This window comes from Thalia democratica, chromosome 2 (genome assembly GCF_965202585.1).
Source record: "Thalia democratica chromosome 2, ktThaDemo2.hap1.1, whole genome shotgun sequence".
Lineage (NCBI taxonomy): Eukaryota > Metazoa > Chordata > Thaliacea > Salpida > Salpidae > Thalia > Thalia democratica.
The window spans coordinates 9,560,116-9,632,204 of record NC_139166.1 but is presented as its reverse complement, the minus strand read 5'-3'; the positions used below and the strand labels follow the sequence as shown (position 1 = coordinate 9,632,204).

General features: G+C 24.5%; 1 protein-coding gene across 1 annotated transcript; it reads left to right on the top strand.

The window, feature by feature from the left end:
- Positions 1–37,476: 37,476 nt before the first annotated feature.
- On the top strand, positions 37,477–62,917 carry LOC145830269 (phosphatidylinositol-3,5-bisphosphate 3-phosphatase MTMR8-like). The gene is made up of 14 exons (XM_082938215.1): positions 37,477–37,553; positions 39,041–39,225; positions 40,297–40,388; positions 41,566–41,721; positions 42,938–43,079; positions 45,518–45,641; positions 48,161–48,293; positions 49,567–49,676; positions 51,218–51,283; positions 53,468–53,577; positions 57,976–58,179; positions 59,197–59,355; positions 60,425–60,591; positions 62,329–62,917. Exons 1-14 carry the CDS (start codon positions 37,530–37,532, stop codon positions 62,517–62,519), a joined length of 1,863 nt encoding a protein of 620 aa, XP_082794341.1. The 5' UTR covers positions 37,477–37,529; the 3' UTR covers positions 62,520–62,917.
- The last annotated feature ends 9,172 nt before the right edge of the window (positions 62,918–72,089 follow it).

Below are 72,089 nucleotides of genomic sequence, written 5' to 3'. Positions count from 1 at the left end.
TGATATATTGAGTATTATATTATTAAGTGTCTTTCTTTATTTAGTTTATTGTATAGTTGGTTTAATTTTAGAATATTTTTTTAATCTACTTGTGAATTATGTGAATATGATTTATTTTTTACTTATTTAGTGTTAAAAAGTTGAGTGTATTTAGTAAGTAAAGCTACTACATTTAATATTATGAAACTTAAGCGGGTCTAGTAGCAGAATACTAGTAGAGTATTAGTATCAGTTTTTATAATATACTTATAATAAGTAAAAATATTATCCGATTTTACTTAACACCAAGCCAATACCCTTTTCAATGTCATTTACGTTATTTACACACAACAAGTTACTTAATTACATGAAAAAGAAAAAAACATTTTTTTAGTTTTTAGTTTGTTACATTATGATACTAAACTCATATTATAATATAGTAAAAAAATTGTTATAACTATTGAAAATTTTTACCAATTTAAAACAAAGTTACAGTTGTAGTTTTTTTTAAACAACCTATAAATGTACTAACCTACATTTCCGGAGAAAGAGTTTTCCTTAAAAGACATTCTATAATAGTCCGAAGCATCAGAAACTGTGAAATTCCTGAAAGTTTTAATTTTTTATTAACAGTTTGTTTAAAATAAGTAATTATTATAACATTTTTTATCATGTGTTAGTTTATAACTATATCTAAATAGAATACAAAGTTAATCAACAATTTAATTATAAAACAAACTAACTTGTATTCAGCATATTTATCTCTACCATCAAATGAGGACATCTCTATTCGAAGATCTACAGAACCAACGCTTGTTAGTTTGTTGATGTTTTTAAGACCTGTAGAAAAAAACAATAATATAGAAGAAAATAAATTGAGATAATTATAAAAATAGCTAGTTGCATTTAACCCACTTTGACTTGTACTTTTAAAAGTTTTATTATACTTTACAAATTGGATTATTTATTAATGTATAAGCATTTAAATTAAGTTCGGCTAAAACGGTAAAAGCAGAAATAAAAGCATGCAAACTATGATAGTGTATATTTCTTATACACAAAATTAAATGACAACTTTTATTGAAGTTTATTTACTTACGTTTAAAACTCAAAGAAATACTTTTAATCGTTTTTTATAACTTAAATTTTTAATTAACTTTATTCTTTTACTTTTGATCGCATGTAATACTAACCTAACCAGAACTCTTTATCTAACTGGCCGAATCCGCTTTCATAAGACACCCAGTCTCTTGCGAAGTCAGTTGATCCATCAAATCTGTTATGGAACACCTGCGAAAAAGTAGATAATTATCTTTAATTATAGGTTTGGTATAAAAATACTATTTAATATTTAAATTCTGAAACAAGTTTACATTAACACAACAATAAAACCAATTTCAAAAACTAATTTGAAAGTTTAAGAATTCATTTCATTTAAAAAAAATTTGATTTTTTTGCTTAAGATTAAACTTCGATTTAAAACTTTAAAGACAAAGTGTATAACTCAGCATCTTTAAATTTGTACACAAATTTAATATAATGAAATAAAACTAACTAGTACTTAAGAAGATTTGAAAATTCATACATGTAAAAACAATAAAACAGTTAAGTCATTTATTATCAAAAGGTGTTTGTGATAAAATGTTATTGAAATATTTACTTTTTAATTTACTTTCAATACTATTATTAAAAGTTTCAAATTTAAGTATACGAAATGTTATTCAAACACTGACGGCTATTAAAAGATAAAATAAAAAAAAATATTAAAATACTAACGGCCCAACCACCGCCTGAACTTTCCATTTCACAAAATAATTTAATTGTTTCTCCTTGAATTTCTACCTCATATATTCCACTAACTGCACTCGGATCAGATTCTTTGATTTTCTTGCAACTATTTCCTCTTTCTAAAATTAGTAAATTTTTACACAAAGTTTTTAAACTATTTTGAAAAGTATAAAAAATTATTTTTTTTAATAAATCGTTTAAATAAATATTTAAACACGGTGATTTACAAGTTGTTCAATTTATTGAAATAATGCAAGTTTGCTAATACTATGTAACTTCAATTTAAGTTTAATATAAAATTTATAGTACAATTACTATTTTTGTAGTATATCACTAACAAAAAACTTATAAAGTTCTTACTTTTAATAAATAAACTACATTTTATTTTTTTAGCTGGTTTATAAAATTTGTAGCTAGCTAACTGCTAGCTAATTTAAAAAACACACGACCAATTAATATCGACTATTAACTGTATGAAATAGTTTTAGTTTTGAAATTTTTAATAAACTTGTTTTTTAAATAATTTTCCAGCCATCTGAGCTAGCTGACAAATTTTGATTAAGCTGGTATAATAAGGCTTAAATACAAAATATAAATTTTATAAATGTTAAACAGTAACAATTTACAACATTTTATTTTTAAATTACCTAAAATACTAGATGTGGTTTGTTCATTGGAAATAGTGGTCATTTGAACAGTTTCTTGTAAAGTTGTGGTGCTCATTTTAGTTGTTTCATACTGAGTTGATGTTTCAGGAAAGTAGGTTGTAGCTTCTTGAAGGTCATTTGCTAAAATAAGAAAAGTTTTAGTAACTATTTCTATCAGTTTTAGATTGTTATGTTAGCTTTTTTTCTTAATAAAAGTTTGTATAATTAATATTTTCAATTAACCTGAATTAAAATCTTTAATTCTAATTTGTTTTATTTTAAACTTTATCTTACTTTTTTTTGTTTTTGAAAACATTTTTTCCTTTGAATTTTTTTTTTGTTTATTTTTGCATGTTTTTCTGAATAATATATACCAACCCATAGTACTTTGTGTAGTTTTTGGGATATCAGTAGTTGCCACGGGTGACGTTGTTTCCTGAACATCATTCCTCTTAACTGCTGACACCACCGCTCTAAAACCAGACATTGTGACATCACAATCAGATCGGAAGTTGATCATCAGGTTGTTGGTGTTGGTTTCCGTGGTTCCCAAACCTGACACCTCTGATATCAACCGGCGGGATCCTTCTGTGACGTCGAAGAGAGTGACGTCATCGAATTCCGCCTCGACTTGGAAGTGGGTGAATTGAATGTTGAATACGTAGTCAGGATGACATCGAACAACCCATCTGTGTGATGTTTGGAATAATCTTTTTGAACTATGTTTGTTGATTTGTAGTAATTTGTTTAACTCACAATAAAAAAGTGTTAACATTTAGTATAATTTTTCAGTAAAGTTTATGTATTTGTTAATGTATTTTGCTATTAAAAGTATACTGTATAGTATATTGAGAATGTAACACTTTATTATAGTGTTTGTGTAGATGTTTTAGAATTCTTAGTTGAATTTAAAATAAACTTTTCGTTTCACTTGGAATAGAGCACGTTTAAAATTAATCATAATTGTTTGGATAAATTTATATACTGTAAAATGAAAATGTTAAAACAATTTTTTTATTTCTAAACATAATCTTGGTATAACTAAAATTTAATTAGAAAACTTAGTTAGATGTTTTTATAACAAACTAAATACTTACAGGTGTTTTGAGTTGCTGGGATAGGAAGTCAGATTGAAGTTAGCAGATGATATTATGACATTCACTTGCTGAGGATCTTCAGTGTCCAAGACAAGTTCGCTCAGGAACTTATTCATCTTCTTCTTTTCAGGATGGCCACCAACGGCGCTGTAGCTGAATTCAAAAGATTCTTGTTCATCTTTTGAAATCGACATCTTTGTCCAAGCTGCTTCATTTTCCTTCTTGAAAAGATCATCTGCAAATAAAATTGTCATAAAAATAAAGTTTTGTCTCATAAAACAAATAAAGCATATCAAGTTTTAAAAGCAGTTAATTTTTAAATTTTTAAACCAACAGCAATTACATGAAGTCTCAAAAATAAATACTAAAGTAAATACGTGTTTTAAATTGATACACCATTAAAAGTTTATGCACAGTTTATGCCACTGACAGTCTAACAACGTAGCATAAAATAGATCAAAAAATGACAGTAGCTATTTTAAATTTATTTGTTAACTGAATACTTTAGTATTGTTATGTATTGTTATGTCCTGAATTTTTTAAACGTATTTAAACTATTCGCCTTAGTGTTTGTAATCCATCATGCTAACGAAAAAACTTACCAGTAAATACTGTTGGTTCCAACACATAATCTCGCGCCTTGTTGCTAGTTTTTGTGGTTTTGCCGGCGTAGAAACTCGTCAGTTCCGTATTTTCATCTAAATAGAGGGAAAATGTGGTCATTACTGAAAATTCTCCTGAATTTTCTACAATCACATTCACGACGTCATCATTTACAAGACTGGTAGAATTCTGTTGATAAAGTTATTTGTTCAAGCAGTGCTGAATAATAAGGTATAATTTGAACCAGTTTAAATAAAATCTCATTTAGCAGCTAGCTTATTGAAATTAATTTTACTTGATAAAACATTAACACATAGTATTTCCAAAGTATTATATTAAAACAACATGCCTATGCATTAGAATACGCTTATTTAAAAATGTAAATAACTTTCGTTTATAATTTAGTTGTAATAGCTATAAACTTTAGTTTTAACTGAACAGAAACTAACTGAGTAGTAGTCAAATGTGTTCTGAACTTTATTTACAGAAACTGGATTGGCTTTCAATAAAGTTGCCAGGAGAAATAAACAGATCATGTATTTAAACATGTCCTTTGCTGGCTGAATCACTGTTTAATTTTTAAATAGTAAAATAAAAGAAGTCTGTTTGAATTTTTATATCATAAAAAGTTAACCTTTATATAGAACTTTTAGAGCAGTTTATTAGTTTTAATAAACAAAAAAAAACAGAGTTTTATATTATATTATTTAAATACTGATAACATATTAAGTAAACAAAACTTAGATTAAAGTATCACAAATAATAAATTAGTTAATTCTGTTACACTATATTTTTCATTATAAGCCTAAAAACTGATAATCGTAATACAAATAACTTATGTTGTTTTTTTATAATTTTATTATTTTTATAAATAATTTTCTACAATTTAATTAGTAATTTTTGTACCAGTTTATCATTAAATTATGGTATTCTTTTCATAAGTCCACTTTTTAGATTATCTTATTAAAGTTTATTTTAAATTTACTGAAAAATCAGATGCAATTAACTTTTAATTTATTTTTTATGTTAAATATAATAACTTTTGCTGATTCTATTTATTAAATAATTTTTATCCCCTAAAAAATAATCAAAAACTTATTTTACTTAATAATGTTTAATTAGTTTAAACAAGCGTATTATGTCTTTAACTAAAATAAAAGAAAAAACAAATATAAAGAACGGTAATTATAAACGCTGAATCTGAGTGTGCAAGAAAATAAAGGTTTTGAATTTATAAAATAAATAATTGTTTTGAGTAAAACAACTAAAATCAAAATAAAATTGAACAATCAAACGTGAATTTTGAGTGACAAGCAAAAAATTTCGAATTTTAAAACAAACAAAAACAAAATATTTGGACTTGATTTTTAATTAAAAGTTAAATACTTAAAGTTTTAAAAATAATAACTTCTGATTTAACTCAATAAAAGTTTGTTTTCTACTTTTTTAGTCTAAAAACTTCATTATTTCTACTTAAAATAAAAAAACAATGCTCTATTAAACGCCTTTTTTTCTTTTTTTTATTAGTATGTAATCTATTACTTTAAGTTGTTTATTAGTTAATAATGCTTTTTATTAGCAAATTACATTCTAGTTTTCCATAATAATTTTAAGTTGTTACTTAAATATCTTTATCACTGTTGTTATTATATTTTTCCTTAAATAATCTTAGACTGTTTTAACATAGTTAAAACCAACAAAACTGTTTGGAAAAAATATTCGAAAGTTTTTATCCGTTAAATAACAGTGTTTTAAATAGTTTTTATTTCTTTAAATTCATAATTTTATCTCCATAAATGTCTTTAAGTAGTTTTTAATAGTTTCAATAAACATTTTTTTTATAAATTTATGTATTATAGTTATATAAAACTTACAACCATAAAGTTTGAGAATTAACTAAAAAGCATGCTATAAAAATTGAGAAGTAAAATATTACAGTTACAATTGTTACACCAAAATAAGTTAAAATGAATTTTATTTATTAATACATATTCTATATTGCAATAAGTTTGTTATGTTAAATATAACTTTTAATTTTGGTTTTTTGAATAACTTCATAAAACAATTTCACAACTAATTGTTTTGTTAATGTTAAAACTGGGTTTTTAGAGTTAAATTGTTAACAGTTGACAAAACAAAAACATTGGTCGTAACGAGACTTAAGTTAAATAATAATTCTGCTTAACACCAAAATATGATATTCAACTTAACTTTCTAGCTTAGTTCAATAATCTAGTACAATGATCTTTAAACTTTTAAATTTTTTTTTCAATTACAACAAACTCTATGTGCTCATAAGACTACTTTTATGCACTTTATCTAGCTATACTTATGTAGCTACAACAAACTGTACTATTTTTGTATGCTATATACAAACAATACTGAAGTTATTTTTCAGAACTTATGAGTGTTTCAATAAAAATTTGCTAAGTTTCGATAGCTGAATATAGCTTTTTTTAGTCTGATTTATAAAACACAAGTTTAAAATGCAAAAAAAAGTGAGTTAAGACAATTACCAACTACAGCATTTTTCTTTGTCTAGAAATGTTTAATATTTTTTCTCAGACACCAACTTATCTAGTTGGCAACATTTGGTGAAACTGCTACCATCAGACTGCTTATATACAGCATACTAGCTTCCTTGGTAACAATACACAAGCGTCCCAAGCAACGACAAACAAATTGGAAAACTATTAAGAAACATTCGTAGTGTGCGTGCGAGTAAGTAATGACCTTTGAAGTAAAGCAAATAAAAAACATTGAACGAAATTTTTAATTGACATAAGGTGTGAATTAATTTTCTAAAGAAACAAATAATTGACGTTTGCGAAATTTAAAGAAATTATTATAATGAAACCGTTTACTTAAAAACAAGGGTAGTTTTGTTTTTGAATTAAAAAATAACTTTTGTTGACCTTTAAGACTTGTTTTATTCAGAAGAAAAATTCAATTATTTTGTGACTTGCTTAAAATTTTATTGTTATATAAGATATATTATAACGCTTGACATAAGAAAGGTAATGGTTTTGAATAAATAAAATAACTAATGGTTTTGACGACAAAAAATAAAATCAAAATAAAACTTCGCATTAAAACGTGAATTTTGAGTAACAAGCAAAACATTTAAAATTTTAAGACAAACAAAAACACAATATTCGGACTTGATTTTAAATGAAAAGTAAAATACTAAAAGATTTAAAACTAATAACTTCTAATTTAACTCAAAAACACTTTTATTCTAATTTGTTGTTCTGAAAATTTAATTATTTTTACTGAAAAATAGGAAATAATCAGTATTAAACATTTTTTTTCTTTTTATTTATTTGTATGTAATCTAAAACTTTAAGTTATTCATTAGTTTTATATGCTTTTAATCAATAAAATTAAATACTATTTATTTCAAGTAACTTAGACTTGTTAATTACGTAACTTAATTACAGTTATCAATAGTTTTCTCTTTTAATAATCTTATATTGTTTAACATATTTAAAACCAATTCAACTACTTTGAAAAAAATATTTAAAAGTTTTTGTCCATTAAATGATAGTGTTTAAAAAAGTTTTTTCTTTAAATTCAAAGTTTTATCTTTGTAAATATTTTCAAATAGTTATTAAGTAGTTTTAAATAGTTTCAATAATCATTTTTTTAATAAATTTATATATTATAGTTATATCAAGGTTGTTACCATAAAGTTTGAAAAATAGCCAAGAAACATCCTATAAAAACGAGAAAATTAAAATATTAAAGTTACAATTAATACACCAAAATAAGTTACAATGAATTTTATTTTTTATTACATATTTTATATTTCACTAAGTTTGTTATGTTAAATATAGTTTTTATTTTTGGTATTTTGGATAATTTCTTAAAACAATTTCACACTTAATTATTTTTTAATGTTAAAACTAAGTTTTTAGAGTTAGATTGTTAACAGTTGACAAAACAAAAACATTGGTCGTAACTAGACTTAAGTTAAATAAAAATTCTGCTAAACACTAAAAAAAGATATTCAACTTAACTTTCTAGCTTAGTTCAATAATATTGTACAATGATCTTTTCAAAAGTTATCTTTTTAATTACAATAAACTTTATCTAAAAAATATAAAAATAAGTCACCCATTTAAAAAAAGTTTATTAACTAATTTCGTTTAGCTCTTCATCAGAATAAACTTGCTAAAATCTGACGATATATAGTGTAAATTAAGTTATAAACAGTAATTTTAAAATTCTAGCTAAAACTACGTCGTAAAGCATAAAAGTCTGTTTAAAATGTTTAAATTTAAGTTGAATTATACTTATGAATTTGAAGTTGTTAATAAAACAAAACTGTTTAAAATAAAAACATTTAAGATAATATAAATTTTACCTGAATAAATTAAATAAAAAGTACATTACAAAATACGACAACAAACGAAAACAATAATACTAAAAACACGCTATTTATAAAGTTTTAAATTGTATATATCTTTTTGTTCGGAAATTTACGACCTACGAGTTCTAATAAACAAAGATTCTAGAACTGAGAGATTCTAAGTGTTTCTCGCTCTAGATAGAATTTTTAACCAACTATCAAAGTCGGTGTTTCAAAATTACTGTATATAACTAAATATACACTATATTATTATCAGTTTATAGCAAGTTTATTCTGATGAAGAGATAAACGAAATTAACTAATAAACCTTTTTAAATGAGTCACTTATGTTTAAATTTTAGTTAAATTAGTACCATAACCAAACTATTCAACAAACTTTATGTGCTCATCAAACTACTTTTATGCACTTTATCTAGCTTTACTTAAGTAGCTACAACAAACTATTTTTGTATGCTGCATATAAACAATACTGAAGTTATTTTAAAACATAATGTTAATTTTTGGAAATTATGAATGTTTCCATAAAAATTTGTCAAGTTTCAATAGCTAAATATAGATTTTTTTAGTCTGATTTATAAAAACACATGTTTAAAATGCAAAAAAACGAGTTAAGACAATTACCAACTACAGCATTTAACTTTGTCTAGAAATGTTTAATATAATTTTCTTTTCTCAGACACCAACTTATCAGGTTGGCAACATTTGGTGAAACTGCTACCATCAGACTGCTTATAAACAGCATACTAGCTTCCTTGGTAACAATACACAAGCGTCCCAAGCAACGACAAACAAATTGGAAAGCTATTAAGAAACATTCGTAGTGTGCGTGCGAGTAAGTAATGGCCTTTGAAGTAAAGCAAATAAAAAACATTGAACGAAATTTTTAATTGACATAAGGTGTGATTTAACTTTCTAAAGAAACAAAAAACTGACGTTTGCGACATTACAAGAAATTATTATTATGAAACCGTTTATTTAAAAACAAGGATAGTTTTGTTTTTGAATTTAAAAACAACTGTTGTTCACCTTTAAGACTTGTTTAATTCAGAAGAAAAATTCAATTATTTTGTGACTTGCTTAAAATTTTAAGTGTTCATATTCTAATGCAAAAAAAAAGCTATTATCAGGTTATTAGCTTGATTAAAACAAATTCTGTATTTCTCATAAGAAACGCTAAGATTGTTAATGAAGAAATGTCTTTTTTAGTACAAAAGAAAATGCTTTATAGTTTATAAAAATAAATTTATATAAATTTAATTATACAAACTATAACTCAAGTATAAATTTGGAATATTCTAAAACTATCTTAATCTCTTATTTAGTTTTCCTAATATAAAATACATTATCGCTAATTTTATGGTAAAAATAGTTAAAAAAAACAGAACTCTAACTTCTTACATGTGTTTTGTTTTTTTACATCGAGTAAAAAATTGTCTTTAGTTTATCGTAAAGGTTTCTTTTTCTATAGTAGATCGAATATACAATTTAAAGGTTTTTGAAGTCTACTGATTTATTTTAAATACACGTACTACAACTCAAAATAATTTTTGTAATAAATTAATCAGTATATGGATGTTCATTTTAGTACAAGTATTTTTAAAATAGCAAAATATGTCAAGATTAGATACATTCATTATAATTCTAAAAGTATATAATATTACTAAGTTTGTAATCTTTAATGATGCATTATGAAATACTTTTTATATATTATATTATTTACAAAAGTTTGTTCTAAATTTGCACTACACTATGAAACTAATTGTAAAAGGGTCTTAAAAATATGAATAAATATTGACTTTTTAAGTATAAATTCTACTTTTATTTTGTCAACATTTGGCCTTACTTATATTTTATTATTTAAAAACATTTTAGCGTATTACTCAAACTCTTTTAACACAACCTCTGCACTTAAAAGTCATGTATGTAAATGTATGCTACAATCAGTTTTTTTATAAATTTACTATTATTATCAAAAACAAATTAAACACTTTACTTAAGCTAATTTACTAAATTAAGTAATGAATAAAACCACAGACCAGTTTTAACAGTTTGAAGAAAATTTAAGTGTTGCTATGTAAGTAAATAAAAATGTTTAATAATATCAAATACTTTTCATTCGAGCAATGAATGGTTTTGAGGTAAAACAAACAAAAATAAAACATTTGGACGTGATTATTAAATTTAAAGTAAGATTCTTAAAATAAAACAAAAACAAAAATAGTTGATCTAAAAACATTAATTTATATAAACAATTTTCGGCATAAAAATATTTAAGATAGTATAAATTTTAACTGAATAAATTAAAAAAAAAAGTAAATTACAAAATACGACAATAAACGACAACAATAATACTAAAAACACGCTATTTATAAAGTTTTAAATTGTATATAGCTTTTTGATTGCAAATTGACGGCCCACGAGTTCTAATAAACAAAGGTTCTAGAACTGAGAGATGGTAAGTGTTTCTCGCTCTAGATAGAATTTTGAACCTACTATCCAAGTCGGTGTTTCAAAATTACTGTATATAACTAAATATACACTATATTATTATCAGTTTATAGCAAGTTTATTCTGATGAAGAGAAAAACGAAATTAACTAATAAACCTTTTCTAATGAGTCACTTATGTTTAATTTTTTTAGTTAAACTGGTACTAAAACCAAACTATTCAACAAACTCTATGTGATCATAAAACTACTTTTATGCACTTTATCAAGCTTTACTTATGTAGCTACAACTAACTGAACTATTTTTGTATGCTGCACATAAACAATACTGAAGTTATTTTTAAACAAAATATTATTTTTTGGAACATATGAATGTTTCCATAAAAATATGCCAAGTTTCGATAGCTGAATAAAGCTTTTTTTTCTGATTTATAAAACACAAGTTTAAACTACAAAAAAGTCAGTTAAGATAATTACCAACTACAGTATTTTACTTTGTCTAGAAAAGTTTAATATTTTTTTCTTTTCACAGACACCAACTTATCTAGTTGGAAACATTTAGTGAAACTGCTACCATCAGACTGCTTATATACAGCATACAAGCTTCCTTGGTAACAATACACAAGCGTCCCAAGTAACGACAAACAAATTGGAAAATTATTAAGAAACATTCGTAGTGTGCGTGCGAGTAAGTGCCTTTGAAGTAAAGCAAATAAAAAACATTGAACGAAGTTGTTAATTTACATAAGGTGTGATTTAACTTTCTAAAGAAACAAAAAACTGACGTTTGCGACATTACAAGAAATTATTATTATGAAACCGTTTATTTAAAAACAAGGATAGTTTTGTTTTTGAATTTAAAAACAACTGTTGTTCACCTTTAAGACTTGTTTAATTCAGAAGAAAAATTCAATTATTTTGTGACTTGCTTAAAATTTTAAGTGTTCATATTCTAATGCAAAAAAAAAGCTATTATCAGGTTATTAGCTTGATTAAAACAAATTCTGTATTTCTCATAAGAAACGCTAAGATTGTTAATGAAGAAATGTCTTTTTTAGTACAAAAGAAAATGCTTTATAGTTTATAAAAATAAATTTATATAAATTTAATTATACAAACTATAACTCAAGTATAAATTTGGAATATTCTAAAACTATCTTAATCTCTTATTTAGTTTTCCTAATATAAAATACATTATCGCTAATTTTATGGTAAAAATAGTTAAAAAAAACAGAACTCTAACTTCTTACATGTGTTTTGTTTTTTTACATCGAGTAAAAAATTGTCTTTAGTTTATCGTAAAGGTTTCTTTTTCTATAGTAGATCGAATATACAATTTAAAGGTTTTTGAAGTCTACTGATTTATTTTAAATACACGTACTACAACTCAAAATAATTTTTGTAATAAATTAATCAGTATATGGATGTTCATTTTAGTACAAGTATTTTTAAAATAGCAAAATATGTCAAGATTAGATACATTCATTATAATTCTAAAAGTATATAATATTACTAAGTTTGTAATCTTTAATGATGCATTATGAAATACTTTTTATATATTATATTATTTACAAAAGTTTGTTCTAAATTTGCACTACACTATGAAACTAATTGTAAAAGGGTCTTAAAAATATGAATAAATATTGACTTTTTAAGTATAAATTCTACTTTTATTTTGTCAACATTTGGCCTTACTTATATTTTATTATTTAAAAACATTTTAGCGTATTACTCAAACTCTTTTAACACAACCTCTGCACTTAAAAGTCATGTATGTAAATGTATGCTACAATCAGTTTTTTTATAAATTTACTATTATTATCAAAAACAAATTAAACACTTTACTTAAGCTAATTTACTAAATTAAGTAATGAATAAAACCACAGACCAGTTTTAACAGTTTGAAGAAAATTTAAGTGTTGCTATGTAAGTAAATAAAAATGTTTAATAATATCAAATACTTTTAATGCGAGCAATGAATGGTTTTGAGGTAAAACAAACAAAAATAAAACATTTGGATGTGATTATTAAATTTAAAGTAAGATTCTTAAAATAAAACAAAAACAAAAATAGTTGATCTAAAAACATTAATTTATATAAACAATTTTCGGCATAAAAATATTTAAGATAGTATAAATTTTAACTGAATAAATTAAAAAAAAAAGTAAATTACAAAATACGACAATAAACGACAACAATAATACTAAAAACACGCTATTTATAAAGTTTCAAATTTTATATATCTTTTTGTTTGCAAATTTACGGCCCACGAGTTCTGATGATTAAAGTTTTTAGAATTGAGAGATTGTAAAAGTTTCTCGCTCTAGATAAAATTTTTAACCAACTATCCAATTCGGTGTTTCAAAATTACTGTATATAACTAAATATACACTAAATTATTATCAGTTTATAGCAAGTTTATTCTGATGAAGAGCTAAACGAAATTAACTAATAAGCCTTTTTTAAATGAGTCACTTATGTTTAAATTTTTTAGTTAAACTGGTACCAGAACCAAACTATTTAACAAACTTTATGTGCTCATCAAACTACTTTTATGCACTTTATCTAGCTTTACTTATGTAGCTACAACTAACTGAACTATTTTTGTATGCTGCACATAAACAATACTGAAGTTATTTTTAAACAAAATATTATTTTTTGGAACATATGAATGTTTCCATAAAAATATGCTAAGTTTCGATAGCTGAATAAAGCTTTTTTTTCTGATTTATAAAACACAAGTTTAAAATGCAAAAAAGTGAGTTAAGACAATTACCAACTACATCATTTTACTTTATCTAGAAATATTTAATATTTTTCTTTTCTCAGACACCAACTTATCTAGTTGGCAACATTTGGTGAAAATGCTACCATCAGACTGCTTATAAACAGCATACAAGCTTCATGGTAACAATACACAAGCGTCCCAAGCAACGACAAACAAATTGGAAAGCTATTAAGAAACATTCGTAGTGTGCGTGCGAGTAAGTAATGGCCTTTGAAGTAAAGCAAATAAAAAACATTGAACGAAATTTTTAATTGACATAAGGTGTGATTTAATTTTGTATAGAAACAAATATTTGACGTTTGCGACATTTAAAGAAATTATTATTATTATGAAACCGTCTATTTAAAAACAAGGATAGTTTTGTTTTTGAATTTAAAAACAACTGTTGTTCACCTTTAAGACTTTTTTTATTGAGAAAAAATATTCAATTATTTTGTGACTTGCTTAAAATTTTAAGTGTTCATATTCTAATGCAAAAAGAAATCTATTATCAGGTTATTAGTTTGATTAAAACAAATTCTGTTATTCATAAAACAAACACTAAGATTGTTAATGACGAAATGTTTTTTTTTTAGTTCAAAAGAAATTACTTTATAGTTTATATAAATAAACTGCATTAAATTTAATTATACAAATTGTAACTGAAATACAAATATAACTAAAAATTTTAAAATTATCCAATCTCCAATTTATTTTTTTTCAATGTAAGGTACATTATCACTAACTTCTATAGTAAAAAAAATCAACAAAAACACAACTCTGATTTTTTTTAAACTAAAATGTTTTTTTTTTTTAATCGAGTAAAAAGTTTTTATTAGTTTATCATAAAGGTTTCTTTTTTTAGTAGATCGTATTTATAATTTAAAGGTTTTCTAAGTCCACTGATGTATTTTAAGTATACATACTACAACTCATAATAAATTTTGTAATAAATTAATTAGTATACAGTCGTTAATTTTAGTACAAGTGTTTTTAAATAGCAAAACAAGTCAAAATTAAATATATATACTATAATAGAAAAAAGTATTTAATATTCATAAGTTTGTAATCTTTAATGATGTGTTGTGTAAGACTTTTTATGAATTATATTATTTAAAAAGCTTTTTGTACTGTACAATGATACTAATCGTGTTTGGATTTTTAAAATTAGATTAAATATTGCTTTTTTAAGTATAATTTTTCTTATTATTTTGTCAAAATTTGGTTTAAATTACGTTTTATAATTTAAAAACCTTTTTGTGTACTACTTGAACTCTTTTAACACAACCTCTGCACTTGATAATCGTAAATTTATAGTTTACTTTTATTAAGAATAAATTAAATGTGTATTACATTTTTTTTTATAAAGTTTACTATTATTATCAAAAAAAAATTAAACACTTTACTAAAGCTAGTATTTACTAATTTAAGTAATGAATAAAATCACAGACCAGTTTTAACAGTTTGAAGAAAATTTAAGTTTTTCTATGTAAATTAATAAAAATGTTAAATAATATCAAATACTTTTCGTGCAAGCAATGAATGGTTTTGAAGTAAAACAAACAAAAATAAAACATTCGGACGTGATTATTAAATTTCAAGTAAGATACTTAAAATAAAATAAAAAAAAATACATTACGTTTTCGATAATTCAATAAAAACAATTTTTAAAGGCCGTTCATCATTAACACAATAGTATCATGTAACTTTTATATAAAAACTTTGTGCAAAAAATTTACTCAGTTTTTGTCAAGCTTTAGTTTGTTTAATCTTCATAACTACAGATACTTTAAGGTGTAGAAGCATAAAGTTTTTATATTTAATCTATAAATTTAGTATTAATATTTGCTATTTTAAAAACACTGTAAATCTTTTTTTTTCCAAAGGATATTTAAGAAAGTTTAAATATTGATTATATAAACTTATACCTTAATACTTAAACCTAGGTTAATACATAACCTTATAGCTTGTTTTATAACAGAAATGTTTTATAGTTTCAAATAAGCTTAACAAAAATTTGTATATTATATTCACAGCTTAAACTAATTACAGTAAGGTTAAGCATAAAGAAACATATTGTTTTAAATTTGTGTTTTTTATGTAATTAATTTAAAAACATTAATTTATATAAATAATTTTCTGCATAAAAATATTTCGTGCTGCTTAATCTAGCACGTTTTAATTAATATAATTTTTTTCGCTAAAAAGTGTAAGTTATTTAGACTAGCTACTATTTAAAAAGGTTGATTATCTTGCAAATAAAACTTTTAGCTACTTTATTGACAATATAAAAGTTTTTAAATTATTTGTACAAAATATTCTAATGTTTAAATATTCAGATTTACTTGAGGTTAACTATTGAATAACTTAGATTAAATAAATTGTTATTAATAACAATACCAATGACATTTTATAAGTTAATTAATAAATAAGTCAATAAAGCGATTCAAACCAATAAATATATTTATTGGCTAATCAAAAAAAGTTTTTTTTTTACATTTTATAAGGATCAGTAGTACGAAAAAACTATAAAAACTAAAGCTTGACCTTAAATGTGTATTTTATTTTGCACGAAAATCAGTTTTTTAACTATTTCTTATGTTCAAAAGTATTAAAAAATCTAAGTTCACCAGGGCCGACTTTCGAACGGGGGGATTTTCTACCGGCCCGCCACCAAGTTGCTTGCCGTCCTCGTCACGGACCTGGTCGTGGCCCGCCTCATCCCGGACCAGTCGCTCTACCTGAGCGCCGGGACGCGCGGCGACCAGATTGTGCTCGAGCCGCGCTGACGTTTTGGCGGGAAATTTTGAATTTTTTTTGGCGGGAAATTTTCGAGAGTTTTTTCGGACCCAGGGGATTTTTCAAAACTTTGGCGGTTTTTTTGGAGTTAAGATGTTGGATTTTATATCGATTTTTTTTAATATTTCAATAAAGTAGTTAAGTTTTAATACAATTCATTCTGCGGAATGTTTCGAGACTTTCTCTTGTGGTTGCTTCAAAATTTCCAGTTTTTATATTTCGTATGTCCAAGAGTGTTGAAAAAATTTAAAGTTAAAGTTCGTGACTTTATCAAAATATTTGTTTTTTCAGGATTGTTTTTAATTGCTGGTTAAATGCAAGCTGCTTTTTTTCGTAAATTTATCCGACTTGTGTTTTGTCGTTTTTCTGCAGAAATTTAAATTTTTACAATTAAAAAAAATCCCTCGAATTAAGGGTCGAAAAGTAGAAACCAGTAATAAGGTTTTGTCGTGCATTTCGTTAAATTGATTTAATTTTATAATTTTGACTGTAACCTTACATTAAAGTAAAAAAAGTCAATATCTACCCATTTAACTTTACGATCTATATTAAAAAAAAACAATAACACTTAATGTTGGGACTTAATGTTAAAAAACTATTTATTTAGATTTTAGCCTATGCTTTTTTTTAGTTTTAGTTAAAAAAAATTTATTTAAATATAAAACTTTACAATTCCAATGCTAAACTCATCAATCCGTAAATTTGCTTCATAAGACTTTTTATTCCATTATTGTTTGTACAAATTTGAAGTTTTATTACCAGATATTTTACAATATTTATTTATTACCAGACAAAAATTTTTAACTCGAGTTCTAACGCCAATGCTTTTTGTGTCTTCTTGTAAACTAAAAAATAGTGTATATGCTTTTTATTAAAACTAGTTCCAAATTAAAGATAAACAAGTTTCCATTTAAAGAGGATAAAGTAAAAATTTTATGTGATTTTTGAAAATAACTGTTTTTTGTTTTTCTAATATATATCTGCAGTTTTGTAAAACCAACTAATTCTCACAACAAAACCAAAGCTTTGATATTTTTATTAAACTTACACAAAAACAATTACTGTGTTTTACACTACATGAACTTTTGAAACATAAATGTTTTTTTTTTCGCTTGTATTTATTTCATATCAGATACTTGTTTGTCAGAAATGTTTGAATTTTTATTTGTGGCAGTTCTTGCATTCCTTATTACATTTCAAACTCCAAATAATGTGAAACACACAGATGCTTAAAAAATATCAATTTTTTAAATGTTAAAATAGTGTTAGAATTGATAGAGAGTTTACTTTGAAAAAATTTTAATTTAAAAAAGCGTTTTTACAGAATACTAGAATTATGACGTGAATATTTTTTTATGTGCCTTTGTTAATTTTGCGCTAGTTTTTTAAATACAAAAACAAATTATATTCTTGATATTGTGCTCTAAGATTTGGAATATTAAAAAGTGTCGTAAATTAAACAAGAAGGTTAAAACTTGTATTAAAATGGATTTAGCTTTATAAAATAAAGATAAAAGCTTGGTTGTATAGGCTGAAGCGGGCCGGATTTATGAAAAGAAAACATTTTTTGGGTGAAACTTGCTAGAAAGTAGATTCAAATTGCTGTCAACTTCGAAAATTATGTTAGAGAAAATTGCCAAAAAGATTCTCAATTCTAAAAATGTAAAGAAACATTAATCTAATAAGCATTAGTTTGTACTGGAAAAAGTATTAGTAGCAAATTTAAAAGTAAGTAATTAACTTATATTTTACAAAATGCATTCTAAGGTGAATCAACATCATTAATACAAAAATTCTTTCATAAAACAATGTTTAGTTAATCAATAAGATCTTTAGTCACAATCGAGTTCTTATGCTTGAATTGTTGCAGTAGAAATAAGCAAAAAATATACAATTTAAATGTTGACTTTGTAAGTTAGTGTCAAAAACTGTAAAAACAAAAATATAAAAGTTGTTAATTTATTGTAGGAAATGATTTTATAAGCTAAAAATTTGTTTATTTATAATGTTATTAAATTAATTAAAAGAATTGATTTTTGGTAAAATAATATAAATATACTAAGTTTATAGGGTATGGACCTCAAAAATTATGCAATATAGATCTTTTAAAAATGTGTGTGCATTTTAGATTACCAAGTAAAAAAGACCTATGCACAAGCTATTATAGTTTTATAATGTTTTAAAGTTCGTAAATTTTGGAATTTACTGAAAGTTTTTAGACAAAACTTTCAGAAATTAAAATATTTATATATTTAAACATAAAATTAACGAGTAATTATTGAAAGTTAAAGACTAATAAGTTGAAACATTTTTGTGTCAATAAGTATTTTATTGTATTAATTTTTATAAACTGTTATTATGATTTATTTGTGTATGACATGTCAAGTTTAGGATAAAATAAAAACTTTTTTGTTATTGAAAACGTATTTTACAGCAAACACAATGTTGAGAAACATTCTTCAATAAACAAATTTATTAAAAGCACTGAGCTAATAATACAATGTTAACAATAAGGTTCATAAAAGTAAACAATCATGTGAATCAAAATGTGTCAACTGCAGTAGTTTGGTTTTAAATAAGATTATAGTTTCCTGTAGTTAAACTTAGTTTAAAACATATTTATTTCAGCAAAATTAATATTTATTTTGTATTTGGATTAGCAGCAAGGGTTTAAATGTTCTGTACAGTTCTGCTACATTAACACTGATTTTCATTTACGAAAAGTTAAAAGACTATAAATCATTGTTGTTATTCTTTGAAACAGATATAAAGCTTCTTACAAGTTTAAAAATTTTTTATTATTAATTGGAAAATTTGCCAAGCAAAGCTGTTTAGCAAACACTGAGGAACTTAAAACTTAGTTAATGTTTTTAATGTATAACTTTGTACATAAACTTTAAATGTCTTTATTTCTTTTATTTCACTAAATACTAAACTTTTACATATTTATTTAGTCCTCTTATAGCTTATTACTAGTTATTAAAAAGGTGTATTTCTATTTTGTATATGAGTAAACTAATTAAGCTAACTTTTTAATTTATTATTGTAAAATCTGTAAGTTTAAGAATACTAACTATAATGTTAAAATTAATAAAAATTTTAATTTAACTTTAGTTTTACTTACGTTTACTACTTATACAGCGGAAAAAAATTCAAATAAAAACAAATGAAATTAGTTTCATGTATAAATCTACATAAAATAAAAAAAAAACAAATGATGCAACAAATTGTTTATTTACATGATCAATAAAAGCAAAAGTAATTATAATCAAAAAAATTAAACATTAAAATGTTGTACAGTTAAAATAGACAAATAATTTTTTTAAATAATAACAAAAGTTTAATGAGATAAGATTGAATTATGAGAATTAACTTTACAGCATTTTCAAAACAATTAAAAGTAAAAAAGTATTTAAAACAATCAAACTTTTAGCTAAATGTTTTACTTTGTTAAGTATGTCAATTGCTTAGAAATAAAAGATTAAAAAGTAATTAATATTTAAATGTAATAATGACAGCTGCAAATAATCAATAGAATAAAATCAATTATTTTAAACAACTTCACGCAGCATCCATCTCATTGTCTTGAGTGACATGCCCCAGATGCTGGTATCAAACTTCCACCAGTGCATATACTCATCACCTGCATCTCCATTTGCTCCATAGACTCCGTTCATGTTTTGTGAAGCACATAAGCGGTACCAGTTGCCTCCATTTCCACCATAGAAAGTAGAGCAACTTCCACCGTAATCATCATTATCGACGTCGTACGTACTGAACTGCACGTTGTTGTGTGGCTCGAGTGCGTCACCTGAAATAAAAATTGGTTGATTAACTACGTATACGAAATAGTTTAGCTTTAACTATAAATATAAAGTAAGTAAAATACTGATTTTGGTTTTTACTAAATATATAACATACCGTAAAACAAGGTGTATAATATACGAAAATATATAAATTAAATAAGACTTTTAAGTTAAAAGAATGTTTTAGCTTAGTACCATAACTACTATACAACTAATAAGGCAAAATTATTAACAAAATGGTACAAGCAAAATTGAAAAAGTTTAATGGTGCACTGTTTTGCTGTCATTAGTTATTTTAATCTGATTTCAAAGTTTATGTATCTAAAAAATACATTTGCTCATCAACGTAGTTCAAACTCTTATTTATTTTGTTTTACTTTTTTTTCAGTTTTTTACATTTGATAAAGTTAAAAAAAGTAAAAGACAATTTATTTTTCCTTAGTTTAGTTTTCTGCCTAGCGTTAGACCAACATAAACGTTTGTTTATGATTAAATTTATTATTTAATATATTTCATATCAAGTTAATTAAACGACTCTTTAGTTATAAAAGTTCTAATTTGAATAGTAATTCAATGTTTAAGAATGGTCTAATAGCTTTCTAAACTTGATAAACTTTATAAACTTCTATTTCAAAGGTTTTCATTTTGCATTATAATATGTAAATGAAGTAATAAATAAATAATAATTCAAATACAAAAAGTTTTTAATTTAATACTTTTTTTAACTTATTAATATCATTTATTAAATGTTGTGATGAAATAGATAATAGCATATTTAAACTAAAGTAAGTCATTTTTGAATTGTTTTATTTTGAATTGTAGGAAGCTCTAAGTAAACAGTATTTGTTAAGTCAATTAATTCATTTTAAACATAAAAATTATATGTAAAATTATGTACTATATAAACTATTTTCCAATTCACTTGTCTTTGTATTTAAATTATTTTCAATACAACATATTGTATTAATTTTAATTGCTTACTTAAAACTTTTGAGTTTCAAAAACTATGACTAAGCTTTTGAATGCATTGAAAAAGCCTATAAATTTTTTCTAGATTTTTGTTACTTTTTTTGTAACTTAATTGTTAAACTTTCCTCATTAATTCATAAATAAAAAAATTGGTTCACTAAATAGTTGCAGGGTACTGGTAGAGTATTAGTTTAGTTTTAAGGCAAAATATTATAAAAAGTTTTATCCTAATCCCATTTGTACTTACAGTATGTCAATACTATGTTCACTGTCATTTGTATATGAAGTAATGGAAAACAGTTATGAAAACAGTTTAAACCTTTTTATAACATGAAACAGATAAAAAAAAATTAATTTTTAGTTGAAAATATTTTTTTATTGAAGTTATGTTGGAACATTTTAAACAACCATTATTATATGATTTAAATAGTTTTAACCATTTAATACAGACAACTTTGATTTTGTTTATAACAATAAAAATAGTATAAATAGCGTGAAATAAAACTATTAACCTGCATTTCCGGAGTAAGAGTTTTCTTTAAAAGTCAGTCTATAGTTGTCTGAAGCATTAGAGACTTTAAAATCCCTGTAATTTGTTGTTGTATGTTAGTAAACTATCAAAAGTACTTGAACAATATAAACATTACCTTTCATTTTTTTGTTTTAATTTATATATATTTGTTACTTAAAACGCATAGAACAGTTTTTAATCAAACTAACTTGTATTCAGCATATTTGTTTCTACCATCAAATGAGGACATCTCAACGCGAAGATCTAAAGAACCAACGCTTGTTAGTTTGTTGATGTTTTTAAGACCTGTGGAAATTATAAAGAATATAATAGATTAAAAAAGTATTTATAATACTATAGCTTATTGAACAATAAAAAACGACGCAAAAATATTAATTGCATTATACGGTCCTTTTTTTTTTGATTTTCAATCATCACAAATGGTATTAATTATATTTGCGTTAATTCTTAAGTTAAACTTCGTTTTAACGGTGAAAGCAGTTACTTCTTAGTTTATACATGTTTAAAAGACCTGCAAAGAATAATTAAACTAGTTTTGTGTATAATAATATAATCAAAGTTGTTGTGTATGATATTCAAATTCTATTTTAATTAGTTATATATTGCAGAAAAAGCATACAACATTAAAAGCACGAAAAACCAACAAAATAGTTATAGCTTTGGTAAGTTTTCTCTGAAGAACTTTAACTTCTATTTTAAAACAAGATGCATAAAAACAAAAATGTAGGCTGTATATGTATTAATAGTATTAACTGAAAACTATATAAAAATGGTGCTTTATCTAACAAAAGCTTATACAGTTAGATTGAACTCGATTATAATTTAAAGAAGTTTATATGTTTTATATAATTTATATATAAATGTTCTTCAGAACACTTTGTGACTTATACGTTCTGAAGAACATTAAGTGTTTTAAAAGTTCTGAAAAACAATTATTCAGATTTAAGTTCTAAAGAGCATTTAGTGAAATATAAGTTCTAAAGAACATCTAGTGACTTGAAAGTTTTGAAGAACATTTGTGACTTATAAGTTCTGAGTGATTTATAAGTTCTGAAAAACAATTAGTGACGTTTAAGTTCTGAAGAGCATTTAGTAATTTATAAGTTCTAAAGAACATCTAGTGACTTGAAAGTTTAAAAGAAAATTTTGTGACTTATAAGTTCTGAGTAATTTATAAGTTCTGAAGAACATTAAGTGATTTATAAGTTCTGAAAAACAATTAGTCACGTTTAAGTTCTGAAAAACATTTAGTGACTTATAAGTTTTGTAGAAAAACTTTTTGGTTTGAAAAAAATCATAGTACTAACCCAGCCAAAATTCTTTAGTTAATTGGCCGAATCCATTTTCATAAGATACCCAGTTCCTTGCGAAATCAGTAGACCCGTCCATTCGATTGTGGAACACCTTTGAAACGTTTAAAATTGATTTTTATTGTAAAATTAGCTTTAAACTATTTAATGTCTAATGAAAGATATAAGAAAAGCGCTGAAAAATTTTGTTTTAGGACCTGGTGTACAAAGGAACCTTTCGGTTGTCGAGTCGTACACCAAAGGTTTGTGAAAAGGTAAAAATGTATAGTGAAAATAAAATAAAACAATACTTTTTTTGATTTTATTGGCTACCTTTGAGTATCAAATTTAGTGAAATAACTTGTTTAACATAAAACGTACAATTTTTTTAGTAATTAACTTTTTAGAATAAAACTCTATAAAGTTTAAGAGTTGAAGGAAGTAGTACTAAGCTAAATTTAAATTCTTGCATACAGTCGACCTAAAAAAGTAAAACAAAGAGCTTGTTTGTTTAAATTATTTCTTAAAGGGAATTACAAAAAAATATGCATCAAAGCAATAAAATTATTTTGTTATTTTTAGCTCGTTATCTTTTATTTTATTTACACGTAAAACTTTTTACTAGTTTGAATATTTAAGTTATAGTAATATACGAAAAAATTATTAAAATACTAACGGCCCAACCACCGCCTGAACTTTCCATTTCACAAAATAGTTCAATTGTTTCTCCTTGAATTTCTACCTCATATATTCCACTATCTGCACTCGGATCAGATTCTTTAATATTTTTGCAAGTCTTTGTGGTTCCTAAAATTAAAGAAATTATTACATAAAGTTCTTTAATACTTTAAAAAACTATAAAAGATTAGCTTTTAATAATGAGCCGTATAAAAAATTTAGTTTAAACAAGGTAAGTATAAAATTATTCTATTCGTTGAACTAATGATACTTTCCTTTTACAGTTTTGCTTTTTTTTTTCAATTAGAAAATAAAACTTATAACGTGAGTAACTATTTTATAGTATATCACTAATAATTGAAAACAAAAGTTTATGCTTGTTATAGTTTTCCGATTTTTTTTAGACTGAAGAACTGAAGAACTGAAGAAATTAAAACTACTTGGTTTTAAAATGTTGTTATTTAGTTGAAAAACAAAAGTAAAATTGTATAAAAATAGTTTTAAACACCTAAAACCAAACCTAATTACAGCTACTAACTGTAAGAAATAGTTTTAAGCTCAAAACATTTAGTAAACTTGTATTTTTAATAATTTTTAAGCCATCTAAGCTAGCTGACGAGATTTGATAAGACTGGTATTATAAGGCTTATTATATAAAAAATAAGAAATTTAAAAATGTTTAAGAGTAAGGACGAAGGAATCACAATATTTTATTTTTAAATTACCTAAAATACTAGATGTGGTTTCTTCATTGGAAATAGTGGTCATTTGATCAGTTTCTTGTAAAGTTTTGGTGCTCATTTCTGTTGTTTCATACTGAGTTGATGTTTCAGGAAAGTAGGTTGTAGCTTCTTGATGGTCATTTTCTAAATAAAGAAAAGTTTTAGTGAATATTTGTATCAGTTTGAGATTGTTTTACTTAGCTTTTTTTCCTAATAAAAGTTTGTATTTTTATTATTTTCTGGTAACCTGAATTAAAATTTTTAATTCCAACTTTATCTTACTTTGTTTTGTTTTTTAAATACATTTTTTCTTTTGAAACTTTTTTTTGTTTATTTTTACATATTTTTCTGAATAATGTATACTAACCCATAGTACTTTGTGTAGTTTGTGGGATATCAGTAGTTGCCACGGGCGACGTGGTTTCCTGAACATCATTCCTCTTAACTGCTGACACCACCGCTCTGAAACCAGACATTGTGACATCACAATCAGATCGGAAGTTGATCATCAGGTTGTTGGTGTTGGTTTCCGTGGTTCCCAAACCTGACACCTCTGATATCAACCGGCGGGATCCTTCTGTGACGTCGAAGAGAGTGACGTCATCGAATTCCGCCTCGACTTGGAAGTGGGTGAATTGAAGGTTGAATACGTAATCAGGATGACATCGAACAATCCATCTGTGTAATGTTTGGAATAATCTTTTTGAACTATGTTAGTTGATTTGTAGTAATTTGTTTAACTTACAATAAAAAAGTGTTAACATTTAGTATAATTTCAGTGAAGTTTATGTATTTGTTAATGTACTTTGCGATTAAAAGTATACTGTATAGTATATTGAGAATGTAACAGTTCTTTTGTTGTTTATTTAGATGTATTTAAATTCTTTGTTAAGTTGAAAAAAAAAGTTTTCGCTTTACTCGGAATAGAGCACGTTTGAAATTAATCATAATTGTTTGGATAAATTTATATGCTTATAACAGAATACTGTATTATAATAAGTTTTACAACAATTTTTTTCTTTTTAGACATAATTTTGGCATGAATAAAATGTATTTAGAAAACTTAGTTAGATGTTTTTTATAACAAACTAAATACTTACATGTGTTTTGAGTTGCTCGGATAGGAAGTCAGATTGAAGTTAGCAGATGATATAACGACATTCACTTGCTGGGGATCCTCAGTGTCCAAGACAAGTTCGCTCAGGAACTTATTCATCTTCTTCTTTTCAGGATTGCCACCAACGGCGCTGTAGCTGAATTCAAAAGATTCTTGTTTATCTTTTGAAATCCACATTTTTGTCCAAGCTGCTTCATTTTCCTTCTTAAAAAGATCATCTGCAAATAAAGTTGTCATAAAAATAAAATTTTGTCTCATACAACAAATAAAGCATATCAAGTTTTAAAAGCAGTTAATTTTTGAATTTTTAACCAAGAGCAATTACATGAAGTTTCAAAAATAAATACTAAAGTAAATACGTGTTTTAAATGGATACATCATTAAAAGTTTATGCGCAGTTTATGCCACTAACAGTTTAACACAGTAAAATAAAATAGGTCAAAAAATGACTGTAGCTATTATAAATTTATTTGTTTACTGAAGACTTAAGTATTGTTATGTATTGTTATGTCGTGAAATTTTTAAACGTATTTAAACTATTCGCTTTTAGTGTTTGTAATGCAATATGCTAACGAAAAAACTTACCAGCAAATACTGTTGGTTCCAACACATAATCTCGCACCTGGTTGCTAGTTTTTGTGGTTTTGTCGGCGTAGAAACTCGTCAGATCCGTGTTTTCATCCAAATAGACGGAAAATGTGGTCATTACTGAAAATTCTCCTGAATTTTCTACAATCACATTCACGACATCATCATTTACAAGACTAGTGGAATTCTGTTGATAAAGTTACTTTTTCAAGCAGTGTTAAATGAAAAAGTATATTTTAAACCAGTTTAAATAAAATCTCATTTAGCATTTAGCCTTATTGAAATTAAACTTACTTGATAAAACATTAACACACATTATTTCTAAAGTACTATATTAAAACAATACGCCTATGCATTACAATACGCTTATTTAAAAATTTAAATAACTTTCGTTTATAATTTTAGTTGTAGTAGCTATAAACTTTAGTTTTAACTGAACGGAAACTAACTGAGTAGTAGTCAAATGGGTTCTGAACTTTGTTTACAGAGACTGGAATGGCTTTCAATAAAGTTGCCAAGAGAAATAAACAGATCATGTATTTAAACATGTCCTTTGCTGGTTAGATTACTGTTTAATATTTTGGTCCTAAAAATATAGATTGTTACATTTTAAAGTATAAGTTACAAAATACAAGTGATAAAAAGTTTGTGTTATTTTACCAACCTTAGTACTTTTCGAATTTTTTTTTCAGCTCAAACTTATGTTGTTACATTGTTTTTTATTCAAAAAAAAAACTACCTTAAACTTTTTTCTTTTTATTTGAAGATGAAGAAAGGTAAGCGTATTGTATACAATTTTATTTTGTTTATATTTGTTAAATTATCCGAACGTCTTAAAACAGTTTTAATAAACATTTGTTCTATTGTATGTACTATTACTTTTTTTCTATAATAATAAAATAAGGCTTAATTTTAATAGAATTTAATTTTATAACAAATAAAATTGATAATTTATTATAAGAAAAGAGTTCTATTTCACATATAAATCTTACATTTTACAATAATTATACTATTTTTCTATTTGTGAAAGTATATTCTATGTAACGATAAGTTATATATATTTCTAAACATAATATTATCTTTCTTTTAAACTTATCTATTCTTCAATGTTTTGCAAATACCAAGTTATTTACTGTACGATATAAAAATACTGCACGGCACTAGAACTAAAATTTATTATTATTGTTTATAGTAAAATAAAGGTACCTATTTTTATAAATTTTCACATTACTCTAATTATCACGGAAGATAGACAGTTTTTTTCATTTACAACTCTGAACTTATGCCTCAATTTAATTACTACCGGTTTACAAAAATAACTTTTACTTGTTATAATTTTGGTTTTACTCAAAAAACTACACATATAACTAATCACTCAATTAAAAAGTATTTGAAAGGTTTAAATTAGTTGTTTTAAATCTTAAATCTATTTGGTTACATTACAGTTTAAGTTCGGACTATTAGGATCCGAAAATTTAAATTAATAAAAAAATGTTACAGGGCTACAACTCAACAAGTTATCTATACTTAAAATAAAACTAAAAATAGCTTATCTAGGTGTTATTTATACCATTAAAAATTTTTTGTATAAAATAAATACCCGTTCAAAAAGAACTTTTAAAGATACTAAAAATTACCATAATTTAAAACTACTTTTGGCCATTTATATAAATATGTTCAAAACATTATAAAAAAAGTTTTTGTTGATATTACTTAGTCTTACATACGCTTTCTTTCAGGTATGTACATTTTTGAGTGATAATTTACCTCTAAGAATACTTTTAAAAACTAAGTTGTCCGAACTTTAACAATAATGCACTCAATCTGTTAACAGCTATCAACTACAAAAATTAGCATAAGCGTTAAATTTTTATAATCTGATTTAAAAATGAAACTAAACTTTTGACTTTATTTGAAAAACTCAAACTTTAAATTATACAAACTTTGTTTTAATTTGTTTACAGCTATGAGCTAAAAGAACCAATCTAAAATTAAAAAATTCAAATGTTGAATTTAATTTTGAAGATCAAACTTTTATGCTGGTCGACTTAGGCTTCGATCTGTTTACAGCTAAAATCTACAAAATTTATTCTGAATCCTAAAAACATTTTTCATCCTGTTAACTTGTGTGCCACAATATTACAACTCTTTCAGTTTGATGAAATTACTTATGACAAAGCTGCTTATATACAGCAAGCTAGCTTCAAAACAATTTTTAAAAATAATTGAAAAAATCATTGGAAAATTGCGTGGGAAATCACCAGCTTTGAGAAAAACAAACAAAAACAAGATATTTTTAGCTGGCGACATGCTTGAACTTTTAAACAAACAAACATTTGACTGCTGCTGTGTTTCAAGAAGCGGTTTTCTAGGCCGTCGGTAATAATGCAAATATTTTTGTGTTACTAAAAATTATAAAATGCCGTTTATTACTAAATATTTTTGTACAAAAAAAACTTTTTTTTTGCCAAGTTAAAGAGAGAAAGTAGTTTATTTATTTTTCATGGTTTTATAAAACTTACTTGTATAGGTTTTAAATTAGTAGATTTAATTTGAACTTAAATGTAGTGTTTTAAAAATATAATAATAAATAATAATATTTTTTTTATTGTGCCTCACTTTAGTTTTTTGTATATTTTTTTTTTTTAAACATTTTTTGTGATATAACTCCTAAAAATATTTAAAAACTATTTTTTGAAAGTTCAAGGCTATGATATTTTATAAAGTATTTGTTAGTTTAATTTTTTTATTTATTTTAGCATTTGAGCGTTAAGGAGTTCATAAAAGATATTAAATAATAGTTTATATATTTATTTAATAGTTTTACCGATTAATTTTTTTATGATGTACAATACCAAACACTATATTTAAGTTAGGTTGTACTAATACAAGTAAAAAGAGTTAAAAAAATACTTTAGCGGTTTCAAGAAACGCATTTTTAGTTAAGCAAACAAAACACATCAAGTAACGCTGAAGATGTTTGCGCGAGCAATTGACGGCCTTGAGTAAAACAAACAAAACAAGATAATTGATAATAACACCAAGCGGTTGTGAGAACTCAGCAGACTTGATAAAAACAAACAAAACGCTTTGAGATATTTTTAACTGGCAAGCGGCATATTTAAACTTTTAAACGGCAACTAAAGGGTACCCGCAGTCTGTTTTTAGTTTTAGTCAGTAATACACTGCGCTTTCAGTTGAAAAAATGCAAGCTAGAGAAAGGTGCTCAAAATTCAAATAATTAGAAATTAACAAAAAAAACAGAAATAAGAAACAAATAGCTATACACAAGAGTTTTAAATATTGTGTTTAGTTTTTACTCATTTTTTATCTGTTATAGTGATGTTTACTATTACTAATATTATAGTAATATTACTATAAGTCATATGTAAGTGTTCTAAATTATCACTTACATACACAAAATTGTTTCAAATTCGAAATAGGATAAAATTAAATAATTTTTTGTATATGTGTCAACCACTAGGTTTTAATTTGCAGTTTAGTAATTACAAAGAATGATGTTTCACCAATATCAATCTGAAATTGTATTATATTCAATGTGTTTTATAAGCATGATTTAAGGCAAAGTAATAAATAAACAAAATTAAATTTTATCTTAAACCAATAAAACTTAAATGTTTAATCGCTTTTAATTTACAGTATTAAATGATTATTTCAATACAAAAATTTATGTTGACTATCAATATCAAGCTGAAATTATAATACACTTGATGTCTTACATAATCATAATTTTTGGATAAAAATTTATCTTTTGTATATACATGAATTAAATTAATCTAGATATCATTAAACTAATAAACTAATGTATTTAATTGCTTTTATTTTACAATTTATTATAACTAATTATTACAATTAGTTTATATCAATTTAATAATTTATATTGATTATGATACTGTAAAATATAATTGATTGAATATTTTAGTTTATAATATATTAGTTTTGTTCTTTCTATTTATTTATATAGCTTGTTTAAAACAAAGTATTGTTTTTTTAGCCTAAAACTATGGTTAAATAACACATCAAATGTATTTTCATTTTGATATTGGTGCTGACCTGAAGAGCATAACCAAATGTTATATACATTTTTTTTTGATATTAGTTGAAAATCACTTTAATTCTTTTTAGATACTACAAATTTTTTTATTGTATATGTGTCAACCACTAGGTTTCAATTTTCCAGTTCAACTCAGAGAGTTTTAAAGTTGTCTTTAGGGCCCCTATGCCATCAGACCACACATCAATAATAATTTTCACAGAAACTTTTGTAACACTGTTGCAGGTCAGAGTAACTATTTTCAAAGTGTGTTACAGATCAAACAAAACAAGATAATTGATAATAACACCAAGCGGTTGTGAGAACTCAGCAGACTTGATAAAAACAAACAAAACGCTTTGAGATATTTTTAACTGGCAAGCGGCATATTTAAACTTTTAAACAAACATTTCGACTTTTTATGAATTTTAAAAAAGCCAGTAATGTTGGACATTTCGCTTTAAAAGTTTAGTTTATAAAAATGATTATAACAAAACATAAAAATTTTCTGTTATATGAATTTCAGTTTTTAAAGTCCAAACTAGGCTGTTCTATTTTATTACAACTGATTGTCTTTTGTCTTGTTAATGACAAATTAAAACATTTGTTTTATTTTAAACGTGTAATTTTCAAATTAAGTTTTTTTAAAATAACCATATATTTTTGTTTGTTTTATAAAAAAAAATCTTTCTATGCAAATTTTTTGTTTTAAATTTATTTTTTTACTGTTTTCAGTTTTTTTTAATTGTTTGTCAACTATATGTTTAGTGTAAATAAAATAAAATTAACTAGTTTTTATCCAGTTTCAGCCTAAAGTTGTGATGTTAACAAGCATAAACAATATTTTAACAACACATTTATTATTTAAAATAAGATAATTTTCAACTAACACTTGAGCTAACACTTTAGTCTTTTGTATATCAATTAAAACAATTATTTAAAAAAAGTAATTGGTTATATAGTAATAAGTTATAGTTTAGTGAAGTTTATTTCAGCTTTGGGGACTTTTTAAAACTCACAAACATTTTTACAACAATAAACAGTATCATAAAAAAAGTGTTATTTACTATCATTGCAAAAAAGATAAACATTATATACACAAAAACTACATTACATAGAAAAATCCAATATTTATTTTAACAGTTTTTTACTAACAAAACAATGTTTCAATCCTATACTTGCATATAGGAGATCCTCAGTTGTTATAAATAGGTCTTATTCAAATAGTTGACATGACTTTAAACTTGTCCTGGACATGACTTTAAACTGTACCCTGGTGTGGTGTATGACTCAATAAACGAAAGGTTTTTTGTACACCAAGTTCTTGGACCAAATATTTGAGCACTTTTTTTTTCGTTCAATAAACAGTAGTAGAAAGATTATTATTCAAATAAGACCTATTTACAACAACTGAGGATCTCCTATATGCAAGTATAGGAATGAAACATTGTTTTGTTAGTAATAAACTGTTAAAATAAATATTGGATAAAAATCTCTTTAAAGACATTTAAGTCAAGAACTTTAAATAGTTTAATTTAAAACAAGTTACAATATTATTATTACATAGAAAAATGATAGTTAATAAACATTTAAAATGAATCTAATCTCAGTTAAAGTAGATAATAATAACTAAAATAACTAAAAAATAAAAACAAAGTGGTTTGTGGAGCAGGGGTCCTAACGATGGCTTTGAAAATCCCTTGAGTTTAATTTTGCAAGATCAACACATACAAAAAGAGAGTTCCTTCACAATATAGTGTGAAATTAATAATTATAGTTAAAACATAAATCATAGTGTGCATTAAGATTATTCAATTTTGAAGCTTTGTGAAAAATTTTTTCTTCACTCTTTTTAAATTGTGTAAAGAGTGTTTTAATTTTCATAAGACCTTTAAAAATGCTGAGCTGGTAAAATTTAAAAAAAAAGTAAATAGTTTAAACTTATTTACCGTTTTTCTCACTTTCTAAATTTATTGAGTCTTTTTAGTGTTTTAGGCTGGGAAGCTATTCTTGGTTATAAAAATTGGTACAGCTGAGTTAGCAGTGTATTAGATTCTTATTTATTTAATTAAGGTTGGTAAAAAATGCATATTTTCTGGTGTTTTAGGATATCAAAAAGCCTTTTAATATAGTTAGTTGTGAAAGTTTATATCAAAAGTTGAAGTTATAATATAAAAAGTTCAATACAGGGTTGCCAAAAAACCTGGAGTCCTTGAAAAACGTTGAGTTTGAGAGATTTTGTAGCAAAAACCTTGATTAACTCATAATTTTAAACAAAAATCACTAGAAAACCTTGAATTTAAAACAATTATTATATGTAAAATGATAAGATTTAGATTATGTACAAATTATGTATCACAAACCAAAAAGTTTTGTAAATTTTAGAATTTTATTAATTTTAAAACACAGTTTTGTTATTTTCTTAATATTTTTACTCTATTTAAGACAGTGTTTTATCACTTAATTTTATACTAAAAATAGACAAAAAAACTTACACTTACAAAAATCTCGAGTAAGTTTAAAAAGCCTGAAACACTTTTTTTTAAACCTTTGTCAAACCTGTCAATATTAAATTTAATTGGAAGTTATTTAAAAGTCTTATTGCTATTACTATTACTAAATTACTATTATAGGTAATGTGGATTTTGAGATGTTGTAATGCCTTAGGGGTATTGTTTGGTTCTACTGTTGATTTTTGAAAATGATATATTTTTAGCTGCAAACATGTTTTCATTAGTGATTAAGGCCATAGGGGGGGTAGAAGCCATTTTTTGACCAAAAATAACATATAGACTTATATTATAGTAAATTTCATAATCTTTCAGATGCTTTTTTTAGATTTTAAAAATATTAAGTAACTTTTTTTTTTATGACCGGTTATATTAAGGGTTGTCCTTATAAAGGGTAACTTTAAAGCCGTTTTTCTCGAGTTTTTAAAAACGGGCTTTAAAATCTATCTTCTCCTTCATTTTTCAAGCAATCTTCTACAAATTTTCAGGAAATATTCCTTACATTATGAGAAAAAGACGTTATTTGTGAATTTTAATAATTTTAAAAAAACAAAATTTTATGACAAAAAAAAAAAGTGATTTTTTATCAAAAAAAAATTTGTTTTTTCAAAAAAAAGGTATTTTTACTTGAAATTTTTTAAAGTCACAAATAACGTTTTTTTTGTTATTGTATAAAGAATAGACTGTGAAAGTTTGAAGAAGATTGCTTAAAAAATGAAGGAGGAGATAGATTTTGAATGCATTAGTCTTTTTTTTGCCGTTTTAGTTTTTCCTTCCCCATAAGGAACCTGTTATGCGGCCCAACTTTGGCCGGTCATATCTCAAAAACTAATCCAAATTTTAAAAACGGTAAAAAGCAACTTGAAGCTTAGTAAAAACTCTATAAAATAAGATCAACTTGTAAAAAACATGGCCAACCCCCCTCCCCCTATGGCCTTAACATTGTGATTCTGACCATAATCAATTTTTTTTTAGGAATATAGAGTTGAGAAAATTTAATGACTGGCTGTGTAAAAATAGATCGTTTATTAACAATAGAAATATAAAGCTTTTACTGTTTAATAGAACTGCAAAAAAAAATCAGTTCAGTGTAAATGGTTAAAGATTGAGCAAAGTGAAAATATTAAATATGTAGGTGTGGTAGTAGATGATAAATTGAATTTAAAGGCAAATTTAAACAGTATTATATCTATGCTCGTTAGAATTTGTTTGATGATGTCAAGGTTGAGATACTACTTGGATGAGACTACTTTAAAAGTTTTGTGGTTTTTATCATATAATTCAGTATTGTTTTAACTGCATGTGATGGTGCTAGTTGTCATTTGAAGCAAATTGGTTGATGCAATAGAGTTTGTTTTGGCCTGAACAGTCAAGAAATTCTTTGTTTTTGAAAAATAGTGTTCTGAAGTTAAGTGAGGTGTTTAATTTTCAAGTTTACAAGTGGATGCAAAATACTTTGAGATAATTTCAGGTTGACAACAGTTGCTTTATTCCAGTTAGTACCTCTTACACACACAATATCAGACATTAAAAAAATAGTTTACTAACTTACTAAATAGTTTTGTATTTGAAAGACCTAGAGTTGTGGTCTAGTGAACAGAAAATATTAAAAGTTAAAAAAAGGATAAGTTTAAGTATATTTACAAAAATTTCTTGTTGAGTAAGTATACTGAGTAAAAAAAGCTTAGAATCTGTGATTGTGTTACAATTTAGGCGTAGCCTAATTGTGTTCAATTGATATCAATTTCTTATGTATTTATTTTAGTATATATTTACCTAATTTTGTGTAATATATTATGTTTTGCTAGTTTTTAGTTTGTTGATAGAAATACTTATTTTTAATTGATATGCATATAAGCTTATTTATTGTTTTTTAATTTTTGTTTTAAATAATTTAATTTGAAACTTTGATTTTATTTATTTTTTCTTCTACTAATTTAGATTATTTTTTATTTTGAATAAATAAGATATAAAGATTAAATTTTGTTAAGTGAATTTAATTAATTTTAGTGTCATTACAACAAAACAACTGTATAATATTCTTTGTTATATTTCTTTAAAAGTAAATTTACATTTTATATTACCAGTTAATGTTTTTTGTGTAAAGTGTAGGTTTACGTAATTAGGTTTTTGGTGTGATATTGTTGCAGTGCTAATAAACATTTGCTTGGGGATTTGAGCTTTATGATTTTTTCATACTTTGTGATTTTTTAACACTTCTACAATAAGCTTCCTTGTAGCAGTATCATAGTTCCCACACACTTGGAATAACTCAAAATAGTTTGAACTATTGGAAAACTCAGGCCTTTTTGATTTTTTTTGTGATTTCAAGATGGTTAGGATATTTTTATTAAAAAAAAGTTTGACTTAAATTAGGGGTAGGGAGTACTAGGGTGATATTTGCTTGACTTATGAGTACATTTGATTCGGATGTGTTTTTGCTTCAAATTACAAAAAAAAGGTTTGCCGCCCAAAAAACTAATTTCATCCCCAAATATCATATATTTTTTGATTTTTGACTTAAACAGTAATGTAATCACTTATACATGTCCTAGATTTATAATTTATGTATTAAGTGAAAGCTTATACTTATTGACATATATTTAAAGACATATTAACTGCTTGCGATGTATTATGACTTCATAATCACTAAATGTGCAAAATTGGTCTGTAAAATGTAGGGGCAGATAGTAAAGCACATTTTTTGGTTAGAGTGTAAAATTCAAATAAGTTCATATGGTTAGGATGTTTTTTGCTTAGTTAAAAAGAATCTAAAAAAAAAATTATAATTTTGCAAAAAAAAAAATTGCTGCACAAAAAACTGATTTAAACCCCAAAAATCACGTATACTTTGATTTTTGACTTAAACAGTAATAAAATTACCTATACATGTCCTAGACTTATAATTTATATCTTAAATGAAAGCTTATAACTATAGGCATAAATTAAAGACATTTCAACTGCTTTTGTTTTATTATGACGTCATTATTACACTAAATGTGCAAATTTTATCTGTAAAGTTGTACTTTTTTTTAATATAAAAAGCAAATTCTTCTGCTGTTTTACTTTAAGTTTATTGATTTAGAATATAAAATGTGTCAAGTCAGCTAGGCAGAAAGATATTACTAATGTAATGTCATTTCAATTGCATGTTGATATATATATAAAATACATTTTAAATCACTTTTTGTTATTAGAAATTATAATTTTTGAGAGCATTTTATATAAGTAAATACATTAGCAATTAATTACTATGAGTTTAAAACTAAAAAAGATTTGATAAAATGCTTTGAAATTTGAGAATTAAAACATTTAAACAAACTAACAAATTAAGTTATAATTTATTTCGATGTACAATACTTTATAAACTTTAACTAATAGTAATTTAAAAACAATAACATACTTAAAGCTTAAAAAAAATTAATACCGATAAACATTTATTGTTAAATTAAATAAAAATTCTTGAATTTAAAGAATAAAATTACACTAATTTTAATAAATTTACATGCACTTTCTATGATATATAAGTCTTGATCTTTTACCCTTAGACAGGTGCTCTCAATAGTCATAATTTCTAATAGCGGAAAGTGATTTAAAATGTATTTTATATATATATATATATATATCAACATGCAATTTAAATGACATTACATTAGTAATATCTTTCTGCCTAGCTGACTTGACACATCTTATATTCTAAATCAATAAACTTAAAGTAAAACAGCAGAAGAATTTGCTTTTTATATTAAAAAAAAGTACAACTTTACAGATAAAATTTGCATATTTAGTGTAATAATGACGTCATAATACAACAAAAGCAGTTGAAATGTTTTTAATTTATGCCTATAGTTATAAGCTTTCATTTAAGATATAAATTATAAGTCTAGGACATGTATAGGTAATTTTATTACTGTTTAAGTCAAAAATCAAAGTATACGTGATTTTTGGGGTTTAAATCAGTTTTTTGTGCAGCAATTTTTTTTTTTTGCAAAATTATAATTTTTTTTTTAGATTCTTTTTAACTAAGCAAAAAACATCCTAACCATATGAACTTATTTGAATTTTACACTCTAACCAAAAAATGTGCTGTAATCCCTACCCCTACATTTTACAGACAAATTTTGAACATTTAGGTTGATTATGACGTCATAATACATCACAAGCAGTTAAATGTCTTTAAATAATGTCCATAAGTATAAGCTTTCACTTAATACATAAGTTATAAGTCTAGGACATGTATAAGTGATTTTATTACTGTTTAAGTCAAAAAATCAAAAAATATGTGATAATTTGGGTCAAAAATATTATTGTACTAACTTTTTTTCTATTTTATTTTCAACTCAAGCTAGCATCTTTGTCTCAAAGAGAGGCAAGCTGCATTGTGAAAAATTGTCAAAAATTATCTGAGCAGATCCTTTTAATTTTAAATTTATCATTTATCAGTTTTATTTTGCTTTGTTTCCGGTAAACCCTGGTGTGCAGCACTGGTGTAGAGTGTATACCAAAGAGCTTTGTTTAAAGAAAGTAGTTTAAATGAAAAAAAATATTTTGGGTTTTATTGAAACTTTTTTGACAAGATTATTTAAACGAACCTAGTTTTCTAATCTCAATAGTTATAAGAATCTCTCGTTAGTATAAAATAATTTTTATTATAATTATAATTTGCAAAGCCTTCAAATTTTTAAATGTTAAAATAATGTAAGACTTTATTGTAGATATAAATCTTGTTTAGATAAAATACTGTGAAGAAATTGATAGAAGCTAATATGGAGTACATAAAAATACCAAAGGTATCTTTTTAATTAATAAAACAAACAAAATAAAATTTTATTAGTTTTAAATAAATAAAACGAAGAAAATATATTGAAAATATTTCAGTTTTAGTAGTTGTTCTTTAACTGCTTCACAATTTTAAACTTTTGCACAATATATTATTTTAGTAGTTTTGTTTAACTCATATTTTTATAAGTCTGTGTTATATGTTTCTTAAAAACATTAAAAAATATAAAAGAAAGCAATTACTTAACTCATATACGTAAATTTTTTAGTTTGTTCTACTAAAACAATTAGTAACAATTAAAAAAAAATATGCTTACTTTTTTATTAACTCAGTATACAATTTGCTTTTCAATTTAGTTTAAATTAAAATAGTTTAAAAACCATATTTAAAGTATAATTTATTTTCGATTGTGTATACCAATAGATTTTACTATAGTAAGTTGAATTTTACAAATATTATTTTACAAAATATGTAACAACTAGTATAGAAAAATTACACTATAATAAGGTTTATTTACTTTGGTTTCAAGTAACATTTATCCAAGCCAAAAATCAACTATTTTACTAAAAATTGTAATAATTAATTTATTAGTAATAACAATAAATGCATTATTATCAGTAAGCAACAAATGAACTATTCTCAGTAAATGTTAAATTACTCCCAGGTGTCATACAATCATATACAATAAAAAGTAGTGATTAGTTTTGCATATACACGCCAACCACACTATAAAATACCTAAATAACTTTTTTCAATATTTAAAAATCTCAAGTATCAAAAGATTATCCAATATTAATCTTTGTAAAATATAAACACCCTATGCCTTCAACACTACACATACAAGTCAACTACAGTATGACTAAAAATTACTGTTCATTAAAATAATCAATCGTTAGACTGCCTGACATGAGTTAGAGGTTTATTTAAAGTTTATTGTAAATTTTTTGTTTATAATAATTTTCTACTAAAAATAGAAAAAAAAATTAAAAATAGTTTTTTAAAAACCTAGAAAAATTAAGAAAACTCTGTACTTTAGTAAACTAACTAGAATTATGTTCAATAACTTAACTATAATGAATTTAATAATTCTAATAATATTAAGTACATTATTCTCAGTGAATATTCAAATAACTCTGAGGTAAGAATAAGTTCTACATGTACATCTACAATAGTAAAAAATACCTTCACCTTTATATGGTCTCAATAAGTTCTACATGTACATCTACAATAGTAAAAAATACCTTCACCTTTATATGCCCTCAATAAGTTTTACATGTACAAGAAAAAGACACTGTAAAACGACGCAACGTATTATAGTAATAAAAATATAATAATAAATATAACTTATTTTTTGGGCATTCAAATATCTAATAAACCATTCTCAGGTTTCAAACGTGATATTGCTTGAGAGATTGGTATGCATTATAAAATTGTTGGATTTGAGTAGTTTCATATAAAATGGTTAAGTAAAATAACTAAAAGTTGTTTTTATCTCAGGTATCAAATGTGAGATTGCTGGACATGCACTCACGGAAGGGAACTGTTGGAACATTGTACCTGACTGCCACCCATCTCATATTCCACGACCACCAGCAATCAGATGAGAAGTGGATCCTGCATTCGCACATACACCACGTTGAAAAACTGAATCTAGTGCAGCAAGGTTCTCCACTCAGAATAAAGTTAGATTTTTTTAGTTTTTTTTGTAAAGTATTTTCAATATACCACTCAGAATAGGGTTAGATATTTTTTGCTTTTTTGTAAAGTTTTTTCAATATACCAAACAAAAAGACGTTAGATATTTTAAATGTTTATTTAACTGACTTGTACATAAATTGTATTAACATTCACTATGTTGAGAAATCGAACTTGGTACAACCATCAAGAATAAAGTATAATATTTTAGTTGTTCATTTATCACATATTTTTAAAGCTACTTTCACACTTTATTATTTAACAGTTTATTCTAGCAAAGCTGACTCAGAATAAAGTTGATGTTTTTGTTGCTTCTTAAAATCTTTTTATATTCTCAAAGCTGGTTGATAAAGGATTTTGAAATATTATATTTAAGCCTTCCATAAGAAACCCGTAAAACTTTCAACTTTTGTTTGCTTACATCTCAAAAGTAACTTCAAATTAAAAAAAAAGTTATAAATTAACTAGTGGCTTGCTTATTAAATTAAAAAAAACAATTATTAACCTCCCATTTGAGTTATTTAATTTATGTTAAATTAGTAATATCGTTTTAAAATAATAATTAAGAACTAAATATCTACAATCTCGGTTTATTTGTGGGCAGTCATCTTAGTTTTAACTTTAATTATTTTGTATTTAAAATAAAACCAGCTGTTTTTTAAAGTGGTGTTTAAAAATAGATATAGTTTTTAGATGTGAGAACTTCAAATTTTTTTCGTATTAATTATATTAATAAAATGTATTGTTGTTATGTTATTTAGTTCATATAACTTTCAGATATAAGAACATTGACGTGACAAAATTTTGTATAGTTTTTCATAATTAATTTTGTTACTTATAAATCAAAGCATGTTTAATGTAAATTAATACTATTAATTATTTCTAGATGTAAGAGTTTTGAAATGATACATATTATATATTTTTCATAAATTATCTTCATTACTAAATCAAACATTGTAACTTAATACTAATAATTAAATCAGATGTAAGAATTTCGAAGTAATGAACTCAATATAGTTTTTCATAGATTATTTTTATTCATTAATAAATATTTTTAGATGTAAGAATTTCGAAGTAATGAACTTCATTGTGGAACAAGAAAGAGACTGCCATGATTTATATTCGAGTTTAAAAAAACTTTCAAAACCAGGTAATTTGATTAGTCATGTAAATATTTTTATTTTTATATGTAAACAATTTGTTATAGCTTATATTCGAGTTTGAAAAAGCTTTCAAAACCAGGTTGTTAAAATAATTATATATCTTAATTGGTATGAATAATTTGCCATGGTTTTTTATATTTATTTTAAAAAAATCAAAACCAGATTGATTTGATGTATACATTAATTTGTAAACAACTTATTATTGTTTTTATTCAAGCATAATACACTTTCAAAACCAGGTTACCAAAATAATTATAAAAATTTTATCTGTAAATAGTTTGCCATGATTTATATTCGAGTTTAATAAACTTTTTAAACCAGGCTAATTAAATAAGTACATAATTTTTTTAATGTGAATAATTTGCCATGATTTATATTCGAGTTTGAAAATTTTTTTAAACCAGGTTAATTAAATAAGTATTTTTATATGTAGAAAATTTGTCATGATTTATTTTTCACTCTAAAAAACCGTTCCAAACTAAATAAAATGTAAGTTTTAATATCTAAACAGTTTGCCACTTAATTTTTAACCTTAAATCTTCACTTGAGTTTCAAAAAACTTTCAAAACGAAGTTATTTTGATAAATATTTTGTATTTTTATTCTTGTAATGAAGAGCATTTTATTATATTTAACTAAGTGTAAAAAATAAATTTCCAAATAATTTTAATTTTTAACTATTTAAGTTTTCATGAACTATGATAGTGTTTCATCCTCTCTCAAAATGTTTTAAAACCGGTTTAATTAGTTATAGTATACAGTCTATATCTTCTTGATTTATTCTCATTTAAAACTGTAGAAATGAACTGGTTTGCATGTGTGATTTACATATCAGTCTCAATTTCAAAAATAAAAATAATTTATTTTCAAAAATAATTATTTAGCTCTTAAAACAACTTTACCAAATACTTTTACGAAATGAGATTTGAAGAATCACTTTACAACAAGTATTATCTGTTCAACTTGTAGTATAATAACATAGTTCCACAGTAGGACACGCCTACTCAATGTATATTTTCGCTCAGTATCATATCAAAATTAACTTTAATACTTTACTGTAACATTCTAACTAATTAGTATGCATTCTCTTTGGATAAACAGCTGTTTCACATTTATTTTTTCCACAGCGAAAACAACTGTATTTATTAATTTATGTTTGTTTCAGTCAAACTCACTGATTTATACGCGTTCTCTTACAATCCACGCGAGCAACAGCTGCGTCAAGACGAAGGTTGGAAAGTGTTCGATGTCAGGAAGGATTTCGAACAAATGGGACTGCCTACACTGCATTGGAAGATATCAAATATTAATAAGGATTTCGGTGAGTTAATTTTAATATTTGTTACTCATATACCTATACTGCATTAGGAAATATCAAATATTAATAAATACTTAAGTAGGTTAATTTTAATATTTATTACTTGTATATCTAGACTGCATTGGAAAATATCTAATATTAATAAGGATTTTGGTTGGTTTTAAATTATTAATAAATATAAAAATTGATAATAATATTATGCCTAAATTGCTTTGGAAGATATCTAATATTGATAATAATTTCAATAAGTTATAAACTGATTATATATATTAAAACTAACTAGTTTATGCCTACTTTAAATTGAAAAATATTCAGAATTAAAAAAAATCAGTTAGTTTTTATTATTATTTTATGATTACAATAATCAGTACATTGTATTGGAAGATATACAATAATAAAGATTTCGGTTTGTGGAAGAGTGTCCCTTCGTGCGTATTTAACACCGACCCGTCTGAGCCAACGCAGTTATGTGTTTATAGTTGAAAATGAGGCATGCTTACATTTAATACGGTTTTCAACAAACTAATCTGATACACACCCAACTATTATTTATGTCTGTCTTTTAAAAGTTACATTTTTTTAATTTACAATAGTTGGTTTGCATTTCATGAGAATTTGATAATTTAAAAGTTACTAAAAAAAATATATTTTACACGGGATTATGCGAAACATATCTATTACTTGTGTTCCTTCTTCTAAAATACTAAATACTTTAACTTATTAAAAAAAATATTTTACACAGGACTAGGCGAAACATACCCACCAATTATTTGCGTTGTAAACTGTTAAAAAATATATATATTTAAAAAAAAATTACAGGATTATGCGAAACATATCTATTATTTGTGTTCCTTCTTCTAAATTACTTAAATATTAAAATTTATAAGAAAAAATTTACACAGGATTGTGCGAAACATACCCACCAATTATTTGCATTCTAAAATGTTAAATAAATAATAAAAAAAAAAGAAAAATTACAGGACTATGCGAAACATACCCACCAATAATTTGCGTTGTAAAATGTTAAATAAAAAATATATTTAAAAAAAATTACATAGGACTGTGCGAAACATACCCACCAATTATTTGCGTTGTAAAATGTTAAATAAATATTATATTTAAAAAAAATTACAGGACTATGCGAAACATATCTATTATTTGTGTTCCTTCATCTAAAGTACTTTAATATTAAAATTTATTAAAAATATATTTTACACAGGATTATGCGAAACATACCCACCAATTATTTGCGTTCCATCGTCAGCCAGCTCCTCCTTGTTGATGGGAAGCGCTCAGTTCAGGAGCAAGAAGAGGTTGCCTGTGATGTCATACAAGCACACCAATGGAGCGGTTGTTGTCAGGTAAACATATTAATTATTTATTTGTATTTTATATTAAATATTGCCTGTTCTATCATACAAGCACACCAATGGAGCGGTTGTTGTCAGGTAAACATATTAATTATTTATTTGTATTTTATATTAAATATTGCCTGTTCTATCATACAAGCACACTAATGGAGCGGTTGTTGTCAGGTAAACATATTAATTATTTATTTGTATTTTATATAAATATTGCCTGTGATGTCATACAAGCACACCAATGGAGCGGTTGTTGTTAGGTAAACATATTAATTATTTATTTTTATTTTATATAAATATTGCCTGTTCTATCATACAAGCACACTAATGGAGCGGTAGTTGTCAGGTAAACATATTAATTATTTATTTATATTTTATATAAATATTGCCTGTTCTATCATACAAGCACACTAATGGAGCGGTTGTTGTTAGGTAAACATATTAATTATTTATTTATATTTTATATAAATATTGCCTGTTCTATCATACAAGCACACTAATGGAGCGGTTGTTGTTAGGTAAACATATTAATTATTTATTTGTATTTTATATAAATATTGCCTGTTCTATCACACAAGCACACTAATGGAGCGGTTGTTGTCAGGTATACATATTAATTATTTATTTGTATTTTATATAAATATTGCCTGTGATGTCATACAAGCACACTAATGGAGCGGTTGTTGTCAGGTAAACATATTAATTATTTATTTGTATTTTATATAAATATTGCCTGTTCTATCATACAAGCACACTAATGGAGCGGTTGTTGTCAGGTAAACATATTAATTATTTATTTGTATTTTATATAAATATCGCCTGTTCTATCACACAAGCACACTAATGGAGCGGTTGTTGTCAGGTAAACATATTAATTATTTATTTGTATTTTATATAAATATTGCCTGTGATGTCATACAAGCACACTAATGGAGCGGTTGTTGTTAGGTAAACATATTAATTATTTATTTGTATTTTATATAAATATTGCCTGTTCTATCATACAAGCACACCAATGGAGCGGTTGTTGTTAGGTAAACATATTAATTATTTATTTGTATTTTATATAAGTATTGTCTGTTCTATCTTAAAGGCACACTAATGGAGCGGTTGTTGTTAGGTAAACATATTAATTATTTATTTGTATTTTATATAAATATTGCCTGTTCTATCATACAAGCACACTAATGGAGCGGTTGTTGTTAGGTAAACATATTAATTATTTATTTGTATTTTATATAAATATTGCCTGTTCTATCATACAAGCACACTAATGGAGCGGTTGTTGTCAGGTAAACATATTAATTATTTATTTGTATTTTATATTAAATATTGCCTGTGATGTCATACAAGCACACTAATGGAGCGGTTGTTGTTAGGTAAACATATTAATTATTTATTTGTATTTTATATAAATATCGCCTGTTCTATCATACAAGCACACTAATGGAGCGGTTGTTGTCAGGTAAACATATTAATTATTTATTTGTATTTTATATTAAATATTGCCTGTTATATCATACAAGCACACTAATGGAGCGGTTGTTGTCAGGTAAACATATTAATTATTTATTTGTATTTTATATTAAATATTGCCTGTTCTATCATACAAGCACACTAATGGAGCGGTTGTTGTTAGGTAAACATATTAATTATTTATTTGTATTTTATATAAGTATTGTCTGTTCTATCTTAAAGGCACACTAATGGAGCGGTTGTTGTTAGGTAAACATATCAATTAATTATTTAATTAATCTAGACCAGGGGTCGGCAGGTCAAAAAGGAACGTTTTTTTATGTGCTTAAAAAAAACATATTTAAAGAAAAAATTTTTTGAACAAAATAAAATTCAGGCGATAGAATATCTTTTAAATATAACACTAAAATTTTATTTTTGTCTTTTTGAGAATATTAGTATGTTAAACTATTTGAATAAAAATTTCAATGTGGCCCGCGGGCAGCAGTTTGCTGACCCCTGGTCTAGACTCTAGATAATGATATAATTAACTAAAAATATAACTGATGTTTAAACTACTTTAATAAATACTACCAGTTATTTCGTGCTAGTACACAATTAGGGTGGTAGTTGTAAACATATTAGCTTTCGTTTTTTTAACTGTTATCATTTATTTTAATTGTTATAATAAATATTACCAATTCATTTTTATAATGGGGGGAAGTTAGGTTATTATTTTAATTTTTATTACATTTCCTTTACTGTTAACCCTTTTCAGATGTTATCAAACAAACTTTTATTTTATTTACACTTTTTAGTTTTCTAAAATAAGCTTACAATATTGTTGCGTTTTATCATTAATTCAACCAAGTTGTTTATACCAATCTTTTAATTTTTAACAAATTACAAATGTCTCGCTCAGTTTTTTATAAATTTTGTTTTGGTCTTAACAAGTGTTTTTAATTATAGTTTATTAATAACAGATGTAGCCAGCCGATGTCGGGATTGAAATCGAGAAGCATTCCTGATGAGTCATACCTGGAATTAATCAGAAATTCAAAACCTGAGAAAAATAACTTCATGTACATTGTTGACACAAGGCCTATGGTTAGATTGTTTTTATACTTAAAAGAATATATAATAGTAGAGATACGTTTATTAACTATAAATCAATGTACTTAATTTAATTTTGAATTAATCAGGAATTCTCAACTTGAGAAAAGTAACTTCATGTACATTTTTGTTACAAGGCCTATGGTTAGATATATATAAAGTTAAAAACATTAGTTACAAATATATTTGGTATATAAATGATTTTCTTACCTTTAACTAATGAGGACATAAAAATCTGAGAAAAATAATTTCATATATTTTTTTGATACAAGAATATAGTTAGAATATATTTAATTAAAAAAAAGGTGTATAAATAAGTTGATCTTTGAAGAACTCTAATTTTTTAAGATTAAATTTAAAATTAGAAACTGAAATTTTCAAATACTCTAAACCGGTAAGAAATATTTGTTTTATACTAATATGAATAGAGTGATATAAAACATACATCGGATGTAAAAGGTTACACTATATAGTTTATTATTTGAAATATTATAGAGTCGTAGTCTTACATGTGTAATTTTAGTACAAGAATCGATGTTAAAACATGTTGATGATTTTACCATAAAAAGATTTATGTATGTTGGGAGATTGACTTGTTTTTTTTTTCAAGTAAATTTTCATCTTTGTTTATATAATTCTTTCACAAATATTTTACTTCACGTTGCTAAGATTTTTCACAAAGGTTAAGATTGATTTTATTTGTGTTTAGAATTAAATTTGCTTATAAATAGTAACTTAATTTTCAGTTTAGTAGATAAAAATTTTTGATAAAGTTTATGTTTTATATCAGATTAGCTGTTTGCGGAATCAAATTGTGAATTTATACTTTATTTTTAACATGCATTTTAATCGAAGTTGTTAAAATGCATTTACAGTCGATAAAATATATTTACAAAATATTATTTTCTCTTTTATAGTTTATTTGCATATGAAATTTTAAATAAAAACCAAATTGTTACCTTCCTAAAACGCTGTTTTATTCACAATAGGACGAAGCGTTTTAATAATTTAGATGTTTGAAAGTAGAATAAATTTCTACTTCAAAGCTAATGAGTGACGTTTTAATGAATATTATTATGAAGTATATTAAAATAAAGCTGCTATCGTACAAAAGTGTTTGTATTTTTTTAATTTTAATTTTTAAGTTATCATTTATACTACAAGGAGTTAAGTTTCTTGTAGAACTTTTAAACAAGTTACTTTTTCATGTTTTAATATTATAATTTTCAACACGTTCAAACAGTGTTGTAAAAATATGTGTTTTCAAAAAATTAAAATTATTAAGTTGAATCTTGCAACTTTAGCGTTATCTTTTAAATATTACAATGACTTTTAACTATGTTAGTTTTAATTGACATATTTTACTAGCTCTACAGTAAAAAAAAACTTTATGTAAGATAAATGGTAATATTTCATAAAGACAATCTTTAGAAATTTATTTTGTGAACACATTTGTAAGTTTTTGTTTTACTAGAATAATTTAAATTTGGTTGAAACTAATTTAAATATATCTTAAAAACCTTGCCTTAAAATATAATCTTTGCTATCAAAACATTACTAAATATTTTATTTTGTTTGAACACTTTTAAGTTTTAATCATAGTTTAAAAGGCTTTAACATCTTTAGCTTAAAAACACAAATAATTTTTTAAATGTTTTATTTTTAATTCAGTTTTTAATAAGTCATTTTTAGCATTTAAACAACACCATTTTGAAAAAAAGACTTTTAGAAAATTTTGTTATTCATAAATAGGATAAATGTTTTTTTATTGTGTTACTTTTATATCAAAGTATGCAGGAATAAATTAAAGTATACATTTACATACATCTAAACATATTTTTCACAATTTCAATAATTAATAACACTTTTTTTTTTATTGTATTACTCATTTTAGCACATTGTTTTTAAAGCAATGATTTTAGTTCAAAATAACAATAAATAATGTTTGTAAATGATTTCCAAATGATACTTGGATAATAAATTTCATAATAAAGAAAATAAAGAATTAAATAACAAATTAAGAGTACTGAGTTTAGATTGAAAAACAATAGTGTTGTTGTTTATCGACTCACATTATAATTGTTTAAAGTATTTCTGATTTAAGTTTGATAAATTGACTTTTAAAAACAAATAAAAAGTTTAACATCTTTTATATTCGTTTTAAAATACTCGTTCAAATTAATAATTTTATTTTTTATCCAATATAAGTAAAATTTCTTTTTACCCAATTTATTATTAAATTATTTAAAAATGAAATTGATGATATCAAAATTGTTTCTGAAAGGCTTAATAAAAATATTTTGTAGAGCATACATGAAAAAAGTAGTTGAAAACACTATTTTTTAATAATTTTTAACAACTATTATGTAACATTTTTGTCTCGTTAAACCCTATTTAAACTTAAAACTTAATTTTTTTCAATAATTTTTAGGAACTGTTATGTAACACTTTTGTCTTGTTAAACTCTATTTCAACTTTTTCAATAATTTTATTTATTTATTATACTTGTGCAGATAAACGCCATCGCTAACAGAGCACAAGGAAAGGGTTACGAAAATTTGGAGAATTATCAGAACATAAAATACAAGTTCCTGGGAATTGACAACATTCACGTCATGCGAAGCTCGCTAAATAAACTATTAGAAGGTACTTGTTTGTTTTTATCAAAATGTAGATGCACATATTAAATGAATATTTTTTATAAAATTAAAGCTGTTGGTAGCACTCATTATTAATTTTTATTTATTTGTTAAGTAATTATTTAGTTATTTACTTTCATTTGAAAAATTCATCTTGTATGCATTTAATTTATCTATAAGGTAACACTATAGTAGTTTCGAAACTTACACTTGGTAACTAGATATTCTGGAGTTAAGATAATAAAAGGTTCTTAGGTGTTTTTAATGGTAGTTTTTGAGGGGCCATTCTTCAGGGGCCATAGCTTTTTTAATTTCTTTGAAGGGGGCCTTTTGAAAAAAGTTTTGGAAACCCTGTTCTAGGGCAAAGTTGTCAAACTAAAGTTGGGAATGATATCTCCCTCTTAAGCAAACTGTTGATCATAAATAAAAGTTTCTTCTTGATTAGTGCTCAGTGCATGTAAATGGGTAATATTTCTATCTCCTTTTTTAGTTTTATCAGCAAAAAGTTTTTTGTTGCTGGTAATAAGATTCCCAGCCAATGTAAATTTTTATTTTTATTCAGTAGTTATAATATTTGAATAATTTTTTATGTTTAAGTTTTAATTTTAAACGAACGTTGCATGTCTTATTTGAAGATTTTTTATTAAATAATAAGGAGTTTAAGCTTTGAATTACTTTTACACATTTTCCATTTAGTAGACACAGATCAAGTGTTTAAGATAATTTTTTATCTAGATAAGAGTAATTTTAAACTTTCATGCATATTTAGTTATTAAATTTCTTTATATCACTTTGTAGAAACACATATTGCACTACTAATCATGTTTGATTAAACAATAAAAGTAAACTTAGTATAAGTCTTTAAATTACTTACACACATTTTTTATATTTCAGTATTTTTTATGACATAAAGATTAATTTTGTGTTGTAAATAATGGTAATTTTTTTTGATTTTCAGTTTTTAAAAACATGTCTTATGCTCGTTATTAATCAAACTTGTCGTAAGAGTAAAAATTCATAGTATACTTCTTGTTACTATTAACTTTTTTTTCCAGTATGTAGAAATATCTATTGGAACATTTAAGAGATCTAAACTTTTATTATTAGTAAACTTTTAACTTTTTTTCAGTATGTAGAAATACATCTTGTTACATTTATGAGATCTAAATTTTTATTATTGATAAACTTTTAACTATTAAAATTTTTTTTATTTGTAGAAATACCTCTTGTTACATTTAAGAGATCTAAACTTTTATTATTAATAGATTTTTAATTTACAGTTTGTAGAAACACATCTTGCACTGCATCAGAATGGCTGGAAGGTTTAAACAGCAGCGGATGGCTAAAACACGTGTTTTCAGTATTACAAGTTTCAAGATTCATTGCAAATGTTGGTTTATTTTAATTAATTATTTGTTTATTTATTTAATAACTCGTTGAAACACGTGTTTTCAGTTTTACAAGTTTCAAGATTTATCGCAAATGTTTGTTTAATTTTAATTAATTATTTGATAGTTGGTTGAAATACGTTTTCTCAGTATTACAAGTTTCAAGATTCATCGCAAATGTTTGTTTATTTTAATTAATTATTTTATTTATTTATTTAACAATTGGTTGAAACACGTGTTCTCAGTATTACAAATTTCAAGATTTATCGCTAATGTTTGTTTAATATTAATTAATTATTTGATAGTTGGTTGAAATATGTTTTCTCAGTATTACAAGTTTCAAGATTCATCGCAAATGTTTGTTTATTTTAATTAATTATTTTATTTATTTATTTAACAATTGGTTGAAACACGTGTTCTCAGTATTACAAGTTTCAAGATTAATCGCTAATGTTTGTTTAATTTTAATTAATTATTTGATAGTTGGTTGAAATATGTTTTCTCAGTATTACAAGTTTCAAGATTCATCGCAAATGTTTGTTTATTTTAATTATTTATTTTATTTATTTATTTAACAATTGGTTGAAACACGTGTTCTCAGTATTACAAATTTCAAGATTTATCGCTAATGTTTGTTTAATTTTAATTAATTATTTGATAGTTGGTTGAAATATGTTTTCTCAGTATTACAAGTTTCAAGATTCATTGCTAATATTTGTTTATTTTAAATTAATTATTTGTTTATTTATTTAATTATTGGCTAAAACACGTGTTCTCAGTATTACAAGTTTCAAGATTCATCGCAAATGTTTGTTTATTTTAAATTAATTATTTGTTTATTTATTTAATTATTGGCTAAAACACGTGTTCTCAGTATTACAAGTTTCAAGATTCATCGCAAATGTTTGTTTATTTTATTTAATTATTTAATAACTGGTTGAAATATGTGTTCTCAGTATTACAAGTTTCAAGATTCATCGCAAATGTTTGTTTATTTTAAATTAATTATTTGTTTATTTATTTAATTATTGGCTAAAACACGTGTTCTCAGTATTACAAGTTTCAAGATTAATCGCAAATGTTTGTTTAATTTAATTAACTAATTATTTGTTATTTATTTGTTTAATTATTAAATGAAACATGTATTCTCTGTTTTACAAGTTTCAAAATTTATTGCTAGTGTTTGTTTGTTTATTTTATTTATTATTTTGTTTAATAGTTAGTTAAAAAATATGTTATCCATTTTACAAGTTTCAAGATTTATTTCAAATGTTAGTTTAATGAACTATTTATTTAGTATTAATTACTTTGTATATTATTTATTTAATAGTTTATTACAAGTGTCAGTATTTATTGCAAATGATTTCATTTTGTTTACATTTTCTTAGTATTTCAAGTTTCAAGATTTGTTGCAAATATTGGCGGTTGGTGTTACCTGTTTTATTAATTATATTAGTATTATTATTTGTTTAATACTAGTATTGTTATAAAGCATTAATCATTAATATTTTAACAGTGGTTGTATGTAATTTTTATTTTACAGGCTGTAGGAATTGAAGAAAGATCTGTTTTGGTTCATTGCAGTGACGGTTGGGATAGAACTGCACAAGTTAGTTAATTTAAATTTATGTTATTAATAATTTAATGTTATTAATAAAATTCTTTTCATAGATTAATATACTTGAACAAAAAAATAATTAATTATAATTAGTACAATTTTGTTTGTTTATTTAAAATACAATTAGAAACTTCTTTTTAATTAAAAGTTTAGTTAACTGCTTATCTCTTATATGTTTCAAGTAAACATAAAATATAACCCCAAGTTACTTAATGTTTGTTTAAACTTTTTGATATCACAGATACAACTTTTTTTGAGTTCGTAATATATACGTTGAATATAATGTATTGTTTTTATTTAAATTCTCTCTAGCTTTAATTATTTTTAACCGAGGTTTAGAACTATTGGAAATGTAATAAAGTTGTAATTTAAATAGGTATGTTCATTAACAAGTAATGATTACAGAGTTGTGTAACAAACATGATGAGTTTACTTGATAGCTTTTGCAGTAAGCATTTTTTAGCAAATTTAATTTTAATTTTCTTAAATTTTTTAGTTAGCAGGTTTGCCACAAACCCTGGAATCCTGGATAAACCTTGAATTTGACAATTTAGGCTAAAAAATATGGGAAAAGTTTGATTTTGAGAAATTTTAAAAAACCTGGAATTTTGAACAAAAATCTTTAAAAATCCTGGAATTATAAACGATTTTAACATTTTAAGTAGTAAAATTTTAATTTGACACGAAAAATCTACCATATACATAAAAAAAATTGTCATCTTCATAAAAACTTTTATTAAAAAACACATTTAAAGTAGCTTTACAGTGTTTATTCAATGTTGTTATACTACTTTACACAGATAATAACCTTAAAATTAGCTTAAATCTAAATAAATACCCAAAATTTGTACTTTAAAAAACCTGGAAGAAATTCAGAAAACCTGGATTAAATTCTTCATAAAGTTTGGCAACCTTGAGTTAGTTACACAAATTTGTAAATAACTTAACAAACATTCATTAATTAAGGCCGTAGGGGCCATGTTTTTTACAAGCTGATATTATTTTAAATATTATTATTTAGTTTTTTCTAAGCTTTTTTGAGATATGACAGTCAAAATAGGGCGGCATATTAGGTTCTTTATGTGAAGGGAAAACTAAAACCGCCAAAAAAGACTATTTTACTTAAAATCTATCTCCTCCTACATTTTTCAAGCAATTTCCTTCAAACTTAAACATTCTAATCTTTATACAATAACAAAAAAACTTAAAAATAAATTTCTAAAAAATTATTTTTTTGAAAAAAAAAAAAGACTTTTATTTTAATTTTTTTGTTTTTTTAAATTTTTTAAATTTCTAAGTAACATTTTTTTCTTTTAATATAAGGAACTATTCCTGAAATTTTTAATTTGAAGAAGATTGCTTGTTAAATAAAGGATGAGATAGATTTTTAGTGAATTTTAAAATTTCCAAGAAAATTGACCCCGAAAAATTTGCGATTCATACATTTGTATCGGAAACTTTTTACAAAAAATAAAATATCTCAAAAGTTAAATGATATTTTTGAGTTCTATAAAAACTGGCTTATAGTTTGTACTTTAACCTTTTATATAAATACAAAAGCTAATTTTTGTAAAAAAAAGTGTTAGATCCCCGCCCCCTATGGCCTTGAGTATGTTTAATAGCAAGTATAGTACTTTAACTAAGGTAAAGAATGATTACAATTTTAATAGCAAATAAGGTATGCACTCTAAGTACAGTATTATTTTCTGTTTTCTAACAATTACAAAGTTTTATTCTATACATAAAAAAGTATACATTTACTACTAGTTTCAACTATACTCCGACCCAGACATGTTAAAAAGCTCTGCTTTGTTTACTCGAGCGTTAAATTATTAACTTAAAACAAACCAAATTTTATACGCTTCATTGCTGAATTACCATAGTAATAATTAGCATTTTAACAAGTCTGCTCCGACCTATGTATACAACTATTACAGTAAACATAATCAAATTTTAATTAGGTATGTTCACTTAAAAGTATAATACTTCAACCAAGGTACAGAATTATTGTAAAAATAATATATTATATGTTTCTATTAAGGTTTGTTCACTAGCCTCAATAATACTCCAGCCATTGTACAGAATCATTGTGAATATAGTTTGAAATATTTTTTTTATTTAGGTATGTATGTTAGAATTTTAAATTAGTAATCAATTATGTATATTTTTATTCAGGTATGTTCACTAGCCTCAATAATACTCCAACCAAGATATCGAACTATTGTGGGATTCTTAACATTGATTCAAAGAGAATGGCTTGAATTCGGACACAAGTTTTCACACAGGTTGGTATGGAAACATGTTTTATCTGAAGATTGTTTTTACATTTATGAAGTAAAGTTTAATTGTTACATATTTATAGTTAGTCTTTACGGGTTAATGATGATAAAATGATTTTCTATAGTTTTGTATTTCAGATTAGAAGTATTTTTTATGTTTTTTTGTTGAAAATAATAACATCATAGGATTTAGTTAATTTGTAAAAAAACACTTTAATTATGATATTATTACATAATGCATATGAAATCTAACCCATATCTGGTTCATGTAGTTTTAAAGTTTGTTTTAATCATTCATTTATTTTAATTTAAATAGTTCCTCTATGTTTTAATTTTTGTTGTTCTCTTAAGAAATTCTACAGAACTTAAAAAGTTATTAGCTAAAAGATAGAGGTTTAAACAGTTAAGTTGATTTTAGTTAAACATTCTTTTTAAACAATTAAAAATCATTGATAAACTTTTTTGTATATTTTTTAAATCTAGTCATATTATAATAACATGTTGATCTCCACTTCTAAATGAATTAGACTAATAATAGGTGTAAAATTTTATTATACGATTTAAAACAGTAACATCACCTAAATACTGAAATATTACCCATTGCATAAATGTTGTTTGTGAAAATAAAATCATGTGCGTTTTAAACTTTTACTTTGCAAAGAAAAACAATCACAAATTGTAGCTCACAAACTTATGTTTATTTTTTGAAATTTTATTTAAGTTTACTTTGATAAAATATGTTTAAGTTTTATTATTAGCATTAAAAAACAGTATTACAGTTGAAAACATTTTTATATTGAGGTGTTCATTATTAAAAATCATGTGTATATAATCTTTATAATATATAAATCTTGTTTTAACTTTAAAATTAAATTTTTTTCTCACTTAATTATGCTAGTTTGAAGTTTTAGAGAATCTCATATTATCTTTTAAAAGATTTTGTAACAAGTTAAAGCCAAGTTTTTTTCTTAAAAATTGATGAAGTTTTTATTTTAGTGTAAAACACTAAATTGTTGAACATTAAACCTGGAGAAAATTTGCCAAAAACATTTGACAACCCTGAATTAAACAATTATATTGTGAACTTACTTTTCCTTGGTCTATTTGATTTATTAATTTCATACTTTTAAACCTACTTAACATACAAATAATACATCATACATCGGAACAACTATAAACATCCATAAAGGGTTTGCACAAGTTCAATTTTGTATTATTTGAAAAGAAAGTTTTGTCTTACACACGGCTGCTTTGTAGTTAAAATTTATTAAATATGGCAATATGCCACAATTGTAGATTCAGGGTAAATTAGGCTGTTTCGAGAAAATTATAGACTTTTTGGTACAATCAGACTAAAACTGTTCTGAGCTTTTTTTAAACTAAAATTGTTTATTTTGATTTTTTTATTCTAACTTGGAAAATTGTAAGAATTTGAATTTCTGAACACAACTCTAATTAAGATCACAACTAGTAAATAAAAATTTAATATTAATACAATGATGAAATGAATTAGATATTTCAGTTAATAAAATCTTTAAAATTAGTTTGTTTGTTAGAGTTCAAACGTTTGAAAAATCACAAACGCTGCTTAACACCGCATGTATATATAACAAAAATTAATTACATTTACCCGCTACTGTTGATAAACCACCATTTTGTAAACTACTGTCTGATCAAGTTTTTATCAAACAACTTAAGTTACTCAACTTATTAAATAGGTCCCCCAAAGCTGGCAATGTCGCCCCTTTAGAGGCGATCCTGGCTGACAAGGGGTTGTAAGCTAGGTAAAATAGCATAGGTGAGATTGTTTTTTTTTCAAAAGGGCGTTTGTGAGCTATGGAAACTCTGATTGTACAGTTTGAATTATTGCTGAGGTCAGCAAACTGCGGCTCGCCAAGAAAATTTCTGTCCAGCTTTTTGACTGTGAAAAACTGTTTAAAAGAAGAAGCAAGTTTGACCTGTATAGTAAAAGTTTCAGTTTGTTCTAGTTTTTGGCTTAAAGGTAAAATGTGCCCCAAATTTACGTTTATTTTATTTAATTTTAAATCTTTATGTAAAGATTTTTCAAAGCCGTTGCAAAACATGGGACTTTTTCTGTTTGATATGGCCAAAAACGAACTTATTTTGGCGAATTTGGTTGCTCTTAAAAATACGTTTGTATCAGATCTATGTTTTCAATCTGGTTCAATAAAGTTAGGTTCAGTCAAGTTCAATATTAAGTCAATTTAATAAAAAACAGTCTAATTTGTGTATTACTGGTATTTAGAGAATTGTTAACATTAGTTCTACGGATTGCTGAAATTTTGTTTTCGCATTTCAATTGATTTGTTTTCAAAATTATACATAATGTTTTAGAAGTAATAAAATTATAGTTCATAATGGACGTAATAAAAAGTGCTTAACTATTATTTTTGATAAAAATATAATATGTTTGTAAAACGAAACTCTTTTTTCTTATAATTTAATTTTACCAATGTGTATAATTTTTTCTATTACTTTTTATTCAAACCAGTTCTCTGTGATTCAGTTTTGTTCAAACTCATAAAACTCAAATTTGACTGATAGGGAAAATTCTGCGCACACTAAATTATTAATCATTCTTCTGTTTACTAAAGAGCTAATATTGTGGTTTTTTCATTTGTATAAACAGTGTAAATCCTTTCAGAAAGAATTACTATACTAAGATAATGTAAAGCTAATTTTTGTTTTTGTTTTGATGCAAATGTTTTTATGCATTACTATTGGTTGTTACAAATTATCCCTACATTGAAACTCTGGTTTATGTTTAAAAGAATCAGCTTTTCAAAGTAGTTATTAGTTATAACTTGTAAATTAAGGTAGTTGTAAAAATGTGATGTAAGAAAATCATAGAAAAGTAAAATAACTTAAAACTGGATAATTTTGTTTGCAACTGAAATTTAAAAATAAAGAAGTAAACATTTGACTTAAATTATGTTATTGACTTTAAATTGTTAAAATTACAGGCATTTATCAACTATTTAGCTATATATTTTCAATATGTTGTACCAATAATTATATACCAAGTTGTTTGTTATTTAAGGTAATTTTTTTTTTCTGGTTATTTAAACCTGAATTATTTTGCTTGAATTATTAAAACAAAAATGTTTATTTTTATATTTTTTATTTTTATATATAAAAAGTTATATGTATGCAAATAAGTTAAGTTTTTGATTTTTGTTTCCATATCTCAACATTTAACATCATAGCGATTTTTAATTAAAAAAACCAATTTTTTTAAATAATTTATTACGCGAACAAACATGAATTCATAAACGTCTGCTTACATTCTATCGAATATATTTACATGAATTTTATTGTATATACCGAGTGAATTTAACCTTAAATGTGGTACCAGTAAAGTAACTGGTAATTACAACGCTTGAAATAAGACAGTTAGTTTTGTACATATTGTATTTGATATGTGCTTAGTTTGTTTATCTAATCAGGTATTGAAATTTTCATGAATTTGTCACTAATCAACTATTGAACTTCATTTATATAGTTAAAAACCAGCTAACTAACTGGTAATTATTACATAAAACAAAATAAAAAGTGTTGAATTTTCTTTAAACGTGTTCAGCTAATTTATCAAGCTTTAAAGTTTGACATTTGCCAAACCTGTTATAATTTTTCAAGCCTTTATCGTAACTTTGTGTGTACTTTTTTATTACAAGCATCTATTTCATCTAGTAACCTGGTTATTTTTTTATTATTGGTCTTGCTTTTAGAAAATCTACACAAATTTGTTTCGTCTGACTCTACTTCCAGTTAAAACAACCAAGTTAAAGGATGTTTTATGATAATGGGTCTTTGTTTTTTCAAGAAATCTACACAATAAACTCTTTATGTCGTCACAGATGATTCTGGTCACCACTGTTCACGCATTTCTTGACTTTTTATTGAAATTAAGATGTACTAAGTTATAATAAAGTTACTGTTTACTACAAAAAAAATGTATAAGCACTTTCAAAATCATGTTTTTTAAACTTAAGTCATAGTTTTAACAAGATAAGAATTTTAAAAACCGACAAATTTAACTTGATTTTTATTCAAACACAGATCAGGTCACCTTGAAAGGGGTTACAGTAGAGAAACCCCCCAGTTTCTCAATTATTTGTTGAAAACAAAAATTTACTAAATTAAAACCAGATTAAAAACATTAAATTTTTAGAAGTATGCAACACTATTTATTATTTCAGATCAGGCCACTCAAAAAGGGGTGATTCTCGCTAAACCTCGCCAATTTTCACGCAGTTCCTCGATTATTCATTAAAAACATAAAAATATTAATTTAAATTAAATGTTTTTGTTTTTTTTTTTCAAATATTACTTAAAATGATTATTAATTTCAAAATTATTCATGATCAATTGTTTTTTCAACAGATCAGGCCATTTGGAAAGGGGCGACAGCAGAGAAACGTCCCCAATTTTCACGCAGTTCCTCGATTGCGTCCACCAGCTCATGACGTCACACCCTTCTTCGTTCCAGTTCAACGATTTCATGCTAATCGAACTGAACGATCACGTTACGTCATGCCAGTTCGGAACTTTCCTGTGCAACTGCGCTAAAGAAAGAATTGACAATAAGTTGGTATTTATTTATTATTTGTATTTTTATTCTTCTACTTATATTTGCGCTAAAGAAAGGATTGATAATAAGTTAGCTTAATTTTTATTTGTATTTATACTTTTTTTACATATAGCTAAAGAAAGGATTGATAATAAGTAAGTTTTTATTAATTATTAGTTTTTTATTCTTCTTCATATAACTAAAGAAAGTATTAATAATAAATAAGAATTGTTTTCATTAGTTATTAGTTTTTTATTATTTTTATCCAAGTTGTCAGTTTAGAACTTTTCTTTGCAACTGCGCTGAAGAAAGAATTGATAATAAGCTTGTTTTATTTTTGTTTGTTAATATTAATTTTAATTTTTTAAAAAAAATATTCTTTTTTTTAATGCTTATGAGCATTAAATTTTTTAGTCTATTTTTTTAATTTGTACTTTTCTTTGCAACTGCGCTAAAGAAAGAATTGACAATAAATTGTTTTTTCTTTTAGTTATTAGTTGGTTAGGTATAGTTATTTTATACACCGTGTGGTTTTAGAGAGAGAAAAAATAAGTAAGAATTGTTTTTAAGTTGTTTGCGTTTTATTATTTTTTACACGAGTTGCCAGTTCGAAACGTTTCTGTGAAACTGTTCTAAAGAGAGAATTGATAGTAATTAAGAATTTTTTTATCAATTTTTATAACAACTTATATTTGTTGTTTTAATAATAATAAATTTGAATTAAAATATCTAATATCGCTGAAGAAAGAATTGATAATAAGTAGGGATTGTTTAAATTATTTATTTGTTATTAACCTTTTTTAACGAAAGTTGTTTACTTTTATTGTATGTATGTTATCACTGAATTAAAGTTAGATAAAAACACTTTTATTTTTCCAGATTTCATGTACGAAAATATTCTTCATGCAGATATAAAGTTTAAGTATGTTTTTTTATAGTAAAAATTTTAAAAGGATTTACGAACGAACGTATTCATTTAGTTTAGGGGATACAAATCATTTTTGTTATTTTTTTTTAACTTTTTATTTCTACAGACTACACGAAAGAACATACTCTTTATGGGGTTACATGCTAAAAAGAAGCCACTTGTACACCAACCCTTTTTATTCCAACTCCCAACAGAACAACGAAGATTTGTTGGAGGTTCCCACCTACCCGCAATCTGTACATTTCTGGCTACCAATGTATAACAGGTTCGTAATACATTTCATACATATTTCAATATATTTTAAAAGTATATTCATGTTTACTCTTTTTTAATTATTTTCTTATTTATTATTTGTTGGGTGTATCCGCAATCTGTACATTTCTGGCTGCCAATGTATAACAGGTTCGTAATATATTTCATACATATTTCAATATATTTTAAAAGTATATTCATGTTTACTCTTTTTTAATTATTTTCTTATTTATTATTTGTTGGGTGTATCCGCAATCTGTACATTTCTGGCTGCCAATGTATAACAGGTTCGTAATATATTTCATACATATTTCAATATATTTTAAAAGTATATTCATGTTTACTCTTTTTTAATTATTTTCTTATTTATTATTTGTTGGGTGTATCCGCAATCTGTACATTTCTGGCTGCCAATGTATAACAGACTCGTAATATATTTCATACATATTTCAGTATATTTTGAAAGTATATTCATGTTTACTCTTTTTTAATTATTTTTTTATTTATTATTTGTTGGATGTATCCGCAATCTGTACATTTCTGGCTGCCCATGTATAACAGGTTTTTGTTACCAAGTATTTTTTAGTGTAAGTCTCTCCTTCCAATTTGATCAACAAATAAAGTTTGATTTACCGTTGCATATATTTTTTTTATAAAATTTCAATCAAAATTAGATTCATCGTACAACAGGTTGATAGTATTTCACATATATATCATTAGTATATTCAATAAAATCTAAACACAAATGTAAACTTAAAAAGCTTTTACTTTTTGTTACTTGTATTGTTTTCCGTCAAAATAAAAACTTGGATCAACATTAAAAATACCCATTTGTTTTTTACCAAACTTTATTCTCAATTTTTAGACCAACACAACAAGCTTGTTTGATTTATTTAATATTTAATAATTTTTATTTAAAAGTTTAATAACTTTTCGTTTATTTTTCTTTCAAATTAAAAACGATTTTCTGACAAAAGAGTTTATGTTTATTATTATTAATATTCAGATCAACATCAACAATAAGCTATTTTAACTTTAGCTATTATCTTTGAATATATCTCTGATTTATTCCCAACTTTCAGATCAACGTCTAAACTTTTACCGCGTTCCGACTTGTCAGCCCCCATGCAGGAGATGAACAACCAAGCGGCAGTTTTGGAGGGAAAAGTCACCCGGCTGAAAAAAGAGAAGAGAAGGCTGGAGCGGGAAAAAAATGGCGGGAAAAATTCGAATGGTGGCAGCAGTGAAAGTTGGTTTTAGTTGAGAATAAATTTAAATAAAAAATTAGCTTTTGGTGGTAATGATTTAGTGATGATATTTTTAATATTCAAGTTACTCAAACCTCCCTGGTATGACAACCATTCTTTGTGATTTTGTTTTTATCATTACTTGCTGAGATAAGTTTTGAAAGTGCAAAAATTAAGATTTTTATAATAATAAATAATTTTTTTAAATTTAATAAAAGTAATATTTTTTTGATGTATGTTTTATATTTATAATGGTAGTATTTGTAAATTAATAACTAACTAATAATAGTGAACCACATAGTCATTAGTTGACTTTTTTTGTATAAATGATATAGGTAACTTAAATAGCAGAGTTGATATTTGGTCATAATTTTTTATTGTTTTAGTTTTAATAATTTTTTTTCTTTTAATCTTTGTTGACTTGTAAATGGCAAAATATGAAGCAAAAAAAAATCGACTAAATCGTTTACTTTGCGAACAATAAAAAATCACAAACACTGGGTTACATTGTAATATTTAAATAAACGGGTGGTTTTTAAACTACTATCATCTCGGAGTTTGTCTATATTTCAACCAGTCTAGTACTGGCTAATATAATCTTACATTTTTTAAACACGCTTTATTTATCGCTTAAATGCTAGTGGAAACGAAACATGTCAAAATAAAGTTAAACTTTTATTGATGAAAAAAATATTAATTTGTGCTAATATTTGAGTTATTGCAAAATAATTTCGAAACGCGGTAGGTTTATGTTGTGAAAAAGGTAAATCTTAAAAAAAATGTTATTGAAGTAATACATTCAGTGAAAAAAATTATTTTCGTTTTATGCAATGACATTTTGCTTGTATATTTGTTCTTCAAAAATACTTTTATTTAAAAAAAATCCCAACTTATGACTCATGAGTTGCTTGTTGAGTTTTTAGCTGTAAAATTAGTAAAATCTTATAATTTACTGAAAGTTACTTACCTTATAAAATACAGTTGATATTGTAGAATATTTATATAGAAATGTTTAGAAAGTAATGTTTTAGCTGTACAAAGCTATGAGGTGGGTGTTTTAGCTTTGAAATTTCTAAAAAAATCTACATCAAATAACTTTTTTGAACATTGTTATTTTTTAATGAAACAAGCATTGTGTATAAAAATTGCGTTTTAACCGATTACTTCGCGAAAAAGTTAAAAGTCACAAACGTTAGCTTACACTGTAATATTTTTAAAATATTTAAACTTTGGAAAATTTCAACCTCAATACTTTTAGAACAATTTAACCAGTTCAATGACTGGCCAGCATTATTATTGATACGCTCAAACTTGACTCAGTGTTACCATAATTTAGCTAGCAAACTAATGTTGTAATGCTTATAAGTTCAAAGTTATTATTGTTGTTATTAATTGTTGTAGTTTTTTTGTGTGTAGAAACTTATTTTAAAGCAGGTACTTACAATAAGCTTATGTGTATAGTTATAAAATTTAAATTAACATTGTGTTTTACATTAACAAACAATAAATATTTTGTTTTCTTGACATTGATTGGAAAAAATTAATTAAGTTTTTATTTAACATAATAATTTGAAGTGACAAAAAAATTATTAAGTATTTGATTTAAATCATTTTAATAACTTTTTATTTTTCATAATTCAGACGTTGAAGCTTGTAGCATATAACATTATTACAATATAACATAGTGCCAAACAACCTTTTTTTGTTAACTTTCTGAAACAAACTTTTTTTTTTTTCAGATGTTGGAAGTTCAAGTAACGGCAGCAGCTTACTGGACGTTAAAATCGGAGAACCTCAAAAAAATCAAATTCCCGATGAAAACAGTTTGGACGACGGGAAATTTGAAAAGAAGAAAATATCACTCGACGCCAACTTCGACGCGCTGTCGTTGAACATAGATGAGAACTTCTTCGGTGCCAGTAGTCCTTAATTTATTAGTTTAATTAATATTTTTATTGTGCTCTGAAGACAAATCTGGTTTAAAATGTAAGAATGTTTTTTAATTTAAACGTATATCTTTTATAAGTTTTTAGATTAAAATTTATATATTTATTGCTTTTAAAAAAATTTTTTAACAGAAACTATTTCTTATTATTTTAAAAAACAATTTCCAAAATATTTTTCAATGATTTTTTTCAATACTTTGAAAAATTATTTTAATAGCATCTTTAGTATCTTTAAGGATAAGATAATTATTTTTAATGGTTAAGCTTTTGGTTAAAAAAAAAAGTTAAAATTTTAGTTCTAGACATGTTTGTCAATGCAACTTCTTGTTTTTGTTTTAAATTAATTTTCTTTAAATTTTATAAGCACTGAAGCAAATAAATTTTAACAACTTCGAAGAAAATTTAAGTATTAATTTCATTGAAGGTTTTGTCCCATTTAAAACTTTCAACTATTTTTAGCTAAAACTTAGTTTGCTTTTAAAATAACAATTAAAAAAATAGTGCTTTGAACTAAACTAAAAATGTTTACTATTTACTTTTGTATTGCTTTAGTTTGTTTTAACTGACAATCATGTTTTTTTATATATTGAAATAAATCTGCTCTAAAAAACATTTTATGCTTTTAGAATTAATTATTTCATTCCAATATAAGCTTAGAAGTAGACCATGAAATTTTATTTTTTTACAGTGTTTAACTTATTAATTATTTTTTATCTGTAATCTTACTACTTTTTTTAACTTAAGTCTTTTGGATTTAACATATTTCATTTTAGAAAATAAAATATTGTCTTATTTTAATTTTTAAAAAGTATCTTATAAACAGGAACTTCACCATAGTGTTCTAGTTATAAATATTTATGTATTTTTTAATAAAAATTTTGAATTCAACTTTTAAAGTTTATGTTTTTTAAACTTTCCTTTAAATAACCATATTCTTAAAAATTAACATAGTTAAAAATTTTTGTTTGTGTGTCACTAAAAAATAAAAAAAAAGTTTTTTAGTTACAAAGTCATTTATTTTATTGCGATACTTTTCTATGGTGTTTTTCATTCTGTTAATTATTTGTTAGCAATTTCAATTCATTTGTGTGTGTTTTTTTGACTTGAAAACAATATTTTTCATTAAATTTTTCTATCTTTTTTAATTATAAGTATACAGTGAATGCTTTTATATCAAATAATTTTTATTTATAATATTTTTGTAGTTGTTTATTGTAATTAATATTATTATCTTTTTTATTAAAGTGCTAAAAACTATAAATAATTATAATCTAACCACCTTTTTATATTACAAATGATTTTTTTTCGTGCAATACTTATATAATTATCCTTTCATTATTTTCAATGATTGTTTTTTCGTTTTATATAAATTTTCTCTTTAGTTAGTTACGCTATTGTATTTAATACAGGTTGTTTAATATTTTACTTATTTAGTTATCAAAAATAGAAAAAACAGTTTAATTAAGGAGTAGCTGTCTAAATTGCACGAGTGTATAAATTTGCACGAGCGTACAAAATTGCACGAGTGCACAAAATTGCACGAAGGGTCACTTTTGCACGAAGACACTTTTGCACGAGCAGACAATTTTGCACGGGTTAATTTATTATTGTTTTTTTTTAATTTTTTTATTATTTTTAATATTGTTATTTTTTTTAATTTTTTTTTTTCTATCACTCTTACCCCTTAATCTTATCCTCGGTTGGTAAGTTATTTTATGTTTTTGTGTTTTTATGCTTAATTTTTTTCTACTATTTCTGTTAACCCTTACCCTCGATCAGTAACTTTTTTTTCTGTATTTTTTTACTCTCGTGCAAAATTGACCCTTGGTGCAAAATCGTTTTCGTACAATTTTGTACCCTCGTGCAAACTTGGATTCATGCAAATTTAGCTTCGTGCAATTTATTAACCTCGTGAAATTTTATCTTCGTGCAACTCAGACCCGTTCCCTAAATTAAGACCACTGTAAAATAACAGTAGTAACTAAAAATTACAACTACATTAAAAAAATTTACTTATATCGTCTAAATATTATTTTATCTTGAAAGCAAATTAAATGTACAAAGAAAATTAGTTTATTAAAATATCTTTAAATGTTATAAAAATAAATAATGTTTAAGCAAATTTATAATGTAATTTATTTACAACATTATAAGCAATATATTTTCAATCAATATCTAACCTAGTAATCAGTGTTTTTTTTTTATGTGCACAAAAATGTTATAATTAATTGATTTTTGAATTATTATGGGTCTAACAAGTATGTATTAGTTATTTAAAATAAAAATTTTGAGCGATTGAACAAACTAAATGAGTCCAATTGTGTACTTAATAATCTTGATATTTAACCTTAGTATAAAACTAAAAAAGTTTTATTTATCTCTTACTGATTAATTAAACTGATACAGTTTTTCAGGGAACGGGTCTAAATTGCACGAAGACAAAATTGCACGAGGTTACTAAATTGCACGAAGACAAAATTGCACGAAGTCAAATTTGCACAAGTTACATTTTTGCATGAGAGTAAAAATACTATAGAAAAAAAACTAATTTAATAAAAAAAAAGTTACTGACGAGGTTAAGGGTAACAGTGATAGTATAAAATGAAATTTAAGCCGTGCAAAAGTATCTTCGTGCAATTTTGTCTTCATGCAATGTTGTGAACTCGTTCAATTTTGTACACTCGTGCAAATTTGACAGCTACCCAGCTTTTCAAGCAACTAAGTATGCAAAGTGTTTTTTTTTATAACTTTTAAATTTATTTATAAGTTTTAATCACTGATAAAAAACTTGGAGCTGATCTAGAAGTTTAAAATAGTAAACTCTAAAAAGTACAGATTTCAATATTCTTACGCTAAAAAATAAAAGTTAAGTATGTATTTTTTTAAAACAAAAGGAGTTTTTCAGTTTAAATTTATTGTAAAGTATTATGTTTTTATTGATCTGCTAATTACTAAATTTAAAAACGTAAAAATCTTATACAGCTCTAAGTTTGAATTTTGAGTTGAAGAAAAAAAAAATTGTAAATATTCTTTTATTGTATACTTTTCAATCTCAGTATTATTACAAGACACGTTTCAATATGAGTGTAACCCATTTATTTCACAACCCCTAGATTCATAAAACTCTAACTATGGTAAATTAGTATAGTTATTATTAATATACAGTTTTAAATACAAAAATAATTTGTAAAAGGTAAGCTTAAGAATTACATCATTATTAAAGAATTTTTTTTTGATTTTTTAATAAAACACAGAAATTATTTTTTTATTTGAATCTAGAGGTTAAATAAACTGTTTTAAGACTGCAAGTTTTTTAAGTTGCGACTGATTGAAGAGTTTCAATAAGAACAAATCCCGGGTCTTAGTCTACCGAAAGCTTGTGGTATGAAAAAACTTGTTGTATTTTCATCTAACATAATTCACGCTAAATAGTATAAGCGATCAGTTTTAATCAGCTCAAAAATTTGTTTTTTAAGATTAAGTTCTGATAATTTACTCAATATAACAACGATTTGGAGATTAATGAAAAAACATTGCTAATCTAAATTTAAAAATTTAAAATGTTCAATAAGTTACAGTATAAGTTGAATAATTTAGAAAGTTTATATTTGTTTTTTTGTAATAAAGCTTGTACGTTTGATGATATAAAATTTATTTGCTTATGTTTTTGCTTTGATGTTTTATTTAATATCAAACTCTTGGTCACTGATCACAAATCTAGTTTTTTTATTAAATAACATTTTGACGCTAAAAGTTTTTGAAAGCCTTGTTTGGACATTTTTCTTACATAAAAAGTTAAGCAAAAAGTTTTATGCTGCAATAAAAAATAAGTTAAATAGAGTAAAAATAATCTTCAAACTTTTATGTATGTTGCTGGTGTTTAATATAATAAGTAATAAATATTTTTAGGATTTAAAATTATCTTAACAAAGATTACTAAACTTTATTTGTGTTTCATAAAAAAATGTAAATTTAAAGGTTATACATTTTTATTACAAATACATAGCTTTATGTAGCCTTGTAGAAACAAACAATTTTGTATAGTTGTAGTTTTATGCATAATATGTTACAAAACCAAGGTTTTCAACATTAAGTTTATTGTTTAAAGCAGATAGTCCAAGGCTTAGTTGCCACTTTAGCCCTAATTTTGTAGCTAAATAAGGTTTTATTTAAAAGTGGATAAACAAAACTTCTTCATAGCTAGCTGTACTAATTTTTATAATTTTTAGCAAAACTAATGGGTACAACGATTTAATTAAATCAATCACAACTCTTGATTTATCAAAACTCTAGTCTAGAAAGTAAGTTTTATTTTTATGCTTACATTTAACTTAAGGAGGGTTAATAAAGTTAGTTTGTTGTTAGTATAGACTGAGTATTACATAAGATACACATACATTGTTGATTGAACGACAAACAAAAGCGCTCTAAATATTTTGTCCAAGGACCTGGTGCGTGAAAAAAAATCGCTTATCGAGTCACACACAACTTGGATACCTTTTAACACAATTTAATTTAATAGACTTACATTAGCAATTTCTGTGTCAGTCTTTTTTTACTTAATTTTTTACCATCTAGTACTAGATAAAATAGCTTAGAACGTATAATCTATGCATTTCAAATTATTTTTAGTTGTTTTAAACTTACTTGCTTATTTAACTTTCAGTTTTGAAATAAAAAAAAACCTAAAATAAATTTTAATAGTTAATCTTTTCATTAAGGTTTTTCTGTCAAACTAAGTTTTGTTTTTGTATTCTAAGCTTACTTAACTATTTATGTTTTAATATTTTAGATAGGTGCACAAAATAAAAGCTTTTATATCTATGTTTTTTATATACGAAACAGTGGCTAACGAATTTTAAAATTGAAAATAAAAGTCATTTTAGAAGTTTATTTTAATTTACTTCTGTGTAAAACGAAAAACTCGAGTAATTTATGCTTTAACTGTGATTTTTCTTAGTATATTCAGTATAAAAAATATGCTAACTATTTATCCTAACTATAACATTTTCTCTATTAATTAAAAAGTATACATAAGAAAGTTTTAAAAACAGTTTTGAATGTTAATAAATTTATTGTTATACAATATACGTCTATTGCTATACAAAAGTTCTAGCTACTTTTGTAAACCTTAACTTTTGCCCCTTCAAATTTTACTGCGTATGGCCCCCATAACGTCACTTGGCCTACTTTGAAAAACCCTGGTTTAGATTGTGCAGTTTGATAAAGTTCAAACTTGAAATTTTTATTCATAACTTATTTAAAGAACAAAACTTAGGAGCATGTAAACCCTTAACTTTCTTTTGTTGTTGATAATTTTCGAAAAAAAGCTGTCAGCCAACATTGTTAAAAATCAGAGTAATTTTCACAAAGCTTGTAAATTGTTGTCGTGATTCACTTCAATAATGAAAAAAATGCTGAAGATTGTTGATTGTCAACTTTTAACAAACTTTATGAATGTTTAATTTTGTAATAATAATTTGTTGCAATTAGTAAATTGTTAATGGTTTTTGCTTAAGTTCTAAAATAATAGCCAGTTTTACTTCAGAAAAAAAACTATATTTTGTTTTTATTTGGTTTATTAAATTTAACTAAACGTGTTATATTGATTTTTAGCGTAGTTCTAACAATAAAAAAAACCATGAAATTTCACTAGTACTAAATTTTTATACACTATAAAGTTTTAACATAAATCCAAGTTTGGTCAAGAAAATGCTAATCAATTTTTCTTTACTGAATTGTATTTAAAAAAAAAGTTTTATTCTTGCTGCACAAACCATAAAACAGGTTTAAACTAAGTTTTATTTTCTTACGTAGAATATTTTAAAGCACAAACTTTTCTAAAAATTAAATAATTATATATATAAGTTTTTGTAAAAGCTCTTAACAACTACTATAGCCTTGTTATAGGCAATTTATTACATAAAATTCAGTTTTATCAGTGTAAAAGTGTTAAGTTTAAAAATGTTGTACTATTCGTTTAAATGTTTCAAACAAAGTCTTTAAAACTAAACTTATTACAAAATATAAATTGTAGGATATTACTTCTTACTGAAAAATCAGAGATTTTTTTCTAAATATTTACAAGAATATTGAATAACAAGTGTTAAATAGTACAAACAGGTATTAAATTGTATACTTTGTATTACATAGTTTACCTAACACTAAAATAAATACTCAAAGATGTGGTCTTTGGACTTTTTTTTGATAAAACCTTTAGGTGATCGAGTTGTCAACCACGAAATAAACATTAATGAAAACATCTATGTATCGAATATGATATTTAAATCTGTCCAGGACACAGTCAACATTCAAATGTTTTTTTTTACGGCATCAAGTAAAAAAATAATCGAATTATTCTTTGAAATTTTTATTGTACACTTAAGTTCAGAAAGTTTTCAACATTCTACTTTTTTAATTTATTGAAAATTTATTGAAAAAAAGAGTAGAATTCTTTAAAATGTCTTGAACTTAAATGTGCAAGAAAAATTTGTAGATTTTTTCAAAAATTAATTTGATTTTTTTATCTAAAAAACATTTTTACTTGAAAACATTATTTAGTCTCGACTAAAAACTATATTTTTTTAATGTTACTTAGTTAGGTCTTTCTGCTTGCTCAAAAGCATTGTTGTATAATATTTTTTATAGTTCTATTAATCATTTCTTACACTCGGATGACCGATAATTATGCATTTAATGTTGATGAAACAACTTAAAAGTACAAATGCTTTGGAACCTTTGGATTTATAATGACTTATTTATAAGGTCTTTGTTTTAAAACACAATCAAAGGTGATAGTGGAAAAGGTATGGAATGAAAAGTATAACGTAGTATTGTTTATTAAGGAAAAAAAGTGCTCGAACTTTTTGATTCTAGGATCGAAGTCTTGGTTATCGAGTCGCACACCACATGGATACCTTTAACGTCATGATATATAAAATAGTTGTAAAAAAAAGGAAAAAAAAAGCTTAAGTTACAATAAATTAATGTAGTAACATTCTTTTTTTACCGGATCTCAACAACTAAAATTTATATTAAACTTATTCTAATCCACTGAACTTTTATATTTTTGTAATAAATAGAACAACAGTTGAAGGTTCATGTTGGTTTTTTCAAATTGTTGTTGTCAATCTACGTTTTTGAAATTTCTTCGAGGGTACCTAAAGTAGAAGTTTTGGGTTTATTTTTAGTATAAAATAAAGTTTGAGCAAAAAAAACTGTTTTAAATAGCACAAAAATATTGAAAACATACTGTAAATGTATAAATACCATTAACAAGATCTTTTTACAAAACATGTTTATGGTAAAAAACAACTTTATTTTTTCAAGAAACACAATTACACTGGTTCATCACAAAGGAGATTTTCAAGTTGTAAGTTTTTTTAAATAGATAACAAAAAATATCATAACCATTAATGTCAAATACAAATATAATTACCATAGATGTAAAAATTGTTTAAAATTACAAAAAAAAAAGTTTTTTGACAACTGTGGATACTAAATTTTATCATTACTTCCCTATATTAAATCTAGTGAAAGGATAATTATATTCAACTTAAAAAAATTATAAATAATTCTAAGATAAGTGTTATGCAGCTTTTGATCTTGCATTGTTTTTTAAATATATATTGATAACATTTAATCTGTAACAACTAATTGGGTTTGAATTTTATATATAACATTGTAGTTTTGATTAAAAATAACTACAGTAATATGTCTCTAACGTTAACAATGTTTCTAGTCTTGAAAAATAATTTGGGAGTTGAGTAATCTTTAAAATCTTACATAAATACATCCATTAAGTTGAAAATAGTGTAAAAATGAATAACGTGTAATTAAAATCAAGTAGGTTTGATATCAAAAAGGTCAGTCTTATTTGCATGAAAAATTTAAACTAAAAAATAGGTAACAGGTAAGGTCTAGACCAGCAGTTCTTAACTTTTTTCAATATTTTACCACTTTTTTGAAGGTTATTACCAAATTACCCCCAATATACAAAGTAATTATACTAACCAAGTTTACTATCAAAGACCTCGTAACTGATTCTATTTGATTAAGATTTATTAAAACACTGACGAGGTCTTTGACCTAAACTTAGCTTGTAAAATAAAGTATTAAAAGAATAAATTCGTTATTTCTTCTCTAGTAGTTGAGATCTGTTTTCTAAAAATCAAAACATAAGATATACAAAATAATGTTCAACTTTGAGAGAAACAACTTGGTTTTTCGAATTTTAAGCTGGTCTAAAATCGTTAAATTGAAGGTTTATTTAACTTAAAAAAATAGAGTTTAATAATTTATAAATTAAAAAGAAAACTAACAAACATAAATTTACGTGACTTGTAATAAAGGAAATGTAACCCCAAGGGTAAACTTACCCCATTTTAAGAACTGCTGGTCTAGACTTAACTAAACGCTTTTTAAATGCAATATTTTGACTAATCAATTTAAAGATAGTACTACATGGTTGCCACTGATCCAGCTGAGAAAATTTTCCTGACTTTTTACCAACATTTTCCTGACTTTTCTAATTCATACTCTTAAATTAAACTTATTCTAAAATACATAATCTAACACTTGAAACTATATAACGCTTTCAATCTAATTTTAATACAGGTTAAAAACAAGTTTTTTGCTGAATTCTTTCAAACTTCCAGTACATCACTTAAGCCATCTATGTATGATTCATGTTTGTAATAAACAGCTCTATCAGCAAAATACTTGTATTATCACCTTATAAACACAGCTTGTCTGAAAAAAGACACAATTTTATAGTATTTCCTAGCATAAATGTATCTAGATAAACAAATGACATATAAGGAACTTTTACAATTTTTGTGTGTATATCACAGTTTCACTATGGAAGTGTCCTTGCTACAGAACATCAATACTAAAAAGCTTACAAAATCTGCTTGTTCAAGTAGGGTACTTGTTCAATATGTTAATGGAAAATTTTTGCAGTTTTATAAAGGATATTTTACTAATTTATACCAGGTGAAGGCATTGGAAATAAAATTAAATATTTTTGCAAATTTTCAGGAAAATTTTGGTTTTTTTCTAACTTTAACGGACTTTTAATCAATTTTACCATTTGATGGCTTTGGAAAACAAGGAATTTTGTAAATTTAAACTGACAAAATCTAAATTTTTTTTAAATTTTATTAATTTCTTGACTTTTTTTCAAAACCCCCATTTTACCTGACTTTTGTCATTTTTTTTTAATTTTTCCTGACTTTTCCTGATTTCCTGACCGAGTGGCAACCCTGGTACTAGCTTAATTAGATTTCAGTTTTTACTTCCAGCCATTATTCATCAAGCATATGATTATAAAGTCGAAAATATAAACTAATTAACCGTTTTAAGATTCTTTTGACTAATTTGATAAAGTTTTCTTAAACTTATAGTTACAAATCAAAAAGTTTAAAATAAAACTTGTAACTACTTATGAGAATTAATGTTTTACATTACGTTAAAACATACTATCATATTAGTTTATATTTATAAGTTAAAGCATATAATTTATAATATGTATAAGTAAATGGTTTACAATATTT

Coding starts and splice junctions, on each gene's coding strand:
- LOC145830269 (XM_082938215.1), top strand. CDS start 37,530: ATGGAGTACATAAAAATACCAAAG. Junction 40,389..41,565: donor AAAAAAACTTTCAAAACCAG/GTAATTTGATTA, acceptor TGTTTGTTTCAG/TCAAACTCACTGATTTATAC. Junction 41,722..42,937: donor AAATATTAATAAGGATTTCG/GTGAGTTAATTT, acceptor TATTTTACACAG/GATTATGCGAAACATACCCA.